At 37.1% G+C, this 72,089-nt stretch overlaps 4 protein-coding genes and 2 long non-coding RNA genes across 6 annotated transcripts; 2 read left to right on the forward strand and 4 right to left on the reverse strand.

The window, feature by feature from the left end:
* Positions 1-358: 358 nt before the first annotated feature.
* LOC146733892 (uncharacterized) lies at positions 359-4,989 on the forward strand. Its single transcript, XM_085490800.1, has 2 exons — positions 359-418; positions 766-4,989. Exons 1-2 carry the CDS (start codon positions 359-361, stop codon positions 4,987-4,989), a joined length of 4,284 nt encoding a protein of 1,427 aa, XP_085346926.1.
* A 9,723-nt stretch (positions 4,990-14,712) lies between these two features.
* LOC146733893 (uncharacterized) lies at positions 14,713-15,369 on the reverse strand. The gene is made up of 2 exons (XR_014931647.1): positions 15,105-15,369; positions 14,713-15,072 (listed from the first exon to the last, which is right to left on the reverse strand). It is a non-coding gene; the product is annotated as an uncharacterized LOC146733893 (long non-coding RNA).
* An 821-nt stretch (positions 15,370-16,190) lies between these two features.
* On the reverse strand, positions 16,191-22,983 carry LOC100369749 (uncharacterized). The gene is made up of 7 exons (XM_085508272.1): positions 22,898-22,983; positions 20,306-20,460; positions 19,484-19,666; positions 18,590-18,725; positions 18,102-18,190; positions 17,432-17,479; positions 16,191-16,978 (listed from the first exon to the last, which is right to left on the reverse strand). The coding sequence occupies exons 2-7, from the start codon at positions 20,387-20,389 to the stop codon at positions 16,877-16,879; spliced, it is 642 nt and encodes a 213-aa protein (XP_085364398.1). The 5' UTR covers positions 20,390-20,460; positions 22,898-22,983; the 3' UTR covers positions 16,191-16,876.
* Positions 22,984-43,152: 20,169 nt separating this feature from the next.
* Positions 43,153-43,795, forward strand: LOC144352387 (uncharacterized). The gene is made up of 3 exons (XR_013420600.2): positions 43,153-43,219; positions 43,425-43,612; positions 43,710-43,795. It is a non-coding gene; the product is annotated as an uncharacterized LOC144352387 (long non-coding RNA).
* A 3,851-nt stretch (positions 43,796-47,646) lies between these two features.
* Positions 47,647-48,813, reverse strand: LOC100375916 (fatty acid desaturase 6-like). The gene has a single exon (XM_085490801.1). It carries the CDS (start codon positions 48,811-48,813, stop codon positions 47,752-47,754), a length of 1,062 nt encoding a protein of 353 aa, XP_085346927.1. The 3' UTR covers positions 47,647-47,751.
* Positions 48,814-58,820: 10,007 nt separating this feature from the next.
* Positions 58,821-59,750, reverse strand: LOC146733894 (zinc finger MYM-type protein 1-like). Its single transcript, XM_085490802.1, has one exon. The coding sequence runs from the start codon at positions 59,748-59,750 to the stop codon at positions 58,821-58,823; it is 930 nt and encodes a 309-aa protein (XP_085346928.1).
* Between the last annotated feature and the right edge of the window lie 12,339 nt (positions 59,751-72,089).

The raw sequence follows: 72,089 nt of genomic DNA on the forward strand, positions 1-72,089 counted from the left end.
CTTGAAACCACTGTGCGATCGCTCAGAGCTCTGGGAAAGCCTGAATCTGGATACGAAGAGCTACTAATTCCCCTTCTACTCAAAAAGTTACCTGCCCAATTTCGACGTGACCTTGCTCGATCAAACGGTGATCAAACATGGACATTGGCAACTTTCAGCATAGCGATGATACGCGTACTCGAAGTCGGGCTGGACGAGGACGATGTTGACGATACATCATAGCCTTCATCTATCTCTGCATTTACTACCAGCAGTCAAACTACTGGAGGTAACCAAATAGCAACAGTGCAAGGTAATGATCAATACAAATCGAAAAACAAATCGAAATATAACCGACACAATGCTGCTACACGATACAATGACCGACGACAGACATCACAGCGTGCGTCCAAACCGCCACACTGCATATACTGTAGAGGTAAACACTACACAACTGACTGCCATGTTTTAAGCTCTCGACCCGACAGACTCAACTTTATACACGAAAATAAACTATGTTATAACTGTCTTGGCTCACATCTAGCGCGTGAATGTCGCTCTCAGTGGACATGTCGCACCTGCAAGAAAAAACACCATTCCTCTATACATTCGGACTCCTCGACCAGCGCAGCGCAAAAAACTTCTGAAACTCACGTAAACTTTGCGCATGCTAATTCATATCGGCGACCGTTTCTCGACGGGCCGTCAAAAACGGACCCAGCGCCACCTCCGCGCGTGCTTCTCAAAACAGCTCGAATTACTACTATTGGTAATGGTAATTCTCAGGTCGCCACAGTCCTATTTGACGAAGGGGCTGACAGGAGTTTTATAACCACTAAGTTCGCTGCCTCGATTAAAGCGAACACTAACTATTTGGAGACCCTAAATCTCAAGGCATTTTCGAATAGCAAAACTGGGTATAAAACCATACCACGAACTACAGTCGCTCTCCTACAACGAGACGGCTACAAAAGTCCCATTGACTTGCTCATCGTTGATGAGATTTCTGATAATCTTGACAATAACGTTACTGGTGACCTACGTAACATACCACACTTACGAAACCTACCTCTAGCGCATCCAATCACAAGTGACACCACACTGACTATAGATGTACTTATTGGTGCGGATCGGTATTGGGACTACGTAGGAAACCACATTATAAGGGGAACCAGTCCTGTAGCAGTTTCCTCTGCCTTTGGTTATTTACTTTCGGGACCAGTCTATTCAACTAAGAGAAGAGGCCATAATACGAATACATTTCATATTTCCTCGATCAAAACACCAGACCCCGAGCTCGATAAACTTGTCGCCAACTACTGGGACCTCGAAACGGTAGGCATCCATGACACCATCAAAGTAAGCGAAACCAAAGCCACCCATGATGAACAACATCGCCAATTTGTTGATAATTGCTTGTCCTGCAAGGACGGAAGGTATATCGCTAAGTTACCATGGCGACCAGATCATGATATTTTGCCGACAAACTTACAGTCAGCCACCTCACGCACCAGAAATATGATCAACAAATTGCCAAGCGAACTTGTGAAAGTTTACGACACCATCATACAAGATCAACTTAAGCAGGGCTTCATCGAGGAAGTCACAGACGACGATCGAGAAATCGGACACTACCTGCCTCATCGATCGGTCTCAAAGGACAGCGAGTCCACTCTGATCAGAATCGTATATGATTGTTCAGCAACTTCAAAACGGGATCAACCCAGTTTAAATCAATGTTTAGTCACCGGACCGCCACTGCACAACTCGCTGACGTCGATACTAATTCGATTTCGCTCAAACCCAATAGCTATGACGGCAGACATTGAGAAGACATTTCTGCAGATACAGCTGGATGAATCCGACAGAAAATTCACTAAATTTCTGTGGTTAAGCGACCCGACTGACATTGCTAGTCCCTTCAAGACGTACCAATTTAAGGCAATATTGTTCGGCGCAACCAGTTCACCTTTTATTTTAAACGCGGCACTGCGACATCTGACCGATTCATATTCCGATAATCCTACTGCAATTAATTTGCAAAAGAATTTATATGTGGACGACGTGGTTACTGGCTGTGAAACACCAATGCAAGCTTTGCAGTTTTACGAACAATCCACTGAAATGCTCGCTACACGTAAGTTTAACTTACGATCATGGAGTACAAATGACACCCTCTTAAAGAAAACTACGAAAATCGACGGCCGTTCAAGTGACAAAGAAACAGTCTCAATTCTCGGTATTCTATGGAATTCCAGTTCCGATTATCTTCAGGTAAAGAAAATGAAATCTCCCGATTTTGGAAAGTTTACTACCAAACGAGACGTCACCTCTTACAGCGCGAGTTTATACGATCCATTGGGATTGTATTCTCCGGTTCACGTCCGAGCAAAACTACTTATTCAAGCCCTATGGTTAAACAACAGTGATTGGGACCAAGCCATCGATTCTAAATTTCTCCTACAATGGCAAGGCATCGCAGCGGATCTCTATCAAGTAACAAAGAACAGCGGAATTCCACGTAAGTACTTTACAATACAACCTCAGAATGTCGAAATTCATGTTTTCGCAGACGCCTCAGAACGTGCTTACGGTGCTTCAGTATACTTGGTCTCTGAACACGAATCTACACTTGTTATCGCGAAGACACGTGTCACTCCCATTGGTAAACAAGCGTTGACATTACCACGACTCGAGTTGATGGGAGCATTGATCGGAACACGGCTTGGCCAGTTTGTATCTGAATCCCTTAAAGACAATTTCAATATTACCAAACGCCTTCTGTGGTCGGACAATCAGATAACACTACACTGGTTGAACGGGCGAGGGAGACAAGATGTCTTTACTAAAAACCGCGTTTTGGAAATCACATCCCACCATCAAGAGTACCGCTACGTACCCACTTCACAGAACCCAGCTGATCTCTTAACCAGGGGAATTTCTCCGCGTCAACTGAGTGAGTCTCGTATTTGGTGGTTTGGCCCCGATTGGTTAACTAATAGCGCCTTATGGCCGAAATGTGAATTGTTTCCTATCGAAATAACCGAAAGTGTCAACGAGCAATTGGATCCTGCGACTGCGCCAAAATGTCTCACAGAAACTGCGATACATCATATGTCAACTGTTACTAAGCCAACTTTGCTGCAAACAGAATTCGGTGACATACTACCCGCTACAAATATGCGTGATACTCCAGTGAATACTGACAATTTTCCGCGCCAAGTTGGATTCAGTATTGACAGTATATTTCAAGTCAATAATTATCGCGATCTCTCTCATTTATTACGAATTACGGCTCTTGTACTACGTTTCGTACATAATATTAAAGCAAAGCTAACTCGACGGCCATTGAACATTTCTAGTCTCCATGGAAACGCACCAACTGCGTCCGAGATCAATGACGCTGAGCACAGGTGGTTGAAAGCTGTTCAACACATTCACTACTCGGACGAAATACTCTATTTACAGCGCCAGGCGAAACAAGTTGGACCACTTTGTAATCAACTCAAGTTATTTCTCGATGATGACGGGATTCTACGAGCAGGAGGCCGACTCCAGAACATATCCCTTCCCTATGATAGTATCCATCCAATTTTACTACCAGGGAAACACGCTTTCACGTCAGCGGTCATACGTGATACCCACCGTCGTTTACAACATGCAGGACCAAATGCAACCGCAACCAGTATACGCGAACGCTATTGGATTATATCCATTCGCCGATATGTGAACATAGAACTCAATAAATGTGTGGTGTGTAAGCGAGTAGATGGGCCAGCCTATTCCAAACCGATCCCCGCTCCACTTCCTACTTTCCGAGTTCAAGAAGCAGACCCCTTTTCCGTGTGCGGTATCGACTATACAGGACATTTATTCGTCAAAGATCCTATCTCAAAATCAGTTGTGAAAACCTATATTTGTCTGTTTACGTGTGCGATAACACGAGCAGTTCACTTGGAGCTTGTGCCAGACTTAACAACAACATCATTTATTCAAGCCCTCCGAAGTTTTTCAGCTAGACGTAGTACTCCTAAATTAATTGTTTCGGACAACGCCACTACGTTTGTATCGGCCGCCAATGAACTCAAAACCCTGATGTCCGATCCTGCAGTTCAGCGATACCTGACAAATCACCGAATCAACTGGAAATTTACTCCCAAGCGATCTCCTTGGAATGGGGGATTTTTCGAGCGTATGATAGCCATCACTAAGACTAGTCTAAAGAAAATTCTCGGTCGCGCCTGTGTAACTTATATCGAAATGGAAACGATTGTGACGGAGATCGAGTCAGCAATCAACGATCGTCCCCTTACACATCTTTCTACTGACGACAACGATTTAAATCCACTTACGCCCTCCCACCTGGTCAACGGAAGAAATATTTGCTGTTTACCAAGGCAAACAGTCATCAATCCTAACTCCAATTTCGCCACAGATCACCAGTCAGCCAACCGGCGCTATGCGTATTTAACTACCTTGCTAACCGCATTTTGGAAAAGATGGTCTAACGAATATATCGTTTCACTGCGAGAACGACACCTTAATCAACACAGAGGAGTTAAAATCAACACTGTACGGGTCGGCGACATAGTACTTATTCACAACGATGTGCGTAAGCGGGTACATTGGCGTATGGGCCGTGTGACAAAGTTGTTACCGGGAGCCGACGGTATAGTTCGTGCTGTGGAACTAGCAACCCAAAACGGTTCCACAAATCGATCTATAACTCGACTGATTCCATTAGAATTGTCTACTGAATCTGAGACCGAATCACATCTAACCCGAGATTTGATGATTTCGAAACCCAATATGAATATTGATCAACGAGATGAACAAGCCGGAAGAAGGTCACACACAAGCAGTCCCGCCGGGGACGGTGACCAAAGACCACACGCAAGTAGCTCCAATGGGAGCGGTGGTGAATCCATCCAGCCACGACGATCGAAAAGGGCGACGGCTCGCATAGCTGAACGAAGAATTGAAAATCTGATCCAGCGTGATCTTGTGTGACATTAATAATAATAACTTTTATTTCATAATCGACTTTATGATGTACTTTCGTTCAAACTGCTTTGTATGTAAACTATATATTTGCGTTATTCATGCACATTGTTATTATCTTTATCGCTTTATTATCACGGAAATGAAACGTGTCTCATTCGAAAATTATGCTAGACGCATCTTTCGCGGCGGGAGTATGTCGGGGATGGGTTCGAATGATCATTTATTTTCATTCAATATTGCTTTAGTTACATTTATTGCGTGTTACGCGACTCTTCGCTTACGAGTACATTAATATTTCGTGCGTCCGTGTTGGCGCCTGAGCGTTGTTACATTGTTTAAAATTTCTAGTTGGTCGCGTGCCGGTCGCGTGCGGCACTCTCTCTTTTTTCTGTCTCATCTTAGCAGCAGTGTAAATTGACGTGTACGTTTAACCGCTGAATAAAGATCCATTGATAATAGATTTGCTTCCTATCTATTTCGGGAAACCATCAAGTGTTTTGTGGGACACACTCAAGCTTATATATTTTCTCAACCACATTTTGTTTCAGAATTTTAACATTACAGTAATCCAACCCCTCTTGCTGTATTTTGTGGTTTTCTGAGTATGTTGTTTTAAATGGTTAATGTGACAATGTGTAAAACTATTTTTGAGTATGTTTGAATGATTTTGTGTTATAAAATGTATTTTATATTATTGGCAATAAACATAGCAGAAGTCATTGGTTGAAATATAGAAAACCTTAGCATACATGCAAAAATACCTGTATGAGATACCTGTACGAGATACCTGTATGAGATACCTGTACGAGATACCTGTACGAGATACCTGTACGAGATACCTGTACGAGATACCTGTACGACATACCTGTACGACATACCTGTACGAGATACCTGTACGAGATACCTGTACGAGATACCTGTACGGGATACCTGTACGGGATACCTGTACGGGATACCTGTACGAGATACCTGTACGAGATACCTGTACGAGATACCTGTACGAGATACCTGTACGAGATACCTGTACGAGATACCTGTACGAGATACCTGTACGAGACACCTGTACGAGACACCTGTACGAGACACCTGTACGAGACACCTGTACGAGACACCTGTACGAGACACCTGTACGAGACACCTGTACGAGACACCTGTATGAGACACCTGTATGAAATACCTGTATGAAATACCTGTATGAGACACCTGTATGACATACCTGTATGAAATACCTGTATGAGATACCTGTATGAGATACCTGTATGAGATACCTGTACGAGATACCTGTACGAGATACCTGTACGAGATAAATGTACGAGATACCTGTACGAGATACCTGTACGAGATACCTGTACGAGATACCTGTACGAGATACCTGTACGAGATACCTGTATGAGATACCTGTATGACATACCTGTATGACATACCTGTATGAGATACCTGTATGAGATACCTGTATGAGATACCTGTATGAGATACCTGTACGAGATACCTGTACGAGATACCTGTACGAGATACCTGTACGAGATACCTGTACGAGATACCTGTACGAGATACCTGTACGAGATACCTGTACGAGATACCTGTACGAGACACCTGTACGAGACACCTGTACGAGACACCTGTATGAAATACCTGTATGAGATACCTGTATGAGATACCTGTATAAGATACCTGTATGAGACACCTGTACGACCTGTACGAGATACCTGTACGAGACACCTGTACGAGACACCTGTACGAGACACCTGTACGAGATACCTGTACGAGACACCTGTACGAGACACCTGTACGAGACACCTGTACGAGACACCTGTACGAGACACCTGTACGAGATACCTGTACGAGATACCTGTACGAGATACCTGTACGAGACACCTGTATTAGACACCTGTATGAGATACCTGTATGAGATACCTGTATGAGATACCTGTATGAGATACCTGTATGAGATACCTGTATGAGATACCTGTATGAGATACCTGTATGAGACACCTGTATGAGACACCTGTATGAGACACCTGTATGAGATACCTGTATGAGATACCTGTATGAGACACCTGTATGAGACACCTGTATGAGATACCTGTATGAGATACCTGTATGAGATACCTGTATGAGACACCTGTATGAGACACCTGTATGAGATACCTGTACGAGATACCTGTATGAGATACCTGTATGAAATACCTGTATGAGATACCTGTATGAGATACCTGTATGAGACACCTGTATGAGATACCTGTATGAGATATCTGTATGAATATGTATCAAATTTCAGGGGTTTCACGCATACTTTTTTTATTATACATGTACCACATTTACTGATATTGTTGTGGCCAAAATGCAATATCATCAAGCAAAATAATTCAAATTTAACTACATAAACCCTTTGTGCATGACTTCCCACCACAAGAGATCATTCTATATGTTATATCCATGAAGAACTCTTGGTATGGTTTTTATATTATGACCATCCACATCTATAACCAACTCAGAAATTATGGTGCTCACATCAACTGGCATGTAGCAGAGGTCAATGTGACCCATACTGCCTGAGTGCATACTTTGCGGTATTCTTATAATAACCTTATTATTATTATCTTTTTTCTGCTTGTAGTACTATAAAATATTTTACTTGGAATTAATTTTCGTTATTATTGCTGAGGATTGATTCAGTGAAACAAAATTCAGTGAATATACCTTTTTTCCTATAATAATTTACATTCAACTCGTCAAAAATTGGTGAAAATAAATTCCTTACAAAACACCCGAAAAATATTTCCAACAAAAATTATTCCCAGCTAAAATAAAGTATTTTACAGTAATAAATTATTGTGAGATGAGTCAGATGACAATGGAAACACTTCACACTGTGCAAATGTAAGTTACAGGATTATATTTCCATTGAATAACCTGGAATTGTTGGTGACATAATTTACCATCATTAAAAAAAAAAATTGAAAGTTTTGATGATGAATGCTAATGCAGAATTTTGTAGAACAGTAAAAAAAGAAATTATTGATGCAGATGTTTGAAAGAGTGCTAATACAGCTACATGTAATACAGGTAGAGTAGAAAAAACAAACATTTTTGATGCTCATGTACTGTAAAATACTTTATTTTCATTTGGAATTCATTTTTGCTATTTTTGGTGAAGGAATGATTCAGTGAAAATAAAATCCAGTGGATATACCTTTTTTTCTGCGTTTTACATTCAAGTCGTCACAAATCAGTGAAATCAAATTCCATACAAAAATGTCTTTTCAGTGAAAATTAATTCAAGCTAAAATAAAGTATTTTACAGTACTCTGTTAGTGAGAGAACAATTCAATGGTTGGTGATGTTGCTGGTACTAGCAAATAATCAAAATTTAACAAAATTCAGGAGAATTAAATATTTTCTTTCTTGTCTGGAGATTTTACTAAATTCTGGTTATTATGAGGGCAATAAGGGCATAATAATCTTGCCAGATTACCGTATTTGGAATTACTGGGACATGGGTAGGTTCTATTGCAGGCTTGTTTTGATGCCCATTGAAAGACTTTCTAAAATTACTATAAACCACACTTTGAGGTTGACAAATAAAATAACATTATGTGGTAGTGAACATTTCACTGGACTTTTGTGAAATTTTATTCCAACGAAACATCAAGATGTTAACATTTGACTGAAAATTAAACAGAATGTTTAAAGGGCAAGGATCGTCATGTCATGTCCTGTTTGATATGGAACTCATAGCGATTTGCAAAATACATTGTTTGTTTACAGGAAATTTAAACAAATGTTTTGAAGGTTAATTAACCAATAGAGTATAGTAACAACATTATGATGTACATGTATATTGTGATGTACATACAAGTATTACCCTAGACTGGGCGTCGTCTATTATCATGAAAAGTCATTTTGTGCTATCTGTGTATTTCCATAGTGATTCACCAGGCCATTCTTGAGTGCCCTGGAAAGGGCACTGTATTACCCCCATTTGTAGTAAAATATCAAATTATTATTGAAAACAAAATATGGCTGCTGGCAGGCAATTGAATTTACACAATATTTTAATATTGATTTTTAATTATCAATTATAATGCAATATTACAGGCCGATTGATTTATACTTGGATAATCAGATTAGCATCATAACATATGATATGATCATCATAATTACAATGATATTGAAAATAGCTATTAATAGAATAAAATAAATCGGTACCCAACATATCTAAGAACATAGTGAAAGCATAACCACTAGAAAACTGAAATTATTTGAATATGTAAGGAAGTTACACATTGCAGTACTCTTCCAGGCTTATGTACCAGACTAAGATTTAAGTTAATTAGCATATCAATGACTAATTTGCATATAGATAATTATAGATAAATATCATTATAGTACAAATACAATGTAACAAAATAACAATACATGTGTTATCTATCGTTTTCTTGAAAATTCAAGCATGGCTGCACTTGCATTCATAATAAAATCAATCAATCTAGCAAACATCCAATAAATGCAGGTAGAAAATATGAACCAAATAATAAATATGAATATTAGTTTGTTCAACCCTATTAATATTTTGACAAAGCAATTTTCTGTAGCCTTAGAGGTTGTATATGCAATTATTTAGATTTTTTAGCATGTAAGAAAACTATTGATGTCGATGTGAATTGTGTTTGTAATTGACACTTTCTTATCCAATCATTATGCTAGATTTGCTCAATTACATGTACAAACACATCTCCACATTATAAACCAAAAATTACATTTATTGTATTCAGGGTAATTAAAACATAACTTATTTTGTAACAGGCACACATGCATTTATTATGTGAGCATATGCTCCAGAGCTAATATGGTACCACATTTTTTTTTATCAGAAATGATACAGTAGCTAGAATCTATAAGTGATGACAGAATCAAAGTATATGCTAGAAAAATGTTCCCATCAGTAATAATTTCAAAATCCTACAAAATCTCTTCTTCACAATTTGAATCTACTTCCTGCCAACAACTTGGGGAGACATTTGGCACATTCATATGCATTGTTTTTCAATTTTTTTTTGGTAAATTTTTTATGTTGACGTAGTTTAGCCGAAAAATATTAATATTTGTATATTAAAGAGCAATGCAGAGATGGAAAGAATACAGTTATGGCTTTTTACAAACAGTAAATGCTATTGTTTTCAGCTCTAGATGTTTAATAATATGAGGTTATTATGAGGATACTGCAAAGTATGCACGAAGACAGTACAGCGAGAGTATCGACTGTCACGCAGTGGAATACATCATGGGAATGCTGAAATCCAAAACGTTTAGAAGAGATTTAACAAGGGTCCGGTCAAACCCTAGGGGCAGCCATGTTTGCTTTTTCTTATTAAAGCATGCTTACGCACAAAATCATTCCATATTTGGAATTCGCGTTTCTTAATATGGTAGGATGAAAATACCTAGTGCAATGCCGCAAAATTACGACACACTCTAACTTATGGCGTTACAGTGACAGATGTATAATAATTTAAATTGAATTTACTAAGTTATTAAATTATCACAATAGATAAAGTCAATAAATAAAGTCAGACTGTCTATGTTTAAATATATTGCCATCAATATATATATGACCGAGCACACCAACACAATGACATAGCTGTGTCATTATTTATTCAAAGTATGGTATGTACCATGTGAGAGATGAATGACCTATCAAAAGAAGAGTTTCCTTCTCACCTGTACAATGATCTGTTACTTTGTATGCAGTTTTAATTTATGCCGTGCTATGATTTGCGGCGTTAATACTACAAGATTAAACAAACTACTGAATGCCAGGCAACACTTGTCCCATTGCCGCTAGGATACGTACAACGTTAAATTAACCAAGTATTCTTTCATTGTTCGGCATTAGGACATACCAGTACATGGTTATCATTATCATGTATTGGTATGCATCACAGATAAACCTTGATTTTTGTAGCATCAGTATTTTTTATATTCTGAACTGCAAACACTGTCCAGTTTTTAAATTAAGTAAAGAATGCCATTCACAGTTCTAGTTTAAAACTCGCTATACTGTAGAAATAAATCTACAAGGTAACCAGATGTTATGATAACAAGATGTCAGACATATTTTATTAGCTTGTAGTGATATCCCTGGGCAATTATAACTGCAAATATATTACCACCTTTTAGTTATTATTGCTAGGCGGTTTCATTTAAATAATAACATTTCAGTTCTTAATAATTTTGCACAACTTCCTAAGTGAATTGTTATTAACTATAATACTATAGTTTCCATGGAAATGTGGTTATAAATGTGAGGGGCTGTTAATTTTGATCAGTACCAACCCTTCGCAATTTTGTAACTAAGGAAATTCCTAATAAATTAAATTTTTCAGTGATATTTTTTCGCCCTCCCTTCCTTCCATTTTTAAAAACTAAAACCACTAACACCTGCAGGTCAGGTTATACATATATGATATTTAAATACTAGACATACTAGTAATTTATCAGCATTTTTATTACTAGTCAGAAATGAGTAACAGGCATCCGGAATATGTAATGAAATTATAAAATTATGAACTACTATATGATATGCCGTAGGTATCATATTTTTAACCCCTAAATTATTAATTAAATTGATATTTATGACTGATTTAACTTATACTGGGTAAACGGTCATTTAATTTCAGCACATAAAACTGTGTAAAGTCGTCTTGGCCTTGAGTTGATAGTCTGTGGCATGGGATCATGACGACTGGCTGCAATGTGGGACGTGTAATAATACAGCGACGAACAGAGTTGCGAACACAGAGTTGCAAACACAGAGTTGCGAACACAGACTTGTGGTCTGAGCACAAACATTTGCTACACGATACACACACACAGATTCCATTGTAGTCTTGTTTGAGAATCGACAAACAAACAACAAATTCGTGAAAAACAACGTTATGTCAACGGTACGTCGGTAGCCCCTGCCAAATAATTACAGTCAAATTAAAATCTCTTCCAATTATACACCCTCTCGAAAAGAATACTCACTTGGGGGTTTGTCATGCTTCTTCTCTCTGCTGATCACCGGTCCATCGGTCAAAGTCAGCTACGATTCCTTGTTTACACAAATATTCAAAGAATTCTGCACACAATAACACAATACGAGTATTTGCACCGGGAAACCCTCCACCTTTCAAAAATTCGCACAAAAGCCGTCGTTTGTCTTTCCATATACCAATACGCGAGGTCAAAGTTTAAAACAAAAATACACAATAGTTTTCCTTTAGTAGCATTGTTGTGTGTCATATTCATCTTAAAACCGCATTTTATATATCAGTTTTCAACTATTTCACACGATAGCGTGAAGCTGAAGCATCCTACTTTCGTAAATGCTACGAACTATTTTATCGAGAGAAAGGGAATCCCAGCGGAATGATAAGCAGTAGGCAGTCATTTACTTTCAATATTGGTCAGATCATGGTATAAATCAAAACAAAACTGATACGCTGGGGGGGGGGGGGTCAAATCAGACAATTTCACGATCTGTCGCTGTCAAATGCAGCGTGAATAAACTAAGTGGTTCTATATGGTCTGTCGGACACTGTGCACGGAGATATAATTTGTATTAATTAAATGCTGCAGTATACTAGTAATTAGGGCAGTTCAGCGAGGGCGTGGTCATTGGTGATTCATAACCGCTGCCTGACAACGTTTACCTTGGTTTACACAGTGAAATAAAAAGAATATATAAACATCTGCTAATTCATACCTTATTAAAACAAGCGTTTATAATTTCTTGATTAAATAAAACACTTCTCCCCCCCCCCATAGTAGATAGAATTATTTACTAATAAAATCTGTATTAGAATTCACGTTTTTTATTGAAAGGTTACAATGCAACAGAGGGGGTGTGGTTTCTATTAAATCATTTACACATATGAGAAATACAGCTTCTAATACAGATTTTATTGGTACTATCAGTTATATATGACTTAATACAAAATTTGTGAAAGTTGTAATCTAAGCTTGATGTACAACATTTTACATTTTTATGTTTAGTATTTCAGACTGAAGGGGGGTCATTGGTTCATACAAATCCTCTACAATCTGAATATTTGTATTAATTGAGCTTTTTTATGGTTTATTTGTATTTTCACAAAGAACTTGAACTGAGTAAAATGTAGTTGTGAATAAACTAATATATTTTTGTTGTTGTTCTTAGATCTTATTCTGTCATTACTGTATTGGGAGTTACAAATACCGGTACAGGGCTGCAAGTACTTGACAAATTGAAATACCAGATGTTACAAACAATTGATTTTGTGAACATTGTTATTTGTGATTTGATTTGGATAATGTAATTGGTGAGGAAATTTTGTGAGAAACGTTTTGCTGCTAGAAATTGTCAAAATTTTTTTTATTTAGAGAAAGTTTGAACCAAATTAAAGATTATGTCATGTTTGTCTTACATAACTATCATGTCAGCACCCCCCCCCCCACCATACTCAATATACGTATGCACACATCGGTTTATCACCTACAAGGTGATTCTCTTTGTTTGTTTATACTGATGTAAGCTGATTTTGAACTAGCTCGCTTTTGTCTTTTATCCAAGTCGGTAAACTAATGAATATTCATAGACAGGGTGACTAAGTCAGCTTGAGCAAAACTATAAATAAAAGAAAAAAAAATAAATAAATAAACGCTGCTCTGACTGATAAATATGATATATAGAAGATAATATTTGATAATCGTAGTCCTAAATAACTATTAAAAATAGCTAGACGTTTCGAGCAATGGCTCTTTATCGATAGCATAGAAGAAAGTGTTATAACGTAGAGGTAGAACATAGGAACGTAAGAACGCGCATGAACTATAAGTTAGAATCACAAAAAATTCCACAATAGAACAAATAACGCGCCTTAGGTAGTGAGCTCAACAAATGAGTTGAACTGTTTGTTAATACCATGGGGTTCTTTAGTTCCAAGGCGGAATATAGTTTCCTCCTCGACACACCTGAGCTGATTTTCGTTGCCATTGACAACACATACACCAGAAATAGACATATCTGTAATATTATGTCCACTAGAATTAAAATGAAGTGAAACCAGATAATAACGATTTTTCTGTCTAGTTTGCCGTAGATGCTCAGCAAACCGATCACCCAGTCGACGAACTGTAGAACCAATGTAAAGTTTCCCGCATTTAATACATGAAATGCAATATACAACATTCATAGTGATACAACTGAACGGATATTTGACCGCAACATCTCCCTTGGGATCAAATATACGATTAGAGTATGTAATAAAAGGACATTAAGTATTACACGTAGGACGATTACACGGGACAGAACCATATTTCTCAGGGTCTCCCCTTTCACCCGTATGCACCAATACCCTCCTTAAATTAGTGTCACAGCGCCAGGCAGTAGTAGGCATTAGTGGAAACGTAGAACTTGTCTCCTCGCTGGTCTGTAAAATGTGAAAATGTTTGTACATAATGTTTCTAATCCTGACATTTAAAGGATGGTACGCAAGTACCAAAATTACACGATCCTGATTGCCTACGGTTTCCCGTAATGCTATATTTTAACTTGGCTTGAATGGTCCCAATGGCGTTCATGACTTTGTCTTCAGGAACTTTTCACAGCTATAAAATTTCGCAATTTCAGACTTCAAAATTTATCTTATGAAATATAGTCTACATTATTTGCCACATGTATCACATACACAAACAAAATGTATGTTAAGGCTTGACATATCTTTATTGATTATACATGTACATGTACACACTATTTACAAACATGTAATCTTTCACTACATCCTATTAGTAATATCTGAAATCCCTACTATTACAGAATTTATAGTTATTCTAGAAACAAAAAAGCATAAATATAATACAATGTATAAATACTGTTTTAAAGATATCTGACCCGAGTTGTATTGCAAACATCTTTGTAATCTGCCTTTTAGTCAGAATACACAAAAGCAACAAACATTCATCAAGCAAGTGGGAAACAATGATATATGGCGCCCTCTATGAGAACGTGTCAGAAATGCTGGAGGGCGCTGTGCAGTATCTTTTTTACTGTTGATAGGGCCAAACCTCAGACTAGTAATACTAGTCTGAGGCCAAACCTACCATATATCTGATATATACAGTTCAATTATAATAGGCATTCTGCTTGTTCCCTGAAGGTCACATATTCTTGTAGATTTTGGAGGATGGGGCTATAAATTCATTATAAATGAGAATTTCTAAATAATTACTAAAAAGTACAATTGTCATTGAAGTTCAATAACAGCCAAACATAAAAACAGAAATATAGTATTCTAAATAATCGCTGTTATATGGCAATAACCCCAGAAAATTCCAGGATGTATGACCTTTATGGGTCAAAGTGCCAGGATGTGTGACTTTTAGAGGTCATACATAAAGCCATACATGTACATTTGAATAATACAACTTTTTTTTCGAAACAGACTGTGTGTTATATTTCCAAATAGAAATATCAATCAATCTGAGTAGGTTTTTTATAGAAAACTGTATTTCAAAAATTCATATCATAGACTACTTTTCTGGAAATAGCAAGACTGGGGGTATTGAAATATACCTGCTTTCTCATGTAATACAAACATGTCATATTACAGATATTCAATGAAAGGGAATTTTATTTTTGTAACTGCAATTGATACAAATGTATGTGTGCGCAAAGTTTTCTATTGATTTTCAAAGGTGTAAAAAAATAAATAAAATCCATCATCTATAAATGCATGCAATCAATAAAGTGATGTAGCAATTTTTGTAGATACCAATTAAATTGTTCACAAACGACTGAATACAAATTATATTTTACATAAAATAACTTACAAGATTAATAAATAATATTCAGTCTTAAAAATAATACAATATTTACAGCAGTCATCTAAGAAGTAGTTTTACAATATCATATTTGCTCTACGAGGAGCGCATGTGCTTAGATATGTGTGTTTTTGGTAAAAATATACAATACAAGCAGTTTTTGTATTACATGCACTTCTATCAAGATTGCACTTTTTTGATAGAATAAATATGATATTTTACTAAAAACCTTGATTTGTTCAAATACAAAAGCCAGTTATTGTTAAAGTTTGTTATCACTCCACTGACTTTGAATCTTTTATTTGCTCTAAATTGATATATTCAGTATATACCAAATACATTAGGTTTATACAGCATGTGTTTCTAATAGAGCAAATGCAGTATTTTCTGTAAACAGAATGACATCAAATGATCATACTTAACTTATTACATTATGTACATGTCAATCATTGAAAATTTAACATTATTTCAATAAAAGGAAATTGAATTCTAATATTATTATAATCTCATGTGTAAAAGGTCATACAGTGTGCCATAGAGGGTGCTATAACTTACAGTCAGACAAATAAAAAAATAAGACATTTCAGTCAATGTAGCCACTCGCAAGGAATGGTATTGCAAGGTCAACCTAGCACAGGTTGGTTTAGAATTACCGGTAAGTTCAAAGCATATCTGCAGTTGTCAGTTCATTACAACTTTCATAACTAGCATTGGTTGGTCACCACTAGTTAATATATTGGTTGGTAACTGCTGGTTAATATATTGGTTGGTAACCACTGGTTAATATATTGGTTGGTAACTGCTGGTTAATATATTAATTGGTAACCACTGGTTAATATATTGGTTGGTAACCACTGGTTAATATATTCTTGGTAACCACTGGTTAAAATATTGCTTGATAACCACTGGTTAATATATTGGTTGGTAACCACTGGTTAATATATTTCTTGATAACCACTGGTTAATATATTGCTTGATAACCACTGGTTAATATATTGGTTGGTAACCACTGGTTAATATATTGGTTGGTCACGACTGCATATTATGTTCAACTGGATAACACGTATTGTTTATAATTTAATGTCCATGATCCTAAAGATCCTGATTTCCCTGATCTGACAAGTAACTTTTCTTGTAAGATTTCAGCAACCTGGAAATAAAGAAAATATAAAGTTTAGAATTTTTGGGAGTTTAAAAATGACAGAACTTGTATATATCATTGTCATCCTCTTTTTCATAGCAAGATAAGAAATATCATCTGTAAAGTACATTGTTTGTTCAAATGAGATTTAAATGCTGTCCTTTTAATACATTGCCAGCTGAAAGGTCCAATGGATAGCCAAAATGAAAGGGAAAAACAGCTTTCATACTTTACTGTAGCTGCCAAGAATGTTGTGCTCAGATGTTGACAAACCTTGCCTTGAGACATTTTCTTCAAGTTTCTGATGACAATAATGGATTTAATTGAATTTTTTTGCTGACAAGTAAAATCCGTGAGAACAATTAAAATTAAAATCCATAAACTTCAAAACCCAATTAAAGATGATAAAATATCAATATAGTATAATTCACAGTATTTGTTACATAAGATGTATACACCTACCTTTTCAGCATCACCAAGATTGCAATACAGCCAGACTTCACTGTGTCCCTAGAGAACACAAACACATTCATTTTGTTAAATGAGAAGAATGTGAAAAATAAGTGTAATCAAATGGATACTAAAATATAAGTAGATGATGTCAGTGTGGTAAACAAAAATGTATTCATATACCGATGGTATGTACATCATTTGCTCTATTATCGTAAAATCTGTATTCTTTTTGAACAATCGAGAACCAAAAATTCACCATTTCTCATATGTGTAGATGCTCTAATAGAAGCTGCATCCCTTCAATTGCAATATACAATTTCAATAGAAAACTTGGCTTCTAATACAGATTTTTCAGTAGTAGTATGGTATGCGCTTATGTAAATTACATGTATTTGCTCTACGAGTAGCATTATGATTAGGTAAATGGTGTGTATCAAATGTCGAAATAAATAATCTTTTTAATCCAGTAAACAATATCATATTTGCTCTATGATTAGTGTATATGAAATAAATGACATAAGTGTATCTAAGGCAAAAATATGTCATTGTTTTATAATTCAGTATGCAATGCAAGTAAAAGACAGTCTGAGAGTTTTTTGATTTATTTGTGCTTCTATTGGAGATGTATTTTTAATAGCGTACTTTATACATTATTTTAAATTGTTCTGTTGTACTTTACATTTAGTTTAGCATTGCACTTTTCCAATTCACCCTCGGTAACAAGATGTGAGATTCTCTGCCATGCATCAGCTATATGGTGCCTTGAATCTGAAAATGAATAAAAAAATGAGAAAAATATATTAGATAAATTACACAAAATTTAAGTACATACATTTTTTTAACTGCCAAAGAAATGAAATCAGAAATGTTTTCTTTTATCATATCCACCCGGCAGACAAATAGGTATTTTAACACCATTAATTTTCAGCACTAGGAATTTTTGCATTTTGATGATTTCATAGCATACAAAAATTTACGAAAGACCCTGACGCTCCCATGTCATACATGTAAGACCCTCCAATCACTTTTACAAAATTTCACTGACTTGTGTGTTTTCTCCCTGCAAAACTAAAGCTGCTTAAAATGCCATAATATTTATCTTCAGGGTGAAAACACTGAGGTAATGCTAGCGTAATTAACGCCACGATTTAACACACTTGTACATACCTTTTAAAATCCATTTGGCTCTTTGTAGTGGGTTTTTGGTTTTCTTCTTATTTGATCTTCGTGGTGAGGACCGTAAATGTGTTTGTTGAAGATTACATGAACTGGAAGATTTACTAAAAGGAGCAGCACACCATGTCTGAAATCAAGACAAAAATTTTATTAAAAAGTTATTAGCATTCATACAATACAGAACTAATGAGAGTTACAGAATAAAAATCTTGATTTGTTCGAATACAAAAGTCAGTTATCACTCCACTGACTTTGAATCTTGTATTCAGCCAGTTAAATTCATAACCAAGTTACACTGAAGCAAGCAAAACAATTATTCAGCTTGTGCTCACAGTTTTGGGACATTTTGAGCATAGGATGCAGTGTCGACTTGGTTACTTCAATACATGTATCATATACAATGAAGTGTGACTGTAATGATATATCACTATTAAACCCAGTATATGTATCAACACTTTATATCATTTTCACTGATAGAAATGTTCACTATTTTATACCTTTTCTGGTATTTACAAAAATATTGAAGAACTTTCCAAGTAAAGAACCCCATGGTTTATGTACTTGACATCCATTCCAGTGACTACCCAATGCAATGGATGATAACATTTTCCGCATTACAGTAACTATGAAAATAAATTGCAATGTCATTAAGAAGAATGAGAATGTTCTACTTTCATCACTATGACCATTTTTATTTAAAAAAAATAATCAAACCAATATTACCAGTACTTTCCAATTTTTCTAAATACTGATACTAAATGCTAAATAGGGTAGAAGAGACCATTTTTAGTTCACTGTGAGACCTGTGCTAATCAGACGTTCGGTTCGCACGTTTCACACAATATGCGAGATGCCACAGTGAGTGAAATATCACCTATTACTCACTCTCTTGGTCAGTTTGATCTCTTCTTCATTTGAGTCAGCACTGTCCTCCGCAGACTGACGTCTTCTCAAGACGATTTCTTTCACAAATGCAGACATCTCTGGTTGTTGAGACTCCTCTCTCATTTTCAGTGTGACAAAACAAGACTTTCCCATCGGTGTCCATGGCTTTTTAAACTCTGATGACTGTAATTAAATTACATGTCTTCAGTTCCAATCATACAACAATATAATTACGAGGAATGGCACAATAGAGAGGCACAGATCTCAAAAAATACTTGTCCAGGTTGGTTGCTCGAAAGAAGCAGTTACTACCGGTAGTATGTAAAATCAAAATGGCTCATGGTTTAGTTTCTTAGGCAAGTGACAAAGCCCCATCACCCCAGCTATATGGTATACAGCAAGATATATTTAAATAGCTACATGCCATTTTAACAAATTTGATTTATTTAATGAATTACTGTAAAATACTTTTTTTTAGCTGAAATTATTTTTTGCTGAATAGACTTTTTGGGTGTTTTGTATGGAATTTATTTTCACTGATTTGTGTCAAGTTGAATGTAAAATATAGGAAAAAAGGTATATTCAATGAATTTTTTTCACCGAATCATTCCTTCAGCGAAAATTAATTCCAAACGAAAATAAAGTATTCTGCAGTAACAGAATCTTAATTCAGCTGAAGTCCCAAAGAACTTATTGTGCGAATATACTGTCTTTTAAATTAGCAACATCTTGAATTAGCAGAATTAAAGATTAGCTAAAAAAACAAACATGTTTTATAGTACCGGTATGTCCAAGTGATCATGTGACTGAATCAAAACTGACCTGTACTGAATATGGTGGACGGAAACTATCTGTGACATCCTCAGCAACGACCTCACGTCTTCTGTTTTTTCTTTCTTTCGTCATTTTCACAGTTTCGTGTGAACGTACAACCTGAGGTGATAGTACAGGAATCCAAACTTTACTGGATACAGCTACTGTAAAATACACAGGGGTACAGATATGGTAATTGTGAATAACATGAATCTGGTTGCATCGAGAGATGAAAAAAACTTGGTCGATTATTTTATTCATTAACGCTAAATGCATTGATTAATCACTGGGTCTTAGTTCTGCTATTTTTTTTTGACTGGTAACTGAGAAATTAAGTTCATGTGCTTAACTACAGAAAGTTATAACTAATCATTTCAAAAGAAAATCAGAATATAAAACACACTGAAAAAAGTGAAAGGCAGAATGCTGTATTTTAGTTTATGAACACGAGTATTTATAACAATATGTGAATACTGTTCATCAGCTTTTATTCAAATTCAAATATTTAATAAGCCTTCAAGCGACATAACTGTGACCACACACTCATTCAAAATGACGGGCTTGCTGATTGCATTAATTATGTAAAGTACCATTACCAAAGAAGAGCATACGCTTATATATATTACATGTTTCCATGGTCCAAAATAATAATTAGTGGATCATAACAAATCTGATTTTTGGGTTTATATTACCTAGAAATGCACTAATAGAGCAAATACGGTAGTACAGCACTTTCCATAAGAGTGTGCCACATATTTATTTTATATATCCCAGCCATGAACTTTGATCCCCAGGCACATAAATATAGAAAAAGTACATGGAAACACTTGTGTACCTGTGCACCCTATAGCAGTGTCAACACAACAGGTTAAATAAAAATAAAGCAGTTACATGCATGTTTAAATAAAATGTTGAAGCTTGCATGAACAAACTTGGACAGGTGTAACGATCACCATCTCTGTACATTATACTTGCTGTTACTGTGGAATACTTTATTTTCGCTGAAAAGGCTTTTTGGGCGTTTTGTATGGAATTTATTTTCACTGATTTTTGATGAGTTTGATGTGAAATATAGGAAAAAAAGTATATTCGCTGGATTTTATTTTCACGGAATCTTCCCTTCAGCGAAAATAGCGTATAAAATATTCTACAGTAAAGTATTCTACAGTATACAAGTATTTGAATCAGGTGACCACTGACAATCATTAACAGTGACTGTTACGACTGTTAGTGACTGTTATGTAAATGATTAGTGGGCGGGTTAATTTACATAAACCAATTGTCAAGTACAACAATAGAAATAGTCAATGCACTACTGCACAATATAGTCTCCTGAATGCCTCCATAAAAGTAACAGAATCACATGCCAAGTAAACCTTTCACTCCATAATCACCTGCATTTTAACACTCACTACTATTTACTGTGTTTTAATTAATCTGTCAACATTTGCACCATTTCATTGGAGAGAAATATAAATAAGAATCTATGTCTAGTAAGAACTTGAAATACAAAATGTAGTTGAAAAATATTCTTGTAATGACACAGTTACTGGTAATTTTGGGTTTAAATTACCTATTTTATAGTAACTCTGATTATTATATGTGGAAAACAACTGCACATTTTTACTGTAAAACAAGTTATTGTAGGTAATTTAATTGCCCTGTAATTTCATGAATTCAAAATAAAGCTTGCTCTCACAATCAGATTGTAGTACTTTAGATAAATTAATATTCTTATAATTCATTTTAAGAGTATTTTACAGTACAGTAGAACAAAAGTGACATGCCAATACTATTTAGTACTTTATTTTTTCGCTGAAAGAATGAATCAGTGAAAATACTTTTTTTCATATGTTTTGCATTCAACTCATCAAAATTCAGTAAAAAATAAATGTCATGCAAAATGGCCCAAATGCCTTCTCAGTAAATATTAATTCTAGCTAATATAAATTATTTTACAGTAGTCCCAGTACATTTAATAAGGCCGAATTTCTAGTTTTCCACCCACCCATTCAAATACCATTACACACTGCAGCATTGCAAATACAATAGAACAGGAAAATTAAAAAATTGACCCTCTTATCTGTAAACCAAACACAGCAGGGCAATGATAATGCCACAACAGATGGTTATTTTCTTTGACCAGGTGATAAAAAAATGACCTGCTATTTACAGCACTGTAAAAAAAATTCATAAATAAACTGGTGTCTGAATGAAAAAAATATGAATTTATGAAAGTAGAGTATACAAAGCTGTGGCACTATTTGAAACACCAAGTACAACATGTATATCTATTTTTCTAACCTATCAGAATATCTATTTTGCTTAACAATTTATAATTCCTGCAAATGACTCTTGCGTTAAAACAAGAGAAATATACTTTAGGGACTTAAGCTACAAATTACTTTTCTTGCAAACTGCAAAACTGCCTAATAACTAATTAAACGCTGAGAGTAAGTTCAAAATTAAACTATTAATCAGTGGTTTACTCTACATCTTTCATACAAGAAATAAATCATTGAATTTAGGATATATTATAGATTTACAAGTGAGAGATTCTCTCAAACACAAATCCAAAAAAAAATAAGATAGTGATTTTACCTGTTAGACAGAACCTATGCAGTTGAGATAGCACAGCTGAAGGCAATAATGCTACTTGCTGCTTGGAATGTCACTGTTAGGGGACTATGGAACGAAGCCAAGCGCCCGTTTACAACAGTGGTAACTGCCACTATGTTCTGGAACACAGCCAACTGATTTGGACAATAGATAGGGTGTCCCCACTCTTTACAATGACCCACTATTGAAAGTCAAGAGAACAATAGTTGAATTTTAACTTCAATCTGAAACAATTGTTAGGCATTCCCACACAAGTACACGGGGGAGGGGCCAAATCTACTTGTCTGTTTGTTGTCAATAAGACACAATAATTACATCCACAGCCAATTGTAATGCATCCATCAAACATGTCTGTCAAGGAGGGAAACTTTTGGGGGGAACTTGAATAACTGAAAAATACTGATAACAAGTCTTTTTGAGTAAATGGCAAGTTTTTCATGAGGAATTTGGTTCTTACTAGATAGTGCATCATTTGGTTTTGAGTGTACCCGGGGTGTTTTGTTTATTTATCTTCTTGTTTTTTTTAAATTTAATTCACTAAACAATGCCTATAATATGCATAATACTTGGAATTTACATGTACACTGCAAGGTACCATATTGTAATACACTAGTATACTGTAAAGGGGGTAATTATTCACTGGGTTTTAATTTTGCTTATTTTGCTGACTGGAAAATGCGCTAAATTAAAACTGAGTAAATATGTAAAATTTTGCATTGAACACATTATCTAAATGATAAAACCGTGAATTTAAAACCCATTGAATATGCCTGAAATGGTAAATCAGCTAAATTTAAACCCAGTGAAAATTAGTCATTTTACAGTACTTTATTTAATAGTGCTGTATATTCTAATTTCCATGTAAATGTTTTATAATAATAGAATTTTCAAGATGGCAAATAACAAATTAAAACAAAAGTATTTTTAACTCTTCTCTGTATTTTTTGTTGTACTTTCTCAGTCATATGAATTAATTTTCTCAGTAATTTATTTAGCAGCATTTGATATGCAATACTCTTTATAATTTATTTTATAATTTATCTAGCTATCCCTGGAACATTTCAGAAAATTTGTTGCTATACATGTGTGTATCAATTTGATTCCTATTCTTACATAAGGATTTGTATTTGTGGCTGGAAACAAAAGTATTGTTTTCCTACTATAAGTTTGTCAAAAGTTGGACTATAATTGGGCCGGAAGTTTTTGGATACAAATATAAATAATACGGTAGTATGAATGCCTTTTTTTGAACAGTAATGGAATTTCAGAAATAAGTAAAAGCTTTATTTAATACGGCACACTTCACAATTTAATTTTTCAACATGTTTTGCCATAAAAATGGGTGCCCTCAATCATTGTTTTCACTGGTTGTGTTTATCAGGCGGTGAAAATGCCCAGATGTTCGTTCCCGAGATTATTAGCATCTGAGAAGTAAGGAGTTTGTAAGTCAGAGATAGGAGAAAACACTGTAATCTGTAAGCCAAAATAAATTAGATCCATTTGGTTCAAGATTAAAGAAAATATAGAAAATTACATATTTAGTCATTATTGCAACAACATTTCAATGGAAAAAATGGTGGCATTAAAAAGTGTTTTTAAACTACCAGGTATTAGCAGACAAACTAATAAAAAAAAACACTATCCTCCATAAATTTAGATTGCGTACACGTAACACGTTGAATTATAGTTACAAATTTCAGACCAAATTTTTAAAAGGTAGCCAAGTCAGGAACAAATTGTTCACAAAAATAATGTACACCTCAAATCAAAGCAATCTGCTGGAAAAAAATGACTTGCATCAAGAACCCATTATGATCAATAGACATACAAGTTTAATTTTAATTTTTGTTATTTAAATTACCAGTAGTATTGCAATTATCATCACCAAGATGCTGCAGGTCTATATACAGAAGCATTTTTCAAATAAAATAATAAGATGACTTACAGCCAGCATTTTGTGTGAAGAATTGATATACCGGTAGCAGGTAAATAAAAACACCTGAAAACACACTATTTTCTTTTTATTTGAAACAATGATCACAGTCAATTTTAACCTATACACCCCAGTTAGTGGTAAAATGTAGGCTACTCCGTAATTATTATTAATCCTGTAGCATTTTTGGGAGCGTACTTGTATTTTTAAATAGATCCCAAAGATCTGAAATACATTTGGATATATTTTACAAATGTCTCAGGTTGTGGTAGTTTTTGTGTGAGTGCATGCTTGCACATTTTAAATTTTGCAACATTTTTACATGAAAGCTTGGTTTTATTATTTGAAATGACACTGTCACGGTGACGGGAGATGAATTGCTCTCAACTAAAGCAGATTACTGGGATGCCTCAAACTTACAATAGGACTGACAAATTCTAGAACATGTTGGCCCAGCAGGTCAGCTTTTGTTCAGTCTATTGTTATGATGATAAACACTGTTCAAATCAACAAACAATTATTTTTATAGCGACAAATTTATCTTTGGTTCATCAAAACTACATAGAGTTCGCCTCTATCAGTCCATTTTTATGCTCTGTACAATTTATCATATGTTTATTGGTGACCAGCAATTTTCATGCAGGACCAACACCATTTCTAGCATGCAGGTCATGAATATTTTGATCTCAGTGGAAAACATTGCTTAGTACAACTTCTCTATCGTAACAAAATGAACAAACCATACATCAGATTTCAGACATGTATAAAGTGTATAAAACTATAAGACCCAGGGCTAGATGCAACAAGTTGATCTTTCTAGCATTTCAATTACTTAATACTGCTTACAATGTACAGGAATGTTGTGATCTGAAATAAGCTTGATTTTGGCGAGAATGTTGTGAACAGTGTCACAGAAATACAGATGGTAAGGTTTTCCGATAATGATACAATCACAACCTGTATACTATTTATTTTGAAAATGACTCCAGTAAAATACAGCGGTAAGAAAATGTATGACTGTAACAGGAACATGGTAAAAAACAGAAATTGAACTGCACGCGAGCAGAAGTTAAACAAACACTGATTGGTCAATACCGACCATGTGCTGATGTAGATTGATCCTAATTAACATAATTTATGCATTACACTTGGCTGTATCACTGTAACATCGAATATAACAATAAAAACTCTGAAATTAATTACATATGTCATCACTTGATTGTTTAGTTGTTTGTTGTACTTTACTTGGATGTCCAACAGTTAAGAATAGAGATGCACATAAACCAAAAATTGTAATCTTTTGTGCATAAAAATAACATTCAATTACAGACATCAGAGATAGTAACCAGGTATGGAAACTAATCGTGCCAAAACAATACCAAGAGAAAACATATCATACAAACCTAAACAAAGTGATTCTTGTGTACCACTCGTACATGTAACTACATTTAATCCAAAACATCCTAATATTAAACAAATCACACACTCTCACTTCCACATTCTACAAAAGTCACCATGATGCAAAAATCTCCGGGATATTCTTGTTCACAGCCTACTAAAAAACTTGACTCTCCCACCTGGTTTCACAAAATGCGGTTCAAAGAGGGGTTGCAATGTTTGCAAATTTTCACATAAAACTACAAATTTCCATAGCACCATAAATAACAAAGTATATACCATACAGCACCCCAGTACTTGCACAACTAGAAATGTCATTTATCTCATCACTTGCAAATGATGTCAAAAACAATATGTTGGCGAAACAAAGACAAAGCTCAGAACCAGATTTAATAACCACCTATCGACAGTGAGACACAACCAGGACACACCAGTAGCCATGCATATTAATTAATAAAACCAACCATGACATAGACGAGATTTCATTTATTGGCATACTAAAAAATTAACAAAACAGACGACCACCTTAGAAGAAAATTTACTACACACACACCACTGGGCATTAACATCCGCCAGTGAGGGCATATTTATCTAACAGCGCCACCTATTACTAGTACACCTATAAATAGGTGTCCACCCTCTGTATGGGTTATGCCAATTTACATCTCAAGGCAACCCAACAGAGGTAAGTCTCTGTATTATTATTATTTTTGTAAATACATTATACTTGTAATCACGTTATTTTCACTGTACCATTTTCAATCACAATCATTTACACACTGTATCTATTTGTTTTACAATATTTTTCCTGAAGAAGCCCTAAATTCTAGGGTGAAACGTTGAATGGAAAAAACGTCATTATTACAAAACTGACCAGGTGTATACAAAAATTTGTTGTGACAATCTTTGAGTTATTATATAGTTAGAACTGTGTCAGTTTTGAAAGCAAGCTACAATGTATGCTAGCCTACAGTTTAAAGCAATCTAAATGACTAGATAAGCTCAGACCTGAATGTAATGTTCTAAAAGAACTTTGTGGTAGCCAAGTTGAGAAAAAATTGTTCACAAAAATAATGTATACAGCAAATCAAAGCAATTAGATTGGTAGTGTTCAAGAAGAATTCAAAAATATAATTTTTTATCAAGAAATACAAAAATATTTGCCAAATATATAGAACTGATGATACATGTATAGAATGGCACAACTTCTGATAGATGTCCACCCAAGTTACTTAAATATAACATACATGTATCAATGCAATCGTCTGGTAGTTCTCAAGAAGACGTTGAAAATAAAAATTTTCATCAAAAATGGCAAAAATTTGCTTAAAAATAGAGAATTGAAGTTACGATAACATTGGTGCTAAAAAACCAACAACTGTCTTACCTGATCTCATCTTGAAGGGGGGGGGGGGGTCTTGGGATTTATTTGAAGCAGATGTCAGTGACAATACGTCTTCCAAGACACATGTTTAGTATTTGACTACTACAGTTACAACAATATTCATTTATTTGTCTTGTACAAATGTAGTGGACACCTGTAATAAAAGGGAAAACAAAAAATCATTGGTAATTTGAAAATTTAGTATATGCGATGAAGATGGAGTTTCCCTGCACGTATAATTTTCTTTTATTACTAGTATATCTAAGCACTTGCAAATTGCATATAGAAAATATAGTTGAGAGAAACAACATTTAAATGTTTGGAACTATTGCTTGGTACAAAAATATTTTTTTTTAAATGTTATATTTTTGCGATTTATTCAGACCAATTGTTAAAAAAACCCAGTGGACACTCATGATGTGGTGTATGATGCAGTATTTTAATTCCTTCTTTCATGAAAATACGGCTGCAGATACACTACATCACTCATGAAAATATGGCTGCAGGATACACCACATCACTCACGAAAACATGGCTGCAGGATACACCACATCACTCATGAAAACATGGCTACAGGATACACTACATCACTCATGAAAACATGGCTGCAGGATACACCACATCACTCATGAAAACATGGCTGCAGGATACACTACATCACTCATGAAAACATGGCTGCAGGATACACCACATCACTCATGAAAACATGGCTGCAGGATACACTACATCACTCATGAAAACATGGCTGCAGGATACACCACATCACTCATGAAAATATGGCTGCAGGATATACCACATCACTCATGAAAACATGGCTGCAGGATACACCACATCACTCATGAAAACATGGCTGCAGGATACACTACATCACTCATGAAAACATGGCTGCAGATACACCACATCACTCATGAAAACATGGCTGCAGGATACACCACATCACTCATGAAAATATGGCAGCAGGATACACCACATCACTGGTGAAAACATGGCTGCAGGATACACTACATCACTCATGAAAATATGGCTGCAGATACACCACATCACTCATGAAAATAAGGCTGCAGGATACACCACATCACTCATGAAAACATGGCTGCAGGATACACTACATCACTCATGAAAACGTGGCTGCAGGATACACCACATCACTCATGAAAACATGGCTGCAGATATACCACATCACTCATGAAAACGTGGCTGCAGGATACACCACATCACTCATGAAAACGTGGCTGCAGGATACACCACATCACTCATGAAAATATGGCTGCAGGATACACCACATCACTCATGAAAATATGGCTGCAGGATACACCACATCACTCATGAAAATATGGCTGCAGGATACACCACATCACTCATGAAAATATGGCTGCAGGATACACCACATCACTCATGAAAACATGGCTGCAGGATACACCACATCACTCATGAAAACATGGCTGCAGGATACACCACATCACTCATGAAAACATGGCTGCAGGATACACCACATCACTCATGAAAACATGGCTACAGGATACACTACATCACTCATGAAAATATGGCTGCAGGATACACCACATTACTCATGAAAACATGGCTGCAGGATACACTACATCACTCATGAAAACATGGCTGCAGGATACACCACATCACTCATGAAAACATGGCTGCAGGATACACCACATCACTCATGAAAACATGGCTGCAGGATACACCACATCACTCGTGAAAACATGGCTGCAGGATACACCACATCACTCATGAAAACATGGCTGCAGGATACACTACATCACTCACGAAAACATGGCTGCAGATACACCACATCACTCATGAAAACATGGCTGCAGGATACACCACATCACTCATGAAAATATGGCTGCAGGATACACTACATCACTCATGAAAACATGGCTGCAGGATACACCACATCACTCGTGAAAATATGGCTGCAGATACACCACATCACTCGTGAAAACATGGCTGCAGGATACACTACATCACTCATGAAAATATGGCTGCAGATATACCACATCACCCGTGAAAACATGGCTGCAGGATACACCACATCACTCATGAAAATATGGCTGCAGGATACACTACATCACTCATGAAAATATGGCTGCAGATATACCACATCACTCGTGAAAACATGGCTGCAGGATACACCACATCACTCACGAAAACATGGCTGCAGATACACCACATCACTCGTGAAAACATGGCTGCAGGATACACTACATCACTCATGAAAATATGGCTGCAGATATACCACATCACTCATGAAAACATGGCTGCAGGATACACTACATCACTCATGAAAACGTGGCTGCAGGATACACCTCATCACTCATGAAAATATGGCTGCAGGATACACTAAATCACTCATGAAAACATGGCTGCAGGATATACTACATCACTCATGAAAACATGGCTGCAGGATACACTACATCACTCATGAAAATATGGCTGCAGATATACCACATCACTCGTGAAAACATGGCTGCAGGATACACCACATCACTCATGAAAACATGGCTGCAGGATACACTACATCACTCATGAAAACGTGGCTGCAGGATACATTGTACACCACATCACTCATGAAAATATGGCTGCAGGATACACTACATCACTCATGAAAACATGGCTGCAGGATATACTACATCACTCATGAAAACATGGCTGCAGGATACACCACATCACTCAAGAAAATATGGCTGCAGGATACACCACATCACTCATGAAAATATGGCTGCAGGATACACCACATCACTCATGAAAACATGGCTGCAGGATACACCACATCACTCATGAAAACATGGCTGCAGGATACACCACATCACCCATGAAAACATGGCTGCAGGATACACCACATCACTCATGAAAACATGGCTGCAGGATACACTACATCACTCATGAAAACATGGCTGCAGGATACACCACATCACTCATGAAAATATGGCTGCAGGATACACTACATCACTCATGAAAACATGGCTGCAGGATACACTACATCACTCATGAAAACATGGCTGCAGGATACACCACATCACTCATGAAAACATGGCTGCAGGATACACCACATCACTCATGAAAACATGGCTGCAGGATACACTACATCACTCATGAAATAATGGCTGCAGGATACACTCCATCACTCATGAAAACATGGCTGCAGGATACACCACATCACTCATGAAATAATGGCTGCAGGATACACTCCATCACTCATGAAAACATGGCTGCAGGATACACCACATCACTTATGAAAACATGGCTGCAGGATACACCACATCACTCATGAAAACATGGCTGCAGGATACACTACATCACTCATGAAAACATGGCTGCAGGATACATCACATCACTCACGAAAATATGGCTGCAGGATACACCACATCACTCATGAAAATAAGGCTGCAGGATACACCACATCACTCATGAAAACATGGCTGCAGGATACACTACATCACTCATGAAAACATGGCTGCAGGATACACCACATCACTCATGAAAATATGGCTGCAGGATACACCACATCACTCATGAAAATATGGCTGCAGGATACACCACATCACTCATGAAAATATGGCTGCAGGATACACTACATCACTCATGAAAATATGGCTGCAGGATACACTACATCACTCATGAAAATAAGGCTGCAGGATACACCACATCACTAATGAAAACATGGCTGCAGGATACACTACATCACTCATGAAAACATGGCTGCAGGATACACTACATCACTCATGAAAATAAGGCTGCAGGATACACCAAATCACTCATGAAAACATGGCTGCAGGATACACTACATCACTCATGAAAACATGGCTGCAGGAGACACCACATCACTCATGAAAATAAGGCTGCAGATACACTACATCACTCATGAAAATATGGCTGCAGGATACACCACATCACTCACGAAAACATGGCTGCAGGATACACCACATCACTCATGAAAACATGGCTGCAGGATACACTACATCACTCATGAAAACATGGCTGCAGGATACACCACATCACTCATGAAAACATGGCTGCAGGATACACTACATCACTCATGAAAATATGGCTGCAGGATACACCACATCACTCATGAAAACATGGCTGCAGGATACACTACATCACTCATGAAAACATGGCTGCAGGATACACCACATCACTCATGAAAACATGGCTGCAGGATACACCACATCACTCATGAAAATATGGCTGCAGGATACACCACATCACTCATGAAAACATGGCTGCAGGATACACTACATCACTCATGAAAATATGGCTGCAGGATACACTACATCACTCATGAAAATATGGCTGCAGGATACACTACATCACTCGTGAAAACATGGCAGCAGGATACACCACATCACTCATGAAAACATGGCTGCAGGATACACTACATCACTCATGAAAACATGGCTGCAGGATACACTACATCACTCATGAAAATAAGGCTGCAGGATACACCACATCACTGGTGAAAACATGGCTGCAGGATACACTACATCACTCATGAAAATATGGCTGCAGGATACACTACATCACTCGTGAAAACATGGCAGCAGGATACACCACATCATTCATGAAAACATGGCTGCAGGATACACTACATCACTCATGAAAACATGGCTGCAGGATACACTACATCACTCATGAAAATATGGCTGCAGGATACACCACGTCACTCATGAAAACATGGCTGCAGGATACACCACATCACTCATGAAAATATGGCTGCAGGATACACCACATCACTCATGAAAATAAGGCTGCAGGATACACCACATCACTCACGAAAACATGGCTGCAGGATACACTACATCACTCATGAAAATAAGGCTGCAGGATACACTACATCACTCATGAAAATATGGCTGCAGGATACACTACATCACTCATGAAAACATGGCAGCAGGATACACCACATCACTCATGAAACATGGCTGCAGGATACACCACATCACTCATGAAATAATGGCTGCAGGATACACTACATCACTCATGAAAATAAGGCTGCAGGATACACCACATCACTCATGAAAACATGGCTGCAGGATACACTACATCACTCATGAAAACATGGCTGCAGGATACACCACATCACTCATGAAAACATGGCTACAGGATACACTACATCACTCATGAAAATATGGCTGCAGGATACACCACATCACTCACGAAAACATGGCTGCAGGATACACCACATCACTCATGAAAACATGGCTGCAGGATACACTACATCACTCATGAAAACATGGCTGCAGGATACACCACATCACTCATGAAAACATGGCTGCAGGATACACTACATCACTCATGAAAATATGGCTGCAGGATACACCACATCACTCATGAAAACATGGCTGCAGGATACACTACATCACTCATGAAAACATGGCTGCAGGATACACCACATCACTCATGAAAACATGGCTGCAGGATACACCACATCACTCATGAAAACATGGCTGCAGGATACACCACATCACTCATGAAAATATGGCTGCAGGATACACCACATCACTCATGAAAACATGGCTGCAGGATACACATCACTCATGAAAATATGGCTGCAGGATACACTACATCACTCATGAAAATATGGCTGCAGGATACACTACATCACTCGTGAAAACATGGCAGCAGGATACACCACATCACTCATGAAAACATGGCTGCAGGATACACTACATCACTCATGAAAACATGGCTGCAGGATACACTACATCACTCATGAAAATAAGGCTGCAGGATACACCACATCACTGGTGAAAACATGGCTGCAAGATACACTACATCACTCATGAAAATATGGCTGCAGGATACACTACATCACTCGTGAAAACATGGCAGCAGGATACACCACATCACTCATGAAAACATGGCTATAGGATACACTACATCACTCATGAAAACATGGCTGCAGGATACACCACATCACTCATGAAAACATGGCTGCAGGATACACCACATCACTCATGAAAACATGGCTGCAGGATACACTAGATCACTCATGAAAACATGGCTGCATGACTCTATACCCCACGAAAGTCAGAGTGAGGCCATGGGGTTCTGTCATATTATTGCGCTTATCCTACTACCATCAACTATCTGTTCTTGACTGTTTATGTTGCAAACATAGCCAATATATTTATTTATTTCACCTGTATGTTCAGCTGATAATTTATTCATAATTGCGTTCACGCACAGCTCCTTAGCACGGGCTAAGAGGTCAAATTCCTTAGCCCGTGCTAAGAAAACGTGCGTGAACGCTTAGCACGGGCTAAGTACGGTTAAATCTGATCCGAACTTAAGACGCGGTCTAGACCCTTAGCCCAGGGCTAAGCGCCCTCTGCAGCAACCTTTGTTTGTAGACAAAATAAATTTGGTTCGCTGTCTACGACATGCATTTATAAAACTATGTATTCTGTTACGCCATTGTATACTGTTTCTGTGCATCCAAATAAGCTGGGTCTGTCTTCTCTCGCGTTCCTGTGCACGTCGCTTCAAAATTACAACGAAAGATGTCAGCAGCAGCAGAAGTAGAACCTTGCGCATGTCATCCATTTTTCGTTCGTAAATAGCGGCTTGCCAAAGGTCACCGACTGATGGCGCCCCTTAGCCTGTGCTGACGACTGGCCCTCCCTGTGCATTGACACAAATGGGTCTAGCCCAAATGCAAATATGCTAGATAAGCCTAAATCAGCTCAAATAATTTTAGCCCGTACTTCGTGTAACGTGAACACAACTAATGTCTTGTGGGCTCTGCATGCTCCCTAGTGTTTCCACTGATTTTTTTGAGTGGACTTATACTGTCACATTTAAAATTTTAAACTCTGATAAAAAATAAAAATAATTAAATAATAAATTTTAAAAAAAATATTTAATTTGCAATGGAAAATTAATTTTCAATGCCAATAATAGAATTAACAACCAGAAAGATAAAAATAAACTAAGAGCTTACCAGGAATTTTAAAATCAACCCAGTATGAAAAACTACCTCACATTATCAAATGCAGAACTTTGTGAATGTCACACTAGATTTTGTCTCAGTAACCCTCAATAAAAAATTGACAAGTGAAGACATACCAGACCAAAGACACAGGATATGAAAGAATATATAATGGATGGTTGATGAATGAAGTGAAGGAGTTGGGCGAAGAACTCTAGTTCACTATATACATGTAGTTTACAGCAGAAGATAAACAATTTTATGAATTTTTTGAACAATCATACAAAGTCCCTAATTTTAATGAAACACAAAAACATTATGATCCATGCATCACTGGCAAAGTTTGTTTAAGATTATTTATTTCTAAATTGTCCTATTGGTTTTCACAGTGTTACATCTTAGTTCTTTATTTCTTTATTTTTTTAGAATTGTCTGTGTATTGTTGTGAGTTTTGTAAGCGAGTGTCTGATTTCCTTTGTTATGTAACCATTTTAATTATTTTCACGGAGTTTTAAGCTTTTTTTCAAGGGTAGAATATGAAATGCAATTGGTTGATTTACTTTAGCATTCCAAGTGAATTTCTGAATTGAAGGGTTTTCTGCACCCTTTTATTTACAAGTTCCAAAACCAAAATTAGGGTAATATTCATTACACTCTGAAAAAGGTACATGTAAATGGGAACACTTCTCCCAGATTATTTGTCCTTTGAATGATCTCGTGGTTATTAAGCTGATGTCGTTTGTAATTAAATATTTTTACATTTATAAATTTTGCTCTGATCGAGATACATCATGGACATCCATGGATATACATGCCGTGTACAAAGAAAACTCTGAGCTCTAAGCTCAGATAATGGTCTAAGGCACTGTGTCTAAGGTCAGTTCCAGAATCGTACAAAAACTGTGATATGATTAGGTTGTTAACAACTAGAACGTAAAATATAATTTTAGTCCTGACCGGCGGTGGGTTAAAAACAGATTATTTGAAAGTTCAAGTTCAGCTTGACATTGCAGCAACTTTTGACAATAAAAATGACAAAACAGGCGGGCAAAACAGTGCCACATCAGTTGTGAATACTGTCGCTGCCCAAATCATAATACTCACACATGAATTAAAGTTATTCTTACCGGGTAAAGCATCTTGTTTACTGCTAAATCGCCAATAAAATATTCCAAAGCGAAAACAAGTCAGTTTCAAATGTTCACTTCATTTTCAATTTCGCCGCCATTTTGTGTTATTGTCAGGATCGACGGTCGAGACTATTACCTTGCGGGAATAACGCCTTTACTGGGAGGGACGAAATATTCTGGAAACTGCAGTTAATAATCAAAATCATACTAATACAAATTATTAAGTTTTTCTATTTTTTCTAAATTAATCGCATTCCTGAAGTCGGGAAGAAAATATTTCACTACCAAATTTAACAGCAACAATAGTTTGGTTGAGGGCGCTCTATTCATTGTCACATATCAAAATATCTCGTGATTATTCTATTTTATTTTATTTTGATCAAGAAAGCAGTATAATAACTACTACCAAATCATCAATGACAATTTTTTTTCAGAAAAACACATTGTTTTCATGGACTATCAGTTTACAGTTTATGGTAACCGACCTGGAGTTAGAGAACGCGGTAGAAATACTGCGCAAATAATTGCGTTCCTTCACTTCATGTTGAACCCGGCGATGTTGTAATTTCCCTGTTTTTTCAGTTGTTCTTCTTTCTCTATGCTGTCGTCCTTTTTACAAACGTGCCACGTAACCGTGTTTTTATCGGGCGAATCAACGAAAAAAAAATGTTTGTGTGACAAGACATTTTCGCGATGGGCGTATTTCGTGGTCAGTAATATTTACGAAAACATTTGTTCCAAATGTTATAAACTGGCTTGACAATTTTCAATACAATTAGATAGTGTTCAGCTTCACGGCTATTTTTTTTAAATAAATCAATATCGATAATTTTCTTTACTTATATGTGTACTATGATCGCATTTGTTTTGTTTTGATAATTTTAATGGTTGCACATATTTTAATAAATATACATTCACAAAAGTACCCATACAATATTAATAGGAAAATTATTATGTAAAATGGGCAAAAGAAAGCATTATTTTTCTTTGCCACAATGATGAATGTTTCATATCCTAATACACGAGATTTAAAGTTCACAACTGGCAGTTTAGCAACATGAAGTTAGGGGTTGTCTACTTATAAGTTATTGTATGATTCTTTAATCAGCTTTGGTAGTCGCACCACGCCATGTTCGATATGAACTTATACCGATGTACACAACGCGTGTAAAATACATTGTTTACGTAAAATTCGAATGTGCGCTGTACAACGACCACCATCCTTTAACGGTAATTTTATCAGACGCTGTATTGAAAGTAATGTTCTTTTGCGCCTTGTTTCAATCTCGTTGATCATTTTGTTGCATTTAAACTGTTAGAATTCCTTTTGCAACCTCTCTGGGCACATTTAAGACCTCATGTAAAGCAATTTGATCGTTACTGTTTTGAGTACTTTATATATTTGATACAAGAACAATTTTTTGCTTTAAATCACGTCTATAAATAGACATGTTGGTGACACAAGTGCGAACGTGTTCGAATTTCATGTAAATAAACAATGTATTTTACATGCATTGTATGCGTCGCTACGAGTCCCATATCGAACAGGACGTGACACGACGACTGCCGCCCTTTAATTTTCGACCAATTAGGGACATTCCCGCCTAGGGTTCAATATCCTACCTAGCTTATAAATAGGACGCGCAAGTATTTTAGCGACAGTCTTTACCGCGTTGTTGTGTTTAAGGTTTGTTTACATATTTCTTGATGGTAAATTATCCGGTATATCAGTGGATGCACTGTATTGACGTAATATACTACTCTACGCGTTTATGACAGCATTGCTATTATTACTAATTTAGAGTCTCCGCAAGCACTGATGACTGTTTCGGTTTGGCACCTGGATCCCGTCTGAATAAGCAAGACTAAAGGTACCTGGGCTGAAAAGTGGAAACACAAAGTGGACTTTTTTTTCAAATTGACAAGAGACTTAAATTGAGTTTGGAGGACATACCATTGGAAAATTAGCTGAAGTACCTGCTCTCATCTGTGATCCAGACGTCTCACACAAAAATGCTTAATTCCCTTCCTATCTTGTTTTATTATATAGCTTTTTATATTTTCCCATGACCATTCCTCGTCTTAAAACAGATCCAAGCTATTTTTTCCTTCTTTTGGAGCAAAGGAAAGAAACAAATTCACAGTGATGTCATTCATCTTTCTTTAAAAAAGGGATTGGACCCTAGTAACCTCCACAGTATGCAAACGCCCTGCTTAGCCATTCTTGTACAATTGTCTCTTCTGTGGTCTTGGGTGGAGAGTTTCATTTTTGGTCACTTTGGTGACATGTGCACATCTCACTCATCCTCTACTGCTTAGCTGACCCTGTGCACATGCCATTCTTTAACAACTCAGCTTTGTACATCATTAACCTTGTCAAACTCCCTATCTGAATGTCCAGATGTAAAACGGATTTTGAGAATATTAATCTGTCATCAGAATTATAACTTCAAATCAAAGAAGTCATCAAAAGACGACCCAGGGACGATCAACTATCTTGCGACACAAATTAGTTATCAAAATTAGTTATTCCAGTTCAGTTTTGTAGTTTCAATAGTTTGTCGACCCTTTCATTTTTTGGAAGTTATACATTTCTGTTGCTGTTCCTTGTCTATTTTGCATACTTTTTTTCACTCCAGGTTGCATAAAATCAGGCAGGAGGATTAAAAGTCCTATGTGGAGGGAGATGATGAGCCTGTAGTTTCATTTCACCTTCTTGGATGATTGACTGATATAATCTCACCTGACCACTGTGATTGGACCCAACATCCCACAGTATATCCGAGGATACTTTTGAAACTATTTGCCTAGTTTTTTTGTTCATGGTCTATTGGTAGAAAGAGACACGGTTCTTAGTTTGGTTTTTGATTCCGAGTCTGAGTCTGTAACTTCTAAACAGATGCTTGTCATTGATGTGAAGCTCCACTTGGAGGCTGTCAAGAATCTGGGTCCATCATCATGATGTCATCTGCTGATCCTTATCCTTCAGAAGAAACTTTGAAGAGAAAATTGCTGCCTCAGAAGATTCTACCTCATCTTCTTATGAAGAATCTACTATTGTCACCGCCTCATATGTGGGGAATGATCTTGATGATTCCTACATGCAAAATGCTTTATCTAGATTTGGAAAGGTATATTCCTTAATAGCTTTAAGGGTATTCGTCAATATGAAATTCAAGTAGAGCGAAATATCTCTCTCGGTCTGCAAATCTGTAAATCTGTGGGCAGCAACACATGCTTGCAATTATCACACCACTGATTGCGAGCTTGAACAAGCAACACCACCCATTCTAGCTCCATCACCAGATGAAATGATCTATACACTGAAAGAGAAGACTGACCCTTCCACCAATACTGTGGACGAAGTCATTGTAAATCGACCAGGGAAAACTAATGAGAGTGACAGATACATCCGACCCCCCCGAGTCCAATCTTTCTCCTCCTAATTTAGTAGCAAACATCCAGTTGAACACCCTTACACTACCGTTGATTACCACATGTGATCAAGAAAACCAAAAGATAAAAAAATCTATTCTGCCTTCGCTAAAACTAAGAATTCTGATCTCTACAAATGCTTGTAAAGAGCCTCAACGCTTTGAAGTATATTTCTATTTTTTTATTATACTAACAAAGTAATTACATACACAAAAACAAACTTACAAAAGGAAATACAAAAACAAAATATGATCTGGTGTACGAATACAGTATTTAATTAATAAGCCAGTTTTCAGCTTTCTCCCATTTTTCAAAATGTAAGTTGACCCTATTTCTTTTTGCAATTTCATATTCAACTTGTCTCTTGGAAAGAACAAACATCTTAAATGCATAATATGACAACCTTTTGTTTTTTGTTCTACAGAAATAAATAAACCATTTGAATAAAATTATGGTATGATTAAAAATGTAGTTTTTTGATGAGTTGTATATTCCAAAAATGATATTTTTGTAGTTACAGCTTATATGTTTAATTACTTCAAACTGTTCATACACCAATTCCCATAAATTCTGCACAAAATGACAAACTACAAACAACTGATGTAAGGTTTCGTCATTAACATGACAAAAAGAGCATGAAGATGATGTAACTAATTTCCATTTATACAATTTACTGTTTTTAACAAGGTAATTGTGAAGAATTTGGTACTGAAATGCTCTCAGAGCAGTTAGTTAGTAGTTATGAATGGCAACTTAAAGATAACGGGAATATGTTCTGCTGAGATATCATAAGAGTTCCTAAATGTTTGCACTATCGAGGGTAGCTCAATTATTTGTTTACATATTTTTTGGTAAATTATTTTAATTATTAAGGATTTAATATTAATATATTCTCCTTCCCAAAAAATATTATTATAATCAGATTCAAACCAGGTATGTCTTGAGTTAAAAATGATTTGCATTCAAACATGAACTAAATAGAATATCAGCAATGAGTGACTGTGGGCTATTGCAATTATTCCCACAGTCACTTCTTTGGGACCCTCTATATGTGCGTGTATACATGTACTATGTAATACATGTCAACCAAACTTAATGGTTCACCATGGCAACAATATATTTAAAATTATGAAAAGCATAATCACTGACATGACCAAAGTTGTGCAATTTAAAACAAAAATAAAAAGGTCAGCCCTGGTGAATCAAACCTTATGTACTATGTGATATGATGTAAAAATATGATTGCAATCAGTAAATGCATGGCTGAACTATCTGTATCAAACCATTCTCTTTGTTGCATCAGTGATAGGTCAGCATGACCTGTGTGAATATTCTTTATATAATTGACAATTGATTCCCACTGAGCTAGTACACCATCACTCAAATTTGCACATCAATATAGATTGTTAACGACTCTTTTTTCTCAGAAACCAAAAGACTATTTTTGACAGTGTTGTTATCGTCTTTGTAATTCCTGTTGCATATCAGATAGAAAACGCAAGACATTTGTGTAAATCCGTGTGTAAATAGATCAAAACAAAATTGAAAGAGCTGTTAATTTGTTCCCTAATGAAACACATCATTTTCAGTATATTTACACATCTAGGATCATACAGTGAATACCGTTTGCACTATTAATATTTTATTGATTCTGTATACAAATTTTGATTTATATGTGAAATTTACATGAATAAATTTATTATCAATAAGTTAATTTCGCTCAGAAATGTGATGTGCCGAAGTGATCAATACTATACATAAATCAATATACACAATTAATAAAATGCAGAACAAACCTTTTGCTACATGCCAAACATCGAATAAATGTCTGGCATCCCTATATACTGTAACATCACAAGACCCTGCCAACCACTCTTGAATCCTCCAGTTAGCCAGTTTTGATAATCTTGCTTCAAAACCCCCACTTTCATTTGGTATCATTCACCTACTTCATTACTCTGAAATAAATATAATCCAGATAACCATGTTATTGATTGTTCATTAAAATTGTAAAAATCAAGTGATGCTATGTCCAATTTATGGATTATCCTTGGCAGTATTGATACATTATTACATTTTTGAATAAAATAGCCAGTAATTGAAAATTTTAAGAAAACAAGCAGCCAGTCGGCTGAGATAGCTCCGCTGTTAGCAATGCACATTTCAATTAAAGAACAAAAGATATCAGTAGAAAATGAACAATATGTAGACTTGCTGTTTTTAACAAGAATTCAAAAATATCACTTTTCACCAAAAATGACAAAAATTATCATCAAAATTAGATATTTTAAGATATCACGACGAAATTAAAAAATCTAAAAGAGGACCACATGTAGTACCTATATATGTAATGTAAAAGCAATCAGACTTGTGGTTTTTAACAAGAACTCGAAAATATCACATTTTACCAAAAATCACAAAAATACTAGAGAATTGAATATATCATCACGAAATAACCACATCTGAGAGAGGTCCACATGTAGTACCTATATATGTAATATCAAAGCAATCGGACTTGCGGTTTTCAACAAGAAGTCGAAAATATAACTTTTTACCAAAAATTACAAAAATATTCATCAAAATTAGAGAATTGAAGATATCATCACGAATTGAACAAATCTGAAAGAGGACCACATGTAGTACCTATATATGTAATATCAAAGCAATTGGACTTTCGGTTTTCAACAAGAAGTCGAAAATATCACTTTTTACCAAAAATTACAAAAATATTCATCAAAATTAGAGAATTGAAGATATCATCATGAATTGAACAAATCTAAAAGAGGTCTACCCAAGGTACATATACACCAAGTATCAAAGCATTCAGGCTTATAGTTTTCAAGAAGAAGTCGAAAAAGTAAAACATTGACACGGACGACGCACGACAGACGACGGACAATCACTCATATGATAAGCTCCGCTCGACAAAGTCGACAGCGGAGCTAAAAAGAGGATAGGTGGGAATTTTTTTTAGTATCGCTGGAGTTTTTTAGGGGCCCAAGTTTTTTGTCCGTTTTTTCTTCTTTCTTTTTCTTCATCAAGTCATTTGAGAAAACCGCCGAACGGTCTGAAATGCTCTATACTGATAGTCCTCAATGTGAACTGGTACACCTTGCTTTCAGAATTTTGATTGGTCAATTGGTTCGGCAGCCATATTGGATTGAAATTAAACCGGAAGTGGCTATTTGACTACTTTCTGAGGGTCTAGACAGTCAGATTTGTTATGGAATATAATACAACTCATTTGTAACATATATTAGCAATAAAACTTGGGCACCATTTTTTTCTAAACAGAAAGTAGTTTTTTACTCATTCCACACTTATATTGAAGTCTTTCAGAAACCTTAAAACAAATCAGATCAGTCATGTGGTTTGGTCGCCATTTTGTATTTTTAAGACAAAAGGATCAAAAAGTTTGGGCATTTGTTTCTCTAAGGTGCTTCATCCAATTAACTGCCGAGTTTTTATATAACATGTCTGGTCATAGCTGCATGTGAGAAAAATAATATATATCAGTCACTGAGAATGTTCTAGAACCGTACTGTGTCTGGGTGGGATATTCTATATTTTTTAGAAAATGGTTGAATAGGTAATAGAACACTTTAGGAGGCAATAGAAGGTAATGGAACATTCTAGAAATTTGTAGTAAATTCCAGACTCATTATGTATGCTGATGTAATGGTCTATTTATAGACAGTGTGGGTATATATAGGGGAGTTGTTCAGCACAGAGTTCAGATCGGAGATCTCGTTGAATTGTATTGGAGTTTAAGTATCTAGTTATTGGAGTAGTGGAGTTTTACCGCGTTATTGTACTTGATGTTTGAGTATAATAATACCAGTACCAGTTGAAACCTCATCTGTTGGCTCCGTGTTCGTATTTTATCATCGCTGCCAGGGAAGTCTTTCTGTTACTGTTGCCATTTTGGTATTTGAACCATCACACCTGTACTATACCAATTACGGTAATATTACGTTGCGTGTGACAGTCACATGGTTTGGCCGCCATCCTGGATTATAGGAAAAACTGACCAAAAGTATAGGCATTTGTATTAGTCCGATCGGGGTGAAAATTTGTATGTGCATTTTAATCTTGAGATACATGTTTCCAACTTAATGGCACATGGCTAGGTCATGTGGCTAGGCGCCTATGGGGCGCTGTTATATGAATATTATAATTGTATATGCATATATAGTCATTTGGGAAAACCACTGAACGGAATGGTCTGGAATTCTCCATACTGATAGTCCCTAATGTGAACAGGTGCATCTTACTTTCAGAATTTGGATTGGTTAATTGGTTTGGCAGCCATATTGGATTGAAATTAACCACTTCCTGTTTATTTGACCATAAACATTCCTACTGTACTGGTGAAGCTGGCAAGTTAGTATCTGACAGTATAATAGATGGTTTAGTGGAAGGTGAAGAACAAGAGGAAGAAAAAGATTTACCAAAAACTTTACTAAAGGTTAGTAGGAAATACTAGGTGTTGATGTCAGAGGTGCATCGTACACATTTATGAACACCAATACTGTCATATTTATACAACAATTTTATGATTATAGAAACACCAGAAAAAGATGATAATGCAAAAGAAAGAAAGATAAGAAGAGGAAAAAAAAGAACGAAGATAGCGAGGAAGAGGCTGAAAGATTAACGAAAGAAAAACTAAAAAGGTAAGTCAAGTTGAAAATGGCAGATTACATATGAACAGCATTACTGAATTTAATGAGACCTCTATAGGTTGTACTTTGTGTACTATTTTGCTAACTAACATATGTAAGTTATCTTCCGAGATACAGAATGTCCAGCAAACTAATAGTGAAGGTGTTCAACTATAGGTAATTTACATTGAATTTGCAATAACTTAAATCATATACTGAAATTTGCCAAGTCCAAGAACACAAAAAAATTGGAGAAAAAAAGAAAATATGGCATCTGCTATATAATTTGATGTAATGTCTGAACAGATGACAAGATCATTTATATTGATTTCTTCTCTATTTTGAATAGGCCCTGGTAAAGGAGAATAGAAAACAGAATTCTTGCAATGGACAAGAGAAAAAGGCTGTATAATAGTCTCCCGTCTTTCACAGATTATAAACAACCAACAGAAGAAGAGATGAAGGCGTGGCGGATGAAGAAACAAGATCAAATGGCTGATTATTTAGGAGTATGGAAATAAACTCTTACTTTTATACAGTATGTGACTATGAGTATATGAACGTAAATCAAGTGTCAATTCTACTAGTTGAATTCCTGGGAAATGTGTTTCATGAAGACATGCCAGACTGCCATCAATGTCACGAAAAAATAACTTGTCGCAACATACAAATGACTCTGTGCTTTTCATTGATGAGTCTTTTTTTGAAATTTTAAATTGTTATTTAAACTGTTATGTCTGTTAATATGTGTTACTAGAAATTGAGTGTAACCCACAAACCATATACTACTATAGCAAATAGAAAAGGGGTAACTGCTGACTATTTTCTCTGCTCAAAGTCTGAATCTATCTTCAACTCTCATACATTTTGTGAGTAGTATTTTCTTATACTTACATACTGAAAGTAGGGCACTTAGCACTGATACACTTTCTACCAATAGTTCGAGTCAGAGGTGGTCTTTTATATCAACAAGGAGGGGGGACAGATCCCCATCGCGGTCAGTTCTAGTTGAGAAATTTCTCCTTTGGTACATGGAATTCAATGTGGAATTAGCTGCACACCACCTTCCAGGGGTGCAATATAGTCAAGCGGACGCCCTCTTGTGGCGACTCCATTTCAAAAACACGGAGTGGCAGATACCCCAAGGGGTAGCCTCCAACGGGCCTAGCAAGGTCTGGTTTCCGCTACTGTTGGAAATGTTAGTCGAAACACCAGTGGTGCTTCCGGACTTACCGGATGTGCTGTCCCAACTGAACAGTGCACTGACAATCAGCCCAGTGGTGTACCATTTACACAAACCGTGGCTCTCAGTTGACTCACTCAGGTTTATCTGAGCGGGCTGCCAACGTCCTGGTCAGGGCGAAAAGGGATACAATCAACGCAGCCTACATCCCAAAATGGTGGGTGTACATTGATGGGTGCAGTGGAAGTGGAGATAGATCCATGCCATCCCGCTGTTGGCTAGGTAGCTGATTGTTTCGTTCATTTGTCTGATGCAGCGATCATTGGATATAGGCCATCCTTGTCACCCACCATCGAGAATTCTTTGGGGACAAGACTAGTCGATTGTCCTATTATTAAGAGACTATTTACTGCTTGCCATCAGAAGCCTAGACCCGAACAAGGAAACCGCCCAATTGGGACTTGTCGGTTGTATTATCCGCTTCAAGCAGACCACCCTTGGAGCCTCTGGGATCAGCACAAATATTTGACATGGAAAACAGTCTGGTAGGCGACGCTCTGAGCTAGGGGCCTTCTTCTTTTCAGATAGTTGTGCCACCTTTATGGACAATCAAGCTGTGCTAAAGACATAAATAGCGTTTCTCACCAAAATCCAAATCCCAGGACACGATCCTTAGTTGATCCCCCGTGTGGCCAACAGTTCAGAGGATCAAGAGGATTTGCTGCTTTGCATGGTTCAAGTGTTGAGTTACTATGAGAATCGTACTAGAGAGTCGAGGACAGACCAGCCTCCCCGACTTTCATTTCCAGGTGGATCACTGGGACAGTGTGTGAGCTTTATGCCCATCTGGCATCCACAAGACATCAAGTACGAGCACAAGGGTTTTTTGCGATCGCTAACTCATTGGCTCTTGCATCAGGTGCCCCCTGGAGCATATACTGAGGGTGAGATTCTGGAGAACGCAAATGTCCTTACCAGTTGTTACCTAATATACACCCAAAGCATTGAGGAGGGACCTTTTAAAGTGCATCCCGTCATAGTGGGTCAGACTTTGGTGTCTGATTCGGCCTGACGAAGGCAGGGATTTCTGTGCATAGGCGATAGAGTAGTCTCTGCTACAGATTTGTGCAGAAAAGTTCCCAACAGCGCTCCTTGGACGTGTCCAGGTCTCGCTTTTGGCCTATGCCCTCATGCAGAACCTTGTCGGCCTCTTTTACTTTGGAATGCTAGTCACCCAAGAATCTGGGTTTGGGTCTAGCGTCCTCGGGCATGCCGACCCTGTCACGCTATCAGCAGTTGCTTTGTTATGGAGACGACACTGGCAAGTTAAGACACCATTTGTCACTGGTATTATCTAGGTCGTAGTCGTAAGTAAAGAATAATGTCCTGGGCTGGGACACCCTTTATTGTTTCTGTTTTTGCTCAGAAACCCATCATCTCTCGGCATCTGACTCTGCCTACAGTTCAACATAGTTACTTTGACTGACTGGAGTCTATGGTGGGTATGAACTAGTGAATGACAGTTTGAAAACCTTCTGCCTAATTTCGTATTTTTAAAATACATTCCCATAACTTGTGTATGTATGCAGTATTGCATTGGCCTGTGTAATGGGTGTGAACACTTTTAAAAACAAAATAGCAAAAATTTCAAATTACTGGCTTATCGTTAACTCATCATTGACTGACGGTATGTAATGATATCAGAAAGCATAACACTTGAAATGAAAACCCCAACACATCTAAATGATTTCTTTTTTCCACGCATGCTTTTTTTTTTAAATTGAGAACAAAAAAACACACTTGTAAATAATTTTAGATCAACATTCATTAAATCTGCAAATCTGTTTTCATTTGATATCCAAGCGAAACAAAACAATGGCATACTCTGGACAGCATTAGTCTACCAAATCTAGGACATCACAGAACAAGCTTCAAAACTTTTGTTTTGATTTTATAAATATTTACATTTAGAAATAAATTATAACATGCACTTCTCCGTACCATGGCTATTTTCCTGAATGATGTTTCACTCGACATACCCTTAAAATATCCCATACATGATATACATTTATTGCATTAAAATACACTAATGGTGCTTCATTTAGTCATGTATTAGATTCATAGTGTCTGAATTATGATCTTTCCCAAGTTCAAATTTCAGCAGAAAACCTAATCTTTCACTCAGTCTTTTAGAAGATCAAAAAAGAAAGTAGGTTTAAAGAAAAGAAATGTTTTTTATCTAAAATGTGAAGAACATATTGCAATATAAGAAGATAAAATCTATGAGAATCTCTGTTGAGATAGTTGTTGGATAGGTTGAGATGCAGACTATATTTATATTGCATTTTATCTCTACTTTAAAAAGCAGTTTTGGAAAGGAGACTTAAAACATACATGTATTTTTTGTGTGCAAGAAAACCTATGTATACAATCTGATACTGGGGGAAGGTATCATTGAGTTGAACGATTCGTCAGTGCAGAAGTGTTCATGAATGGAATGTACAATAGATACTTGAAGATAACCTAATTTGATAATGTGATGGGTCACGCTAGGTCAAATGAAATTCCAAAGCCCCATGTAGCACTTTTTGAGGTTAAATTAAAACTCTAATACTAAACAATAATTTTTAAGTAAAATCAAGTAGTCAGATAAAGTGCATTGTGTGTAGATTTATTTGCCACCATAAACTTGAACCCCTGCAAATAGCTCATCAAATAATCAGGTCATCAGGTAATGTCAAGTCCCATGGAAATGTCACTCTATTGGATACCAATAAATTCAGATATAGGTGGTAACTTCACCATTAACTCTTCATACTTGTTAACAAACATGCATAAACGATTCATATAGGTGTCTTCGTTGTACGGCAGAGAATTTCCTGTCAAATACTTGCTTACTATCGGCTTAATCTTCAGGCACATGTTGTCAGATAGTTCAGGAAATAGATGATGTTCAACATGGCAGTTGACGATACCATGTCCGAATGTCCAATCCAGGAGAGGGTTTCGTGATAAGTTCAATACGCCAGTTGACATCAGGTATAACCGTTTTGGAGCCGTCTCCTTGCTGTACATTGGCAGACCAATGTGTTGAAATATATTTACATGGATGTAAGGTACACTGAGCACAGCTCTGGCAGACCACATTGTCAAAAGTGATGTCATCAGCTTCAGGCCAGATACTTTCATCAACAGGGTAATGTTAACAAAGATACCAGCAGTGATGAAGAGCGTACAACGTAACAATTCCTTCCATTTGTTCGCCTTTGTTAACTCAGCGATTACAAACAATGGGCTGACAATAGGAAACAATAGTGGTGCTAAGAACATGTACGTGAGAGCTGGTAGGAATGGCGCTCTCCATTCTCTGGAGTCTCCTAAACCAATAATGTTGGTATACGGGTGATGAATCTTGACGTGAACGTTGCTGGCGAGGTCCACAGAAAACGACCCACAAATTTCAAGGAAGAAATGCGACCAGAATTTTCCCATGACTTTGGAAGCACATAAAGCCGAATGAACTGCTTGGTGTGATACCTTGACAGAGAAGGCTGAATGAGCCATTCCCATGATGAATACACCCACGATGAACGGTAACCACGTGTCGCTCTTCATCAAGAGAAACGCTGGTATTAAAAGCAGCAGCCAAGCAATAGTTATGGCACAATCAACACCGTGCAGATCCCACCAACCACTCTCAGCGACCACCTTGCGTACTTGGGCATTCAGCTGTGATATTGACACGTTCGTTGGTAACTTTACAAGGTTTCGTGCCTTGGGCTCAACGCCGTTCTCAGCGACGTGAAACTTTTTTCGAACCATTTTTTTGTATCGGCTGTTTGATTTCATGTAGAACCTGTAAGACAATTTCTTCTGCACGCACGTTCAAATGAGCTGATGAGCTGCGTAAAACGGTAAATATAACACGACCAGACTATTCTATTCAAATGAGTCTGAGAATTTTTGATGGGACATATATGTCACACCCAATGTCAAAGTACACACAACCATTGAAATGGTAATGAGGAGTATAGCAAATAGGTTACAAGGTGTCAAAGAACCCACGAATAGTTAAATAGTAACCAGTGCAGTGAACCAATTTCCTAATCAACATGATTAGTTTCCAGCATGAACTGAATTGGACTATATCTTACAGAGGAAATAGCATGAAAGAAAAACGCAGCCAGTTGGGTATTGTTGTTCAAGTATCTTCAATAGAAATATGGCTTGCACCATAACCTAATATCTAAGGTCATCATACAAAGTTTGATTGGTGTCAGCAATAGTCCTGATAACATACAAAATTAGACTGATGTCAGCAATAGGCATGATAACATACAAAGTTTGATTGAAAATGCCCTATTTATCTTTGAACTGAATCAGGCCATATCGCCCTGTTCAGCCCCACACATGTTTTTTTGACAAAATTTTAAATTTTCGACAAATTTTAAGACAAACTTTCAAATCTCAAGACAAAACATGTTGTTGTGTTACCTTGCAGTATACTACCTATGTACAAACTTTGAACTAAATCAGGCCATATCATTCAGAGGAATCGGCACAAAAAGGAAAAAACAAAATGGCTGTGAGTCGGCCATTTTGGTTCAAATTTCTAAAAAAATATGACGTGCACGTGTAACCCAATATACATGATCATCATACAATATTTGATTGAATTTGCCTTATTCAGCTCCGAGAAGCAGTTCCGGACACGTTACAGATTGTGAATTTAAGATAATAAACAAAATGGTCGCCATTTCGACAAATTGAAGTATAGTACCTATGTACAAACTTTGAACTGAATCAGACCATATCATATGGAGGAATCAGCACGAAAACGGAAAAAAACAGAATGGCTGCCAGTCGGCCATCTTGGACCGAATCTCGGAAAAAAAAGTTACGTGCACCTATAACCCAATACGCATGATTACTATACAAAGTTTTATTAGGATCACTCTGTTCAGCTCCGAGAAACAGTTCCGGACACGTTTAAATATCAGAATTTGAAAAAATGGTCGGTACTCTAAACTTCCCTTTAAACTTCTCGTTCAAGTCGGACTTAATTTCGTCAAAAGATATAATTAAATACAATACGAGACAATGCGATACAGATTATATGTAGGACTGATATAGCGATTTTAACGTAACGTAGCAATATAACATTTTCAGAGAGCGATATAGAATTCTGAGCAGTTAACTGATAGCTAGACTGAATCAGAATGACTGAACTATGCTTTGCTCCCTCGTCTTGAGTGTGTGAACGACATTCATTGTTCATAATATTGACCACTCACGTGCAGGCGCGGTATCATTAGTCATGTACTCGCTTCTATTCAAGTTGCTAACACCTTCTTTTAGCCTTGATTTTTTTTCTTTAAACAATGACCTGTCAGTTGGCGTATAAAGTACAAGAAGTCGAGCATTTAACATGGCGACAAAGTGCAGTGGCGGATCTATTAAAATGTATTTTTTTGGGGGGGTTCCAAGCTTCGCTTAAGATATACGGAGCGTAAATCGCAGAGAAGCTATGCGTAATTCAGATGATATGAATCGTTATGCGTTGGGGGGGGGGGCATGCCTCCCCCCCCTGGATCCGCAGTGACAAAGTGTTACTAAAATGCTGAACTGCAGAAATGTATTGCTCGACAACCAAAGCACAAAGCGAAGACCCTACAACACTAAGCCGGGTATTTGAAACCGAAATTGTCATCTAAGCGTTAGGCCGTCGCTGATTGGCTGTTGAGCTGGAATGCCAATTTTTAGTTTTAAATACCCCAGGAAAGTGTTCTAGGTTCTTAGGGTAATTAGGTATTCGTATGCAAGGAATTTTTCCACACAAAAACGACGAATTCGACCGAATTTTGTTATCGGTTGGCTTAATATAACCCCAACGGACCGCATTTTTGTGAAAGATTGGTATTTTTGTCCTGATTTGTAGGAATCTGAAAAACGCGTTTCACAACTTGTCTCTTATTTAGCTTTATGCGTCATTCAAGATGGCGGCTCCCATATAGTAAATATCGTATTTATTTTATTATCAAGTGTGCGCCAGCTGACTGCGGTTCCTATCATAACAAAAAAGAAGACGCGATTTTAGTGCATATTGTACTGAAAGTTACAGCCTCCCGACAGAGTCCGACTCGGACTATAAAACAGACGGGATCATACATCTGTACAACAGAAGAAAGAGATATGCCTCGACGAAAAAAGTGGGCCGTAATGACAATATAAGATTCTGAAGCCCTGAGAATAATCGATCTAATGTTTCGCGACAAAGCTGGGGGGGGGGGGGTTCTCGAGTTGAGATGTTTGAATGGCGACTGTCGTCGAGCTGTGGAGATGACTGCATCAAAAAAAAATGGAAAACATTTCGAGATCAATAGAAAGAAAATTCTGGGAATGAGAGCAATCGGCAAAGGATGTTTCGTTGGACTTCCGCCACCAATTTCCGCTCACCCATACAAAAACCACACCGCCATATAGCTTCAAATAGCGAGGAGACAGCCGAACAAGAATTTCTGTGAGCTGTCAGAAGAGTAACAATAAACACACTATTGTGATGCATAGTATATTTTGACATACAGTAGCCTATTAACGGTATTTTATTTTTAATATGACATCTGCGAGTCGGATTTTACCCCCGGCCCCTGGCGAGTCGGGATTTCTAAACAATCAGTTGATCGGTAATTTGCATAAATGTGCGTACTAGCTCCACCCACTATTCACTTTATAAACATAGCGAGACATCAGGAGCTTGGCTCATGAAGACAGTTTCGCCAAATCCGCGTTTTGCAGACCAAAAACGCTCACACAAATAGATTTGCGCAGATTTAATTAAAAAAACAACAACACAGAGTTGTTGTTCTTTTTGTGGTATTTCGACAATGTCAATATCGACAATTTTCTTTACTTTACCTGGGTACTATGATCGCATTTGAAGTTTTGATAATTTTAATGGTTGCACATATTTTAATAAATATACATTCACAAAAGTACCCATACACTATTAATAGGATAATTATTATGTAAACTGGACAAAAGAAGCATTATTTTTCTTTGCCACAATGATGAATGTTTCATATCCTAATACACGAGATTTAAAGTTCACAACTGGCAGTTTAGCAATATTAAGTTAGGGGTTGTCAACTTATAAGTTATTGTATGATTCTTTAATCAGCTTTGGTAGTCGCACCACGCCATGTTCGATATGGACTTATACCGATGTACACAACGCGTGTAAAATACATTGTCTACGTAAAATTCGAATGTGCGCTGTACGACGACCACCATGCTTTAACCGTAATTTTACCAGACGCTGTATTGAAATTAATTTTCTTTTGCGCCTCATTTCAATCTCATTGAACAACTTGTTTATTTTGCATTTAAACTGTTAGAATTCTTTTTGCAACCTCCTTGGTACATTAGAATATCTCAATAATTGGCTGACGAGGTCCTAATTACGCCGCCTGACAACTGTGATTGCGCCCTGCCCATTGTCACGGCATAATTGCCATTACACCACAATATATATCCCAACATGCTTTTCGAATTATTAAAAAAAATATGCTAATTTATGAAATTGATTTCAATTCAGCATAGACACTGCTACAGTCACGTGCCCAAAGCATATAGGTTGTTTGGTCAATTTCATTACTGCCGAATATCATTTACTCACCATACACAAAGTTGTGAACTCGTACCTAGAATCCGCATATTTTTAATAACACTGTATTCAGGGGTACCAATGAAAGTGTAGCTTTTTAATGAAAATCACAGCTTTGACACCGTGCAGCATAGCTTGGTCAGGAAAAGCTTAGCTGCAGGAATGAAATCCGCTAGTTTTGACATCGAGAACTCAAGCTTTGAACATATTTTGATGTTGAGGGCGTACACAACATGGCTGCCTCCAAAAGCAGCGTTAGCGACGGTAAATATTTTACTCGTTTTCTCAACAAAATCACCAAGTTATGCTGTGTAATATGCCGCGATCAGTGAGGTTCAGGTTAAATTTCATTTCTAGAAAGTTTCAGCCACCATTTTACGAAACTTGCTAAGAAATCTCAATTCCAATTTTCGAAGCGAACGGGCTAGCAGGACGTCCTATTCTTATACATGTACTTGGATTTTATGACAGTGTAAAGAAGTGGTGGCTAGCGCATAAATGAAAGGAAGAGAAGCTAAATATTCATCTCATATGATACTAACTTTTAAATCTTCGTGAGCTTTTACAAACTCTCGAAAACAGACATTGTCAACACTAGCCACCACGTCTTTACACTGTCATAAAATCCAAGTACATGTATAAGAATAGGACGTCCTGCTAGCCTGTTCGCTTCGAAAATTGGAATTGAGATTTCTCTGCAAATTTCGTAAAATGGTGGCTGAAACTTTCTAGAAATGAAATTGAACCTGAACTTCACTGATTGCGGCATATTACACAGCATAACTTGGTGATTTTCTTTAGAAAACGAGTAAAATACTTGCCGTCGCTAACACTGCTTTTGGAGGCAGCCATGTTGTGTACGCCCTCAACATCAAAATATGTTCAAAGCTTGAGTTCTCGATGTCAAAACTAGCGGATTTCATTCCTGCAGCTGAGCTTTTCCTAACCAAGCTATGCTGCACGGTGTCAAAGCTGTGATTTTCATTAAAAAGCTACACTTTCATTGGTACCCTTGGTATTGCTGACAGATCTGTCATTAATCAATCTTTTACAATATATCTTGTAAAATCCGGCAGGTTCTTCCTGTACCGTCACACCCTCTCTCACCCCTTCTCCCAATCACCCTGTACCGCCTATTACAAAATCTCCTGCATTTTTGATCCTTTGTCGCCGACACCCGACGATACCCTGTCACCGACACACGCTCCCAGCATGTCTGTGTTGCTCACCACCTCTCCCAACATTCATATACCGCCACACCAGCTCCCGGCAATTCCACAGTCCGCACCGCCTGTACCACAACCACCTTGTGTCATCCATTCCAACATCCCCGGCATTTGTGATCGTTTGTTGCCTTACATCCTATGTTACCCTGTCACCTACACCCACTCCCGTGTGGGTACTATTGAAATTCTATTCCCATCCTCACTTGAGTCATCACTAATTCCAATGCAGCTCCATAAGTGTTCTCGGAGCTCTCTTGTACAAATCTCCTGCTTACATCTTTTACACTGCTCCGTCAATAAAGATGGGGTAATTTGCACTTTAACTTTGGGGTCAAAATTGGCCTGATTTCCTAAGTTCGCTTTTAGGTCACTAACAGTCTAGGGATAGTTAATTATGGCCAACGATCTTGAGTTAGGAACACAATGTAGCAATTCAAATCCGCCACAGTTTCATCCATTGTTGTTTTTTACAAGTGTCTCGTCTGCATCAACGCATAATTTAATTTTCTTGATACCAAGTTCGGCTTTAAGTTTAAGGTTCTTTTAAGTTGTTGATTGGACGGTTGATGTATTTAAATTTGCTAAACAAACAAAATTGTGTGTCCATGTTCTGACCGTCCTCTTCTTCCGGCCTTTCCGTTTACAGGAATTACGACTAACCGAACGTAATGCACCAAGCAAAAAAAATAATATCTCTTTCCTGTAAAGTTCGTTGAGCGAAAGAGGCGGACTCACCAGTAGAAGTGCTGCTTGAATGTTCAGCGCCACTGTCAGCATTAAGCTGCACACAGTTTACGAAGCTTTGCACGGAGGCCAATTGAACAAATCTTGAGTCGACTTAATTCATCATCCGTTAGTTACGAAATGATGTTGATCTCTATTCTTTCATCTGCGAATCGCTATGCAAGGTTTCCAAAACCGATTCTTTCTAGAATATCTCCCATCGTTTGGTTCATATTATAAATGGCGGCTACTCAGAAATAACTTGTGCGCATGCGTCTCGTTTCACTCTAATTAATGCTGCCATATACGTTTGTTCGTAACATAATGGAGTTTGCACATCATATATTAAAGTATCTGTTTATCATATTAAAACTTGCACATCAGATAATAAATTTTCTGCATATAATGAAGTTTCTATATTGTATATAACAATATCTGCAACATATATTAAAGTATCTGCAACGTATATTGAAATTTACACATCATATATTAGTTTCTGCATCACATATTACAGTTTCTGTATTGTGTATTAAAGTATTTGCGTCGTATATTAAAATTTGCACGTCATATATTACAATTTCTACATCGTATAATAAAGTATTTGCATCATATATTAATGATTTTGGGTCGTATATTATAAAACCAGTATCGTATATTATAAGACCAACATCGTATTGAGTGCAGAAGATAGTCTTGTTACATAGCATCCATTAAAAGAAACTAAAGAAATGTTGTCACCCAATCTCCTTCCCATAGGTCTTTGCGCTTTACGCAAAGGCAGCCTTCAATTTTGTGGTCAATCACCTCACTATGCACGTTAATTTTTCCGCAGTTGTTTCATTTGAAACCGAACTACAAAAAGTGGGGAAACGTGTGTGACATCCGAAATATTCATTAATGTATGGGAAGGAGATTGATACAACGCGTATCCTCGGGAACGGAGCTACGTCACAAGACGCGCACCACTGTACCGTGTATTTCTATGCGCGCGCTGCTGTGGAACGCCGGACGAAGAAACGGTGAAAAAAGCTAAATTCAAGAAAACAACGCAAACTCAATTTTGAAGTAGTCCTGAATGGCCAAATTTATTTATGCTCCACACATAGGGGTAATCTTCATACACTCTTCAGGGGAGTCCTGACAACTATCCAAAAGTACGATTTTATGAGAGTTTTCACCGTGATGGTTGCCAGGCGAATACAGCATATTTCTATTTTCATCAATTTGTATTAATCTATATATTATCTAGTGAATCTATCGGACTCCAATAACGCCAGGAATAAATCAAAAATTACTTTTGGAAATGACATTAAGAACTATAGACAATTCATAGCTTCACTTCTTTGACCTATACATGGTGATTTGAATGAACTTTCACAAAGCCCCATTGAGAAGTAGAATAAAATGTTATTATATGTTATTGCGATATTAATGCCAATGTAACCCTGGGCTACAGCCCATTTTTTGCATTATGTAAATTAGATATTTAGGTTTGTTTTTACAATCTTTTCGTGGGCAGGTAAATTTATTTCAGCGTATCTGCATTATGCACCATTTTTAGATATGGGTACATCGCCCTCCATAGTTGGAAATATTTAGATTAAGTTGAAAGACAGTGAATCATCTTTAATCATATTGAATTGTTTAATTTCGGTTTTAAATATGTATTTAGAGCATTGTCATTTGAAATTGTAAATTTAGGGTAGAAACTTTTTCAGATCGATCAGGTCAAAGGTCGAAGGAGTGGAAAAAACCATCGAGAGCGGGTTTTGTCTGTCTGTCGCCGGTACTGCAATGGTCGCATGGTAGATTTGATTTAACTCAGGAAATTGTGCTTTTTGATGCAATAGAATTGAGTGCTGAACTTGAATCCTGAGTTAAAGGGCTGAAAATTGTTTCGGTGCGAGTGCTGTAAGGTTTGAGGCATCCGATTTGAAGATCGGACTGTGTCTGCATCAGGGGTGTCGATTCATTCTGAAAAGTGGGGGAGGGGACACTTTTGCGGCCAATGTCCGCGGTTGCGCAGACAGGGGGGTGTCTGAGAAGAGATGTGCCCCCCCCTCAGAAGGTAGAAATTTTTGAAAAATGCAACCAAAATGAATTCATTTGGTGCATACTTTTCAGATAACTTTCGGTGGATTTGATTACACATTACCCAATCACGTGGCCTATCCATCCATGACTTGCATTTTGAGGATTTCCATATTCGGAGTTGTTTACAAAACATGTTCAATAGAATGTTCTGGAATGTTCTGTTTTCTCCTTTTTTTCTTTCTTATTGTTCTAGGTAATTCCACACATAACCAGGCCCACACATACCAGGTTGATCATTGTTTATCATTTTTATTATATTAGGCCACACTGATTTAATTTTATGGATGACATCCTCTGAAGACCCCAAAACTAATGCGAGAGGGCGAAAAAAAAATTCGGCCAAAAAAAAAAATGCTGCTAAAGCCACAGGACTACGGAGCTATTATTACGAATTTAACCACAGTGTATCAAAAAAAAACAAGTCTTTATTTGTAGGAGGCACATGTTGATGTACACATTTCGTACTGTATTACTGTCACAGGTATCATCACCTTTGATTTTGAAAAGGCAAGAGGATAAGGCAGATGTTAGCTTTGCCAAAGGCATACACATCAACTCAATAATAAAGAAAAACTTGCTGTGTTGTATTGAAAAAAATAAAATAAAAATGAACAATAAGTTTGTCAACAACAACCTGGAAATTAACTTCTTTGACATTCAAAATACAGCTTTTAAAGTGACACTTCAGATAGACTAAGTGTAGACACAAATGCTCTAGAACTGCTTCAACTATGTAACAAATTATAAGAGGCTCGATATTGAAAAAAACAAAACACCAACAGAGAGTCAACACAAATTTGGATGCAGGAAATTATGTACATGTATCTTGATGAAAATGCGTCATATGATCAAAATATTACTGAATGTGTGTGCAAGCAAATTATCCGGATCAGAAAATGAAAAAAAAAATAATAAGAAACTTTTCTTCACCCCGTAAGGGGACTTCGGCCAAGGAGCTTTTGCTGCTTTCGTTGCTGTTTTGTCGACTTCAATGCGGACAAAGCAACCGTACTGATTTTTCACCTGACCGACTTTTAGGCCACCACTCCTCTCCCATTTCTCTCATCGTTGCAGAAGAAACGCGGGACAGCCACTCTGAACAATATGTTCTCAAAGTTGTCTGACCGAAACTCGCTTGCCGCTACCGACCTCTTGTATAGCTGTGTAAACGTCTCCCTGGCCAACGTCAATTGCGTCAATGTCAAGTCGGCGCTTTACGACAATATGAGTCGGCAAGTTCCGAACAGAAAACCGATCTGTGGAGACTCGTCGTCGGAGATTTTTTTTTTTTTTGAGAACAGGCGAAAACTAATGCGTGCGCGGATGTCATCCATAAAAGTAAATCGGTGTAGCCTTATCATATTTAACCAGTTAACTGCTTTAACTTATGAAATGATTATACATAATCAAATAAAATATAATTATTTAGGGGCATGTAACACATGTTGCTCGAGAAATTAGACTGTATAATGAACTTGCACTGAATGTTGGCATTTGTCTAAATACTACTCAACATTGTTGACATTGAGTCCAAGCATTATAGTTAACTTAACTCATTTTACTAATCAAACCTTCCAAAAGTACGGCGTCTGGAGTCTGAGTTGCTGACAAACTCCTCTGCTATTTCTTTAGATGTTCACGATGGACATTAGAAACCATAAGATGGTTTAACCTCTGTTGAGTCATAGTGCTACAAAGCCATGTCTTCATACGCCGAAGAGTGCTGAGCTGGCAGGAGAGACGAGTAGTTGTTGCAGTAGATTTTCAACTTCAACAAACATCCGACTTACAGCTGGATTCATTTTCTGAAAAATCGTTCTGTATTCCTCTACAGATGATGCTTGGTACTGACTGCAGAAGAAAGATATGTTTAATGGAAGTGAGTCGGATAGCTCTGGATACTTGTTCACCAAATCTTGGTGGTATTCACCTTCAAGTAACATTGACGCCAACTTCTGTTGCTCTTCTATGTCCGTGGAAGTAAAGTAGTCTATCATGTTGACACTTGCACTGTCCAGGACCTTATAGTATTCACTCCTGTACAATCCTTCAACTGACAGATCAAATTCTCCTCCACCTGTGTCATACCTGGATGGAATCCTGTGTTTGCGTATAACCAGAGATCAAGTTTTCACTTCTGTATCTTTGAAAAGCTCCCTCAAGGTTTCTTCCGAACAAAGTCGCTGCAGCTCATTTTTCACCCTCTCAGCAGCTTCAAGCATACCGGAGATATTAATTCTATTACCTTGCAAAGCCCTGTTAAAATTTTCAAGACACTTGATGATAGGCAGTGCAGCTACCAAGCCAAGTATGCACTTTGCTGACTTTAAACACTTTAACAGCCCAGTTGCTCGTGATGCTACGTTGGTTCCAAACTCTGATGACGCTGTTCTCAGTGCTTTAATGACATCTTCGTAATTATCTAGAAATGCCAGAATAGATGAACCACGAGTGAGCCACCGTGTTGGGCAGATAGGTTTTAACTGGCTTGGTGGTTTACGACAACCATCCACATTCTCATCATCATCGTTATCGGGATGCAGGTACACATTTTTGAATCTACCCGAACCTTTGTATAATTTCCCCAGCTCCTGAAAGCAATCTAGTGCATCTCGTATGAAGGGTGATGAAGGGACAACTTTCGATACAACCAAATGTGAAACGTGTGCGCCACAGTGAGTGTAGGATGCCAGGGGTTGGACTTTCTTTATTTCAGCTTGGCAGCCGTGGTAAATCCCAGACATATTGCTGGCTCCATCATAAGTCTGTGCTCTAAGCTTCTCGATTGGAAGCTGGAATCGTATTAATACATCCTTTAGCATTTTGCAAAGGGACAAACCTGTTGTAGATGACATTTGATACAGGCCTATAAATCCTTCTCTTACATTGAAGTTAACATATACATATCTGATACAGATCGACTCCTGCTCCTGACCAGTGCAATCCTGTGTGCCATCAATAATGATACCAAATGTACTTTTGTTAGTAGCACTGCTCTTAGTAATTTCAGTACATAGTTCCCTGAGTATTTTGTGACTCATAAGTTGGAGCATTTTGTTCTGCTGCTCAGAAGACGTATGTGATATTTTTTGTTAAAGCCATGATTTCTAATTATCATCATCCTCTGCTCTTAAATTTAATGAGGCACGGAAATTACCCCCTGTCACATCTTTTCCACGAATAGCTAGTCCTTGCTGAGCCAAGTACCGTAGAGATGTCAGGATCTTCAATAGAGCCTCTGCGCTGAGACCTGATCTGCCCGCATTTTTTGTATTCAGTTGAACATCGACCCCATCAGACTTATTTCACGCAATAAGGCTAGCTACTGACAGTTTATGGGCATCTGATTTTTCATGGTTCTGGAACTTTTCCACTGCCTTTTTTCAGTTTTTAAAACCCACTTTAACAAAAGTATCTTTTTTGCATTTTGCCATTCCTGTAAATTGCTGTCTTGTTGCTTGTAAGCAGTTGATACACAATACTGCACCAATATCATAATGAACATGGAGCCAAGGGAACCTGTCATACCATGACGTTTGGAACTTCAATGTCCGATTGGTTAGCATCTGGACTGGTAAGTAGACATCTTTGGGTTGATAGGGTTGGTCAGATGGTTGGTTAGGTCCTGTGGTACTGAGATTGGTAATGGTGGGTTGTCACATGATGCGTCAGATGTGGAAGAACTAGATTGTACTGCAGCTGCAACAGTGAAGTTAAGATAGATGTCGGCTCTGAAGATTTGAGTGATGTGGTAGTCGTCGTAACGGATACAGAAAAAGGTGAAGCCAATGACACAATAAATAAAATACATAAGTAAACTGTAAAACCTCGCTCAAAAGCAATCATTTGGCATCTGAGGGACTCTTGGCACTAACTAAATTGCAAGAATGTAATCAATGATTCTATTTCATTAGATCACTTAAGATGTTGATATTCTTGCCTCATTAAAAAAATTTGGCATCCCTTATCATTTCGATAGAAGTCAAATTGATTTTCGTTTTTCAAGTGGATTCATAACAGCTCACTATTATAGTTAAATATAATGGGAGTCCCTCCATATTATTGAGTAACAGGAACGCCTTGGTAACAAAAGAGCCCGGCTTTCTTGTGTAACTGGCAATCTATGACGCAATTTAACAATACAAGAAACGTGAACAAAACAAAATCTTTTGTTATTCAGAAAATCGAGATTTGAGATGACCCATTGTTTAAATGGCAGAGAGAGCGTGCCACGTTTTGTGGTTTCAGATATTCATTAGGGGGGGGGCAAGGGTTATTTTCGTTCAACGTAATTGCAATATTTTTTTGTTCGTACAACGTAAATAGAAAAATAAATTCCGTAATTCTGTAATCACAGGCTAGACGTACAACGTAATCAATCAAATATTTTTTTCGTACACTGTAAAAATGTGTCATTTTTCTCGTACGTACAAAAATTCACATCCAAATAAAAAAATCGTAAGGAATAATCCAGGGAAATTACATTTTAGAAACTGTAAAACGACTAGATGACACAATTCACTACAAAATTGAATGTCAAGACGTAAAAGGCCCTCTAACCGAATGAAGAGCATTACGAGGGTAATATGCGCATGCGTCTCTTCACACGGCGCAGCAATGGTGGAGAATTTGAGTCGGAGAGCTCTTCGGACCATTCAATGTTTCATTTGTTAACACTGTAAACTGTAAAAACGTCTTTTTTTTTATTCGTAAATTGTGAAAAACCCTTTTTATTTCCCGTAAAACCGTACCAGCTACCCCCCTTGCCTCCCCTCTCATTAGACCAAACTGTAATTCCTATGAACGAGATTTTACCATGTTAAGGGTAAATAGATACATCATTTTTTATCAATTAAGTAAATACTCTTCTCATCAAAAACGTTGCTGCTGCATGTATTATTATTATGTATTGTATTAATTACTTTTTAGAGCCAGGTGCACTAAAAAAACGAATGCAATGTTTGTTGCTTGTTCGACTTTGTTGGTACCTTAACAGTGGGCTGTGCGTGAAAGGCTGTGAATGAGGAAATATGATTATGTATAATTAGAGGGACAAAATTTGATTTTTAGTCCACTCCATCGTGCAACTAGACTCGCTTAAAGACTCTTTGGTTTAAGTATTAATTTTGCATTGCCAGAAATTCGTACAGTGATAAATTTGCTTATGTGTGACAAAATTGTCACTATTTTGGATGTTATTTGGTATTGTCTAGTTATTTGTGTTTGTAGGTTATAGTATTGTAAAGTAACTTTATTGAATAAACTCATCATATAATATACTTAATAGTGCTAAGTCTGTTGCTTAGTAACTAGTGTACAGGTGTACATGAATCAGGTCATAGTTTGAGTTACAGTGTGCTGGTATGCGAGTGTGTATTGGAAGTTAGTGGTATGCACTTACAGGTGGGTGTATGGACGTTTACTAGAGTAGGCTGGAGTGATGAATAGAACTGCTTTTGTGATGCAAAGTAGGTCAGTGTGCTTGGTAATTCTGCAGTGTGATGTGGTTAGTTGTCCGGGAGTGAGCATCTCCGGCAATTCTACTCGTGGTGACTCGTAATTTTACTATCAACTGGCAAGGCGTTCAGGCTTTGAGTTGGTGGGAGTCAGTGGTAACTTCGCTGTATTCGGTAAATATATAGAGTAGAGGTCTGCCAAATTGGTTTTGCAGCTTGGGGATATTCCTGAGATTTGGAGATTCCACCCTTTGGTGATGGATATGGACAAGACGCCAGCACAAAGCAACTGTAAGTTGAGATTTCAGTTTAATCATTTCCTAGTAGTTCATTCAACTGTGCCGGGTACGGTAGCCCGATTAAATACATCCATGTTACGTTTCTTTAGTTGTGTTTAAAACGGCAGGTATTATGGAATGTACATGTACTTGTCCCTTTTCCAGATGACCTGTGAGTGGTGAGCCATCGTGACGCATGGAGCATGGAGCGCAGTCTGAGTGGAAGGCTGTGAAGTGGAATTCTGGATTGTGTGGAGTGAAGCAAGTGTCGAGCAAGTGAATGTTTGAACTTGCCAGGCATTAGGACAGTCTGAACTGGTTGTGACGTGTTCATGAGGTCTAACCGGTTGTATTACCAACTTGTAATGGTAGTTCTTAATTTACTGCTTGTATTTATAACGTGTATGCTTCACGCATTATTGTAATTTTGATGAGCGTGTAGTCTAGTTTGTCTTATAATTGATGCCGTTTTTTGGATTGTGACATGTATTAATATAACTAGCAATATTTCCCTTAGTATCATCCCATTGTGTATAGAACTCACTACTAGCTTAATAAAGCGTATTAATTCTGAACCGCACACTGGCATGATTTCTGCTTGTTATTTATATTGCATGTGCTGCCTGCTAGAAAAATCAGACATTATGTACTCTTGTTTGAAAATCACACTCATGTTTATTTGACTGAAACCTGATTAAAACATTCAGTGTTTACATCTGACGAACGTATTATAGCATGAAAATCCCCCTTTTCCCATAATTGCAGCCTAGGTGCGTATAGCCTTCCACTTCATCCCCCATTTGTCAGAAGGTGAATTTGAGAGGGTGAAATAACCCTTCCAAAAGTCATCTGTTTCAACCCATTTTGTTTTTGCAATTCTTTTGTCCTCTCCCTCTTTGTTGCCTCTTTCCTTCCCCTTTTCTTTCTCATTACCTCTTATACTGTACGCTATTATATCTAAATATTCACAGGCCTATTAAAGCTATATAAAGAGTACTCCTGCACCCCAAATGGAGCTAGTTAGAGTTTTGAGCTATAGCTTTTTCGGCTCAGCCTAATATAATGTATTTACCTCAGAACGAACTCAATTTAGGCCACAGTCAGCTGGCGCACACGGAAGTCTAAAATAAATATGATATCACATGGGTACATACTACATAAAACTAAATAAGAGAGAAGTTGTGAAACTCGTTTTTCAGATTCCTACAAATATGGGAAAAAATACAAATCTTTCACAGCCAAACGATCCGTTATATTAAGCCAACCGCTAATAATATTCGACCAAATTCATAGTTTTTGTGTGGATAAATCCCTTGCACACGAACACCTAATTACACGAAAAACACTTTCCCGGGGTATTTGAAACCGAAATTTCATCCAACTGTAAGGCGGTTGCTGATTGGCCACTGAGTTGAAATGACAATTTTTGGTTTCAAATACCCCATGAAAGTGTTGTTAGGTGTTCGTATGCAAGGAAATTTTCCACACAAAAACGCCTATTTTACGTTAGCAGAAAGTACTGAATTGAAGTTGTATACTTACTGTGATTTGTCAACGTAGGTAGATATAATTAAAGGCTTGTGTAAATTCCCGGGTGAATTCAGATTGCACGGGGGACTGAATTTACCTTTCGCGGGGTTAACGTAGACAGCTCGTATCCATAACTTGCTACAATTCGGCTACTTGGTCTTGCGACTTCCGCATTACACTCCTTAAAGACTGAGGAGAGACTAGCAGTAATAATTCGGGATGCGGGCTATTTTTATCTGATGAAGTGCAGTAAAATTTTGCAAACCATCGTACGATTACCATTATCGTAAAGGGAGACTTTAATAGACCTATTGTTAATCATTGGATTTTCATTCTTGATCATTAAAAGTACAGTACATGTACACAGAACCAAAGGCCTTACACAAAGGCTATATGATATAAGCCTAATATTGATACTTGGGTAGGTCTCGAAAGTGGGGGGGGGCATTTGATATTGTGTCCCCCACCATTCAGAAAGTGGGGGGACGTGCCCCCCCCCCCCCATGATCGACGCCCCTGCTCTGCATCGCTAGTGGAGTGAAGCTGAAAGTGAACTGTTTAATGTGTGTTGAAATATTTGACACATGGCATATTGTGGTGAGACGTCTACGCATAGACATTTAAGTCAATTGGACTTAAATGTGTGCATGACTGGAACTATAGTTAATCACGTTGTCAACGTCAATAGGTTTTTGATACGAGAAATGTATTTGTTTCAGCATACACAATGACTTAATTGTCAGGAAAGGTAACATCACCATTGACCCACAAGTGTGAAACCGACAATAAACTCAGAAATTCTTCAGCTGAGGATTGGTCAATCAAAAATAGAAATACGTGTATTTTAATTATATACACAAGTAATGTTCATACTGAAAATTTTAACAGCATTCAAGTTATGAAATCATTTTGTTAATTGTATACAACAGTCATATTCTACCCATAATTCTATTTTGAAAAATCAAAATTCTAGACAATGTATTCTAATAAATAAAAATATTTTCAATTGAAATAGTTGTATATAAAAACAGTATTCCCTTTTGTAACCAGATTCCAAATCGAGTACAGATGTCTAATATGCAAATGTTGGGTTGCTTCACCCCATGGTGCGATGCGCTCTCTGAATCCCTTCTCACTTGTTGGTTGGTGACCATGTGGAATGGTTGCCTGTCGCTCTTTGTGAGCCACGGAATCGTCTTGCCAGCTGTCGGTCCTTCACGCTTACCTTAAGAATGTAATTTAAATTCAGGTATTTAGTAAACCATTTCCTTTACGTTTGTATATATTTGTATGTAATTCATACATTTCTTGTTGTTTTCATCGCATTCAATTTGAACACCTGGCTACCGCCACTCCGGAGCTTGCAAATATGTGTACCATACTTTGTAAACTCGTTCTTTTTTATGTCTTGTCTGACAACGTTCAATGATGTTTGTAGTGAAATGTATATTGAACTCTATATTTATGTCGCTACTTCCACCACGTGTCATTCCAAATTTGACATGTGGAAAATGGTGTTATCCTTAAAGCTTGCCCCAAGACTGTAATTTAAATTCAGTCGCAGAGTTGTCGGGCTATATTTTTGCGCCGTAAACGGTAATGGGACGTATATGTAAGGAAAATTGGTAAACTCGGAACACGTAGAACCAGGATCTCAGAGTTGGCTACAAACAACCGTGTTGTCAAGCCGAATAACTACTTTGCTACCACAATTATTGTCGATATATGGAGAGATTATAGCGAACTGTGAACTCGTCAGTCTTAATGACGTTAGCGTTTCCGTCAATATTGTTTAGCGTGTATTTCAGGGTTCATAAGCTCATTAATATGCTCATTAATGGCCACAGGGAATGAGTATTTTTTTCAACAGAAGTTAAAATACTAGTGAGAAGACAGGTCAATATACAGTATGGAAGATTACAACACACTACAGGATAAATAATCTTCCTTGAAGACATAATGCATAACAAATTGAAGGCACAAAATAATTACAACAGTGCTGATGTTAAATCGTTTTTTTTAAATTAATGTTTTATGAAGTCGGCCAAAAATAAACTGTTTCAAAGGAACGTATTTTTTGTATTTTTGTTTTGAGAAAAATCAATAGCTACTGGAAATTGAATGTTTTAAAAAAAGTTGTAGCCAAACGAAATTAAGTGACATTAAGTAATATTTTGTAATAAAGGCGGTCAAATTGGTTTGTTAAAATCGGCATGCTTACTTCAAAGATATGCGTCTATTTTTCATCTCCGCCCATCTCTTCACGGCACTTGAGTAGTTGCACGTGTCCACAGATGGACTGTCAACAGCAATTCTAATCAAACTGTAAAGACTGTCTTGATCCAGGCGATTTCGTGGAATTGTTTTTACCAATTTTAATTGGGAAAAAGTCCTCTCAGAGTCGGCGGTATGGCATGGCAGAACGCAATATATCTAGGCAAGTTGGACGATGTTAGAAAATTCGAATTGCAGTGACAGTGTAGTACATGACACATCGACGACGGCGCCAGATTTCAGACCTGGTTTGTGTAAAATGGTGTCTGTTAAATAATTCATGAAGTTGCCCCCATTCATTCACGGCGCCTTCTGTTATGTCAGAATGCCCTTTCTCGCGTTGGAGAAAATGACGAGACAGTTCACTCATATCGGCGTTGCCATATGTAGTTGAGCTGTCTCGGCGTAAACTATCAGGGTTAAATTACAGGGAGCCCAAGAACTATGATCAACTGCACGCACTCCCTATGAGCGGGGGGGGGGGGGTATCGGCTGGTATCTAGTGTAAGAAATAGACGAGGGATGAAGGTTCCAGCCAGCTCACAAGAATGAAAAATAAAATCTTAAAAAAAAATACCAGGTTGAAGAATATTAGTTGCTCCTTCAAATTTCGCCAACATTTTACCGATATCTACAGAATAAATCAAGAAAACTACACAAAATGACTCCATTTAGGAATTCCTAACGGTTTGCCCGAACGCACGGCGTGGTTTGTTCAGTATTTTGTCAACAACCAATCACAAGACTGAGTCGTGACCTCGATGTCTATTTCTTACACCAGATACCAGCCGATACCCCCCCCCCCCCGCTCATAGGTAGTGCGTACAGTTGATCATAGCTCCCTGTGATGCTAGTTGCAATCGGTGCGCACACACTGAATTCCGATTGCAGTAGTAGCTATTTCCTGCAATCGTTTTACAACACCAGATCGCTTGCCGGTCATAGCCGCGGCGCAGTCTCTTCCCACGCCAACCAATTTCTCGTAATTGAGCTCATTTTCCCGGAAATGCGTTGTCACATGCCTGGTGATCATTTCTGCTTTTAGTGTTACAGTATAAATGTCGTCAGCATCTGGTTTCAGTGGCTCGACCATCTTCAAAAATTTTACACATAAATGTCCCCTTGAGTCCAAGTACCTACATTTTAATGTCCAATTGCTCGCCAACACTCACAACGGTGGTCTTGTCCAGCATAATTGAATTGACTGCTTCAGATCGTTGATTGTTTTGTCTTCTAGCACTGATGATAAAATACTTATCATTTCGTGCATGGATTTCTTGCTACAGTATGTGACACTCTTACTGACGTGTAAATCTGATTTCACGGACATTCCAAGTTGGGATAATAAATTCAGCACTGGTTCAAAGTTTTTTTTATATGTAGTATACGACGCCCGGCGAGGGAATACATAACTTTGAACGCAAAAGTGATGACATCTTCTTTCACTTCGGGTTGAATAACTTGAATAACCGAGGTTTTGGGTGGTAGCGGATGTCATCTCACGTTTCACGGTGTCTCGATAGGCTAATGCCTGTTTGTGGTCCTTTAATATGCTACTCAGACGAATTCACTTACATGTAGCTACATTGTATTTGCATGGTGTTCCACTGTTCTCTAATCATCTCAAAAAATAGCATTGTGTGACACTGGTAATAGAGAAAAGTTTTAACATTAGCGAAATGTGATGGAGTGCCTGCATACAGCCATGGTATGAATCTGGTTTCTCAGCGTAGGAAGTTGGTCGATAAGAGTTAATTTGGATCGGCCAATGGGAATAAATATATGTCTGAATTGGCCTTAGACTTGGATGTCTTCCTCAGTTGATATGACTGGGTGAAAAACATTGAAAATAATAGTACATGATAAGTGAGGTTCCATAAAAGTCCAGATTTAGAATCCTTGATATAGAAAAATATCAGGCTTACAAGTTCCATGATCTGACCACCACTCTTCAAACTAAACTTGTAGGAACTACTAAAAATGATTTACCAGTTATTTCTGCTGAAATTCAGGGCAAAATTGGTAAAGGGATGGTTGTTGGTTTTGACAACTTCAAGAAAAATCATTCTTATCGTAGCTGTAAAAATTAATGGAGTACTCAAATGTGATAAATGCCATAGATGCTCCCGAGACACTGCATGTTAGTTATTAATAGAAAGGTTTTTATTGAGACGGATTCTGATGTCACTGCATAGCAATGCTTCTGGTATTACATCTAGTAAATGTACTTTTTTTTCTACGAGTGTTGATGTTCTGGAGCAGAAGTTTGAAAACAGTGTTGAATATATTACCATCCTGGGGATTGTGAAAGAATGTATGCTGATGGATGCACACGAACACTTCAGTTTCTAACAATCCAATTCAGACTCTCAGCTCTTCAATAGTGATGATATTGTTATTTGTAGCACTTATACTGTCTGCATCCTTATTTCAGGTTTTATCTGTCCACTAAAGCACAGAAAACAAACGTGTGAAATCTTGGATAGTCAATAGCTTCACATGTGCAGTACTGCATATATTACAATTCGTACTATCAGGGGTTTGGACAGAGATTGACATACGCATACATGGTAACTTGTGCACAAGACTAAATTTAAACTTCAAGAAGCTTGTCATGTCACACCATTTTTGTTAACAAAAAGATCTCTCGCATGTGAACAATCTCAATTCGACATCGGTCGATATTGTCAGTATTCTTGCTCTACTGAATATAAATACATGTACTATATTGAGTAGAGTTGACAATATCTAGAAGTACCAATTAATTTGTAACAACTCTGGAATGTTGTTGTTCAATGGCAATCATTTTGATGTGGTATGCTTGGTGTGTCCAGAAAAAAAATCAACTTTCCCAAATGGTATTCAGAGCAGCACCTGTTTTACAGAATACACTTAGTGATATATCAACAGAGAAAAGCGGAGAAGGAAAAAAGTTGTAATTATTATCACTGTGTGGATGACTGAAAGAGTCAGAGTTACAGAACCCCAAAAGCAACAGTCAGAAAACGTTTACCAAGTTATTTATGCAAATTTGGTAATTTATATGCACTGATTCTAACCAAAACTAATTAGGTCTGTGTAGGTCTGTGTATTGTCCTAGAACATCTATGTACCAAGCTTCATTGAAATGAGATAATTAGTGTAAAAGCGAAAATTAAATAATTATGCATATTAGTTGATTATTATGGTACACATACACACATACTAACCGTAGAGACTCCCATTGTGTGATTCGCACACGGGAATCAAATAATCATAAAGACTCCAACAGAACTGATTAAATACAAGATATTAAAGCGCAAGGCAGAAAACCCCGGGAAAAAGATTACAAAGTAAATATGTGTAATAAGCCACCTTGTAATAAGGATGAATATAAGAGATTTTCTTTGAATCGCATATTCGTATTACCATTGAAGTTTGTTAGAATGATCAGTACAAACATTGGTTATTAGTTGTGAGCACCATACACTTCCTATTCTGTTTTGCGTCTGTGTACTCGTGGCAACAAGATTACTCTGATTACCACACTGGCACACCATAAAACCACGCAAACACTGGTAGAGTGTAAACTAAGTATTGTTATTCTCATCATAGAAGCTTTCAACCAACCGACTTGTTTGCAAGTCTGGTCACACCTGAATTCTAGTTAGGTGGAAACATTTGTTCTAATATTACCAAGGCAACACCTGATTTTTTTTAACGAAGCAGATCACCCATCAGCCTACCGGCTTTGTGCAACTTGCCTTTTCTAAAGTAATTATTCATTATGATTTTTTCATTTAGTGCAACAATCATCATTCATGCTTGTGTATTGTTTCAGCTAAAAAGTAAGCTGTTCAACAAATACTAATTCAAAAAACTACTCGGACTGGTACATGTGTATGTGCTGTGAAATTATTAAACTTCTGCAGTTTGGGGTTGAAATATTGTGCTTCAAATACTAATGTGACATTTTTGTTTTTTTTCACTTTATAAGTAATAAAGTATTATATTTACAGTATTTTCTATGCCCAAACAAATCATTGATTGTACTTACTGTTAACTATCAACGGTTTCACAGGCAGCAGTGGTGCTGTAAAGTGCTTCGAGAGACACATTTTCGCGAATTACACAAGTCAATTTTGGGGTATAATATTTTATTATTCGTATTTAAGCTAATGCCAAATGCTGCAGACCTTTCATTACAGATGGCTAGTACATTTGCAGAAACATGTGCAAAAAGAACCCAGTGATGAATGCATGAAGTTGTTTGTGAAGAATATGTCAAATATAGGTTTATCTGTTTGAGTTGGCAGTGATACTATAAGTTAATATAAAGGTAAGCACTCGGGGGGGGGGGGCAAAGTTATCTAGTATTGTAAGTCCTGCTTCAATAAATCTAGGTGGCGATTATATATGACATATATATATCCGAGAGAATATATGACAACAGTTTTGAAGAGATTCAATCTACTATCTAGACGACAGCAGTATAGTTTGATTTCACAACTATCATTATTTAGCTGTGATCACGTTACTCACCAACTCTGTTGCCGCCCATACACTCCTACAAATTTTATTAGTTTAGCTGCTGAAGCTATGAATAACGTAAAGCAAAACAATTTTGAAAATTCCATCATCATCTGGCATCAGCTGTTGGTAGACAGCTGTTTTGTCATTTTGATAAACAGTGCGTAAGTTTGTGTGGGCCAGTGTGGGCATACTGCAGTGAAAAGAATCACAATCAGTGAAGCAGAATAGTACAGCAAGAGTTGCATGATATCATACAATCAGTTATGGAACTGTCAAATATTGTTGATGAGGCTGATATCAATGTATAATGGGAGGTGTTTGAGGGAGATTTAAATGCCAATGTTAAACAGACTTCCGGTAATTATTTTATATGCTAAAAATGATGTGATTTTTACTAGCTTCTCAGTTTATACTCTTGATATTGAGGATCACTGAGGATATTTTCCAGTCTGTATATTCTATATGAATGTTATTTTTTTACACTTTTAGGGTGAACAAGAAAAAAATAGTCACAATTAGTGACAACTTGATTGTTAGTCATCTGTTCTGTTTTGTCAATTGCCAGGAGAAGAGAAATTGAATCAACTGGTACTGATTCACATAGCTATGGAATACAGCCAGAGAAAAACACAAAATATGAAAAGAGAGACAATGAAGGTATATTAGCTCATATTATTCTGTTATTTTGAGAAATTTGCAAGCAACATTTAGAACCTTTAAATTATCACTCGTCTTATTTCAAGCAATGACAAATGTTGTTATCAACGGAACGCTATTATCAGCTCACTGGTTCAATTAACAGCCTAGATTTTGGTGTGACAATTTTGAAAATTAAAAACTTACAGAAATGATACCCAAAGTACTAACCTCATAAATGACTCCAATGGGAATCATAGATTTTATTTTTTTTAGTTTTCTGAGATGTTGACTTTGGAAGCAAAAAAACATTAAAGTCTTTATTATGGGTACAAGACCAAATTGACTTTATCAAGGCAGTGGAAAAAATAACCCAATTTAGGTGTGATTATATAGCTTTTTTGCATGAAGATAAAGATTTCTAGATATGGGATTGGAGAAGTCACAAAGAGAGTACAAGAAAAAACTGCAACAACTAAAAGCAAAGCAAGATTCATTATTTGCTTTATAATGGGATGTTGAAGGCTACAAGCACCTACTAGACAAAATGTTGGCCTTATTAGGAAAACTACAGGATATCAACCACCTAAATATCAGGCAGAAGTTGTTTTTTATAAAGGAAACCTTGTTGGAATATGTCAAGGCATATTTATAAAGAGAAGAGACGCTGCTTGTCATATACCAGTATTTATAGTATCTGATGAAA

This window comes from Saccoglossus kowalevskii, chromosome 15 (genome assembly GCF_978046115.1).
Source record: "Saccoglossus kowalevskii chromosome 15, keSacKowa6.1, whole genome shotgun sequence".
Classification (NCBI taxonomy): Eukaryota; Metazoa; Hemichordata; class Enteropneusta; family Harrimaniidae; genus Saccoglossus; species Saccoglossus kowalevskii.

Bases quoted from the DNA above. Each gene is read 5' to 3' on its own strand.
- LOC146733892 (XM_085490800.1), top strand. From the start codon at position 359: ATGACCGACGACAGACATCACAGCGTGCGTCCAAACCGCCACACTGCA. The intron at 419-765 runs GTAAACACTACA...GGTAATTCTCAG, and splicing joins ACACTGCATATACTGTAGAG to GTCGCCACAGTCCTATTTGA.
- LOC100369749 (XM_085508272.1), bottom strand. From the start codon at position 20,389: ATGACGAAAGAAAGAAAAAACAGAAGACGTGAGGTCGTTGCTGAGGAT. The intron at 18,191-18,589 runs GTATGTACAAGT...ATTCATTTTCAG, and splicing joins AGCCAAATGGATTTTAAAAG to ATTCAAGGCACCATATAGCT. The intron at 17,480-18,101 runs GTAAAGTACAAC...TGTGTTCTCTAG, and splicing joins AGTGCAATGCTAAACTAAAT to GGACACAGTGAAGTCTGGCT.
- LOC100375916 (XM_085490801.1), bottom strand. From the start codon at position 48,813: ATGGTTCGAAAAAAGTTTCACGTCGCTGAGAACGGCGTTGAGCCCAAG.
- LOC146733894 (XM_085490802.1), bottom strand. From the start codon at position 59,750: ATGCTCCAACTTATGAGTCACAAAATACTCAGGGAACTATGTACTGAA.